The sequence below is a fragment of the Lolium perenne genome, chromosome 1, assembly GCF_019359855.2.
Source record: "Lolium perenne isolate Kyuss_39 chromosome 1, Kyuss_2.0, whole genome shotgun sequence".
Classification (NCBI taxonomy): domain Eukaryota; kingdom Viridiplantae; phylum Streptophyta; class Magnoliopsida; order Poales; family Poaceae; genus Lolium; species Lolium perenne.
In genome coordinates this window covers 66,537,925-66,610,013 of record NC_067244.2, presented here as the reverse complement: position 1 = coordinate 66,610,013, position 72,089 = coordinate 66,537,925, and the positions used below count along the sequence as shown (strand labels likewise).

General features: G+C 43.5%; 3 protein-coding genes across 4 annotated transcripts; 2 read left to right on the top strand and 1 right to left on the bottom strand.

Annotated features, from left to right (window-relative positions):
- Nucleotides 1-29,533: 29,533 nt before the first annotated feature.
- LOC139832377 (uncharacterized) lies at nt 29,534-39,668 on the top strand. Its single transcript, XM_071822118.1, has 2 exons — nt 29,534-30,174; nt 39,452-39,668. Exons 1-2 carry the CDS (start codon nt 29,534-29,536, stop codon nt 39,666-39,668), a joined length of 858 nt encoding a protein of 285 aa, XP_071678219.1.
- Nucleotides 39,669-49,987: 10,319 nt separating this feature from the next.
- On the top strand, nt 49,988-58,591 carry LOC127295874 (MADS-box transcription factor 58). 2 transcript variants are annotated; one of them, XM_051325880.2, is made up of 9 exons: nt 49,988-50,161; nt 50,663-50,907; nt 55,527-55,608; nt 57,027-57,088; nt 57,183-57,282; nt 57,374-57,415; nt 57,505-57,546; nt 57,656-57,818; nt 58,364-58,591. In XM_051325880.2, exons 1-9 carry the CDS (start codon nt 50,114-50,116, stop codon nt 58,372-58,374), a joined length of 795 nt encoding a protein of 264 aa, XP_051181840.1. In that variant the 5' UTR covers nt 49,988-50,113; the 3' UTR covers nt 58,375-58,591. The 2 variants fall into 2 exon arrangements, with proteins under 2 accessions (XP_051181840.1, XP_051181847.1); XM_051325887.2 differs by lacking the exon at nt 49,988-50,161 and adding an exon at nt 50,467-50,555.
- Nucleotides 58,592-58,627: 36 nt separating this feature from the next.
- LOC127295865 (trifunctional UDP-glucose 4,6-dehydratase/UDP-4-keto-6-deoxy-D-glucose 3,5-epimerase/UDP-4-keto-L-rhamnose-reductase RHM2) lies at nt 58,628-59,998 on the bottom strand. The gene has a single exon (XM_051325869.2). It carries the CDS (start codon nt 59,918-59,920, stop codon nt 58,805-58,807), a length of 1,116 nt encoding a protein of 371 aa, XP_051181829.1. The 5' UTR covers nt 59,921-59,998; the 3' UTR covers nt 58,628-58,804.
- Nucleotides 59,999-72,089: the final 12,091 nt, after the last annotated feature.

The following is a 72,089-nucleotide window of genomic DNA, read 5'->3' as shown; positions in this document are numbered from 1 at the left end:
ATAGTCCTCATACCTCATACTTGTGTTTTTGCCATGATGAGTGTAATTATGCTTATGTGATAAACCCTAAAACCTTAAAGTGATCAAGTGAAGATCACAAACCAAATAAAATTAAAAGAGAAAGAAATCAAATAAGAAAAAACCTAAACACTAACCTTCTCAAAAATCATGTAGATCTATTTTGAGAAACCCAAAACAAAAGAAAAGGACATATGTGGGCATGTAGCCCTAATGTGTAAATTTTGAACTTTACCTTTCTTACTTTGCTAAATGGAAGTGAACCATTGCAAAACCTACTAAACCCTAAACCTCATCCCTCTTGTCTTCAATATTTGAAAAACAAAATGAAAGGAAAAGATCTTATTTAAGAAAATAGCAGATGCAAGCCTATGGCTACTTTTTGAAAATGATGAGCTTTGCTTTGTCTACCTTGAATAGATGAATTGAAATACCTCAACACAAGTACTCCTCAACCAATTCAAGTGAGAAGAAAAAATGAAATCAAACATATGCATAGAGGCACATGTGGCACTTAGCCAAAATATCCAATCTTGACCTAGGCACTCCAATTGCCCCAAAATGGTTTGAACCTTTTACTCAACCCAATCTAACACCAAATAAACCTCACTCTTGTCAAAATGAAGCAAAGAGAAATAAAAGAATAAAAGTTAGAAAATCACAAAACCCTCCCATATGGTTTATGCCATTTTTATAAATCTTGGACCTAGATCATTTTGGCCTTCACCATTAGTTGTAATATGATACTAAACACTTATTACAACTATTGGAATCAAAGAAACACAATTCAAATCAATTTCAAATTCAAAATGGGATCACATAGAATAATGGTCAAATCTGCCCATTATAATCTGGTCACCACTTTGAGCCCTTGCATTTCGAAATTTTCAAACTAAACTTTGTCAACTCTTTGCACCTCATCCAAGACAACATCAAGGTGAACACTTTTTGTAAAGATCACCATGCCAAATTCTTTCTTGATCAATAGCTATGCTCATCCAAAGTTGCAACATTTTAACAAGTGTAACAATCTCCCACATATCAAATTTTGCAATTCTTTGATTCTAACCATTCCACCACCACCTCTCATCATCTCTGGTCTTTTCTAACTCAACTAAACACACACAATTCAAATTGGTCAACCATTTGAATTTAATCAAATTTGGACAAAGTTCACAAATTTCAACTATGGAACTATTTGACACTATTTGAAATAGTGCTCTACACAAACCTAATCTACACCACACTACTCTAAATGGTTCCCTGGTCCCCTCTACACCCAATCAAAGCACCACAACCCTAGAGGAGCTAGCCAAGCATGGCATAGCCATGCCATGCCGGCCATGGCACACATGGTGCACCCTCCTCCCTTCTCCTTCCTCTCAACCCTGGCCCCCTTGTCTCTGAGCTCCAACACGCTGCCCTACTGCTGCCTAGCCCCTCTACAGCAGGAGATCGACACTAGCCTCGCCGGAAAACACGCGCACTGTGCATGCCGAGGGCATCGAGCACGTTCCCGTGGGCGCGCCAGAGCACCACCTGCCGCCGTCGACCCAGGCCCCCTCTCGCTCTCTCTCTTCGCACACACGCTCCCCTGGACGACCGCAACCCACCAGACACGCCCCTTGTCTCGCGCGAGCGCCACCGCCGTCGACATCATCGCCGGATTCCTGCAACCCTGTCGCCCGAACGTCGCCGTGAAGCTCGCTCGCCAGGCCGTCCCCCACCTCGCCCTCTAGCTCTCTAGCACCGCCTAGACGCCACCTACCTCACGCCTACCTCGCCAACCCCTCTCCATCGCCGGAATCACCGCGACCTGGTCGAGTTTGTCGCAGACCTCCGGCCACCTCGAGCGCCTATAAAAGGGGCGCCCTCCCGAGCTATCCAAGCACGCCATTGTCTTCCCCACTCCCCTCTGAGCCTCCTCGCACTCTCTCCACGCGACATTACTCACCACCGCCGCCTAATTGCAACCTCGCCGCCCGTGCTCCGCCGCAGAAGCCGCCGGAGCTAGACACCACCCCAGGACACGCCGATGCTACCAGGGTGATCCTCGTCCTCGACAACGACGCGGCGCACCACTCCGACGCTCGCCGGAGCTCCGACGCGCCCTCCGACCCCCTACTGCCGCCGCGCTGGTGAGCTTCTCTCGCCGGAGACGACGACCTCCCTCGGCCGTTGATCTGGCTTCCCCGCACGGCCCTCATCGCTCGTACCGCTTCGCCGTTTATAAGCCGCTGACGCCTGGACCCCACCCTGTCAGCGCGCCGCACGTCTGTGGACCGTGGTGGGCTGGACTGGGCCGTTTTAATTCAAATCGACCCAGTTTCGTTTTCCCGCCGGCCCTTTAACTCAAACTCTGTTTAATTCAAATCCATCTCCTTTCAATACTGCACTCAACTTTGAAAATCCATAGAATCTGTTTAGCTTGGCCAAATTTAGCAAACTTTATATGGTTGGAAAGCTAGTAAAAATATCTACAATATGCCACTGGTCCCACCTCAAGATTTGTTGTAGAATTAAATGGATAAAAAGAAGAAGGCAGGGACTTTTGCATGTTCAAATAATTATTAAAAATTAACCAAAATAGATAATTAAGAAATTCCAACTCTCATAGCTCACATTTGACTTACACTAATTGTTTCTGCAAGAAAATGGTGTGGTCACTTTGCATGATCATGCCCTAGTTTAATTAATGGACAATATGGCTATTTTATTAACATGATATTATCCAAAACTATCATGTAAATCATATGAAGTATTACACTCCATTTAAATCTTGTCCCAAATGCATTCATATGAAGTTGGACCCCTGGTCCAATAATATCATATGAAAAGCTTGGAGATATTAAATCATAATAGGCATTATTAAATGGTATGAGGTGTTCTACCTCATTTAAATCTTCTTCTCAAATAATAGTGATGAATGGTTGACTTAGGTCAACATGATATCATGTACTATTGTTTGAGAAATTAAATCTTAATAAGATTTCAATGAGGGGAAATTATTTCTCCAAAACTATATGGAAACTATCATTTACATATGTAATGAGAGGGAATTACTTTCCTCAAGCCACACAACCAATGCACCCTAATTATATTAATTATGTGCTTGGAATAGTTTGTGTGAATATATGTGATGTTGGAATAGCCAATGAATTGTTTGGTGATTGTATCCTCGTATTCGTGTATAGACGCTAGTACCGGAGAATACCAGGAAGAGGAAGGATTCTACCCAGAAGAAGAGGAGAACTTTGACCACATCAACAACCAAGGCAAGCTAGACTATTGCAAGTTATAATGTTGCAAGCTAATATTCTTGCAAAGTGCAAAGTTCTACCAAGAACAAGGCACACTCATCTTTTCTTATGCTTCATGAACCCATCCCAAGTTTTATCTTTCAAGTTTTCCAATTTGAATATTGAAGCTTGCTTTTATAGTTAACTTTGGTCTAAGTCTAGAATACTACAAGAGTATCAAACTTAGCCTAGCTAGCATTACAAGTAGTTAGCACCCCTCATGACTAGTTGCTAGTGCTAATATTAAAACTTGACTACTCTAGATGGGAACATGTGACTTGAAATGAATTTGAAACTTTGGAATGATGATGCATTCCATTGAATGAATTTTGAAGGCGAATATGACCAAGAGAAGATAGTGATTTTTGATTAAAAACTGATATTGGTTTGGATGCGATACCTTTCCAATTTTTGAGTACCCCCACAATACCTGATTATGGGTAGGGCTTAACTGGAAGTTTATGTATCTTAGTATGGGTTCCCTCTAAACAAGCGTCATCGGGGTTATGCCGAAAGCTGCCTCTACCACGAAAGAAATGATGAGAAATGACGCGAAACGAGGTGAATGTCCGGCCCAAGCCCTGTGCAGTTTCCAGGTTGACAGTTGGTCTTCACTGGGAGGCCAAGCTCATGGGGAGAGGTGCTCATACTAGGGTTTGTAAATGAAAGGTTATGGTTGATGATCCGCGTACTGTGTTACGATGATTCGGGGTTATCCCGACGGATGAAATCAAATGTTGTGGCACAAGTGTGCAACCTCTGCAGAGTGTAAACCTATTCGAATAGCCGTGTCCATGGTTACGGACGGTGGGAAAGGCCATACTGTTACCAGTGTCAGATTTTTGAAAATATTGATGAAAAGAATGGTGAATTGGTGACTTGTTTTTGAATTACAACTTGAGTCGTGGGAATGACACTAATGTTCCCACTTGAGTTAGCTAGTACATGAAGAGTCTTTATTTCAAATACTTGTGAACCAAAATTGGCTTTATGCAAAAGAAACTAGAGCTTAGTACCCCTTTACTAGAATTGATAGTACTTACACTAGTATTAGTTTGCGAGTGCTTTAAAGTACTCACGGCTGTGTCCCTGGCTATTCAAATGGCCAGACTATGAAGAGGAGCAGCAGTATGAAGATGATGGACAGCAGGACGTCTACGACAACTAGGACTACTCCTGACGTCAAGCGTTGGCCTGTGGACTATAGAGTCCCCTTCTATCTACGCTTCCGCTATGTATTTGTGATGTGTGTTGAAACAATAGTTCAACTATTATTGTAATATTGGATCATTTGATCTATTTGTAAGACGACTATGGCATGTAATGAATGATGACTTATGATATTCAACTGTTATGTCTCGCAACAACAATATTCCTGGGATTGCGATGTATGGCATAACAGGCATCTGGACTTAAAAATCCGGGTGTTGACAAGTTGGTATCAGAGCCATTGTTTGACCTTAGGAGACCCTAGTTAGAATGGACGTCTGCAAAACTTAGTTTCAAAACCAACAAGTGCATATTTATGAAAATTTATTCTCACTCTTATCCTTGATAACTTTTTCAAAAAGAGAAATTTATGCTCTACTATTCTTTGAAATTCTACATAAAATTTTGCACACTTGATCACTTCACTAACTTACTTATCCTCATTACTCACAGATGGAGTACCAATGGGAGTTCTATCAGCTTGGTCACGAAGGCGACCTAAAGTTCAAAAAGGATTTGAAGCAACTAGTAGAATATCTAGGCCACCCGTATCCCGAGTTCTTCGGAATACCCCTCAAAAACCACTCCGGAGAACCACCTCGGTGGGAAGTTTCTACAGATCTACGAAGAAAGCATGGAGCCCCGGTATGGGAAACCATATGGTTTTCGGTAACGGGAAACACTTGGAAGGAAGGACTAGTCAGAGCTATGCAAGAAGCCATTGCCCGTCTGTGTGGACAAAATGAGAACAAGATCCGGAACACTCGCTTCATCTACTACCCAAGACATGACTCCATGGGAAGATCGATGACCATGCCACCACACACGGAGATGAACCCCTATGTAGCACACCAGGACTTCAGGCTGTACAAAACCCGCAGGGATTTGGACAACGCCCTCGCCTCTCGCCAAGCACATTACCCGTGACGAAGAATCCCCCCGAAGAGTAGTATCGCTAAAGCACTTGAGTAGGTGTGAGTTGTATCAGGATCCCCTTGTATCGTAGAGCGAATGAATGGTTCTTCAAACCAACGATGTGTTAGATTTGTAATGTGTGATGTTTGGTATGAATGAAAAAGTGTTGCTGGTTTTTACCCCCTCAACACTACTCAAGTTTTCAAATTTTGAACTTTTGAACTTTAACTCAAACAAACCCTAGAAATTTCCCTCTTATCTTATCATCTACCTCGATGTCAGATGGCCCCACCAACCCACAGCGCCAACCAAGACGCCATGATGCAGATGCTAGAGATGATGATGGCAGACCGTGAAGCCGAGAGAGCTGAACGCCAAGCCAACATTGCTGCACTGCAGCAGATCGCTCAGAACAACAATGGCCATGGAAACCACGACCACCCCAGATCCAAACTGAAGAACTTTCAGAACACCAACCCACCCATTTTCAGCAAGACCGAAGAGCCCCTCGACGCAGATGACTGGCTCCAGACAATGGAGAACAACCTGGAAGTTGCGGGAGTTGAAGCCGAAGAGAAAGTGCTGTTCACCACCCACTACCTGTCAGGACCTGCACGAGCCTGGTGGACGAGTGCCCGCACAATGAATGCGGGACAGATGATGACTTGGGAGGACTTCAAGACCAAGTTTAGCAAATACCATGTGCCCCAAGGACTGATCAAGAAGACGAGGGATGAGTTCCGTGAACTGAAGCAAGGTCGCATGACGGTGGTAGAATACCGCGACAAGTTCCTTACACTGTCAAGGTATGCCCCCGACGAGACCGACACCACCGAGAAGAGGAAGGAGAGATTCCTGAACGGACTGCATGATGAGATGCAGACTGTACTGGTCAACATTCCCTTTGCTGACTTAGAAGCCCTGGTGGACTCAGCCATCCAGATGGAAGGGAAGCTACACCAAGCCAACGAGAACCGCAAACGCCGGATGATGAACCAGCATGGGTCCAGCAATACCCAGAAGTACCGCAACAACTCATCTGGAGGATTTACTCCAAAATACAACAAGCCCACTGCCCAGACTTACCGCCCAAACTACACCAATAACCATGGAGGACCCCCGAAGCCCGGAGGCAACAACAACAACAATCACACCAGCAACAACAACCCCAACACCAACACCAACGGGAACAACAACAACAACACTGGCCCAAAGACTGGAAGCAACACTGTGCCCCTCAATCCCAAGGACAAGTCAACCATCACTTGTTATGAGTGTGGAGTGGTGGGGCATTACTCCAATGAGTGCCCCAAGAGACTCGCCAAGATTGCCGGCAACACCGCTGCACCTGCTCAGAACCAACGCCGCTTTGCCACCAGAAAGAACCAGAACAACAACGGCCGCTACTACCACATGACTGCCACAGAAGCCCAAGAAGCACCTCAGGCCATGCCAAGTATGTCTTCCTGTTAAATCATATCGCCCAATCTCTCTTAGGAACCTAACTTTTCTTAAAATCTCGGGACAAGATTTGTTTAAGGGGGAAGGGTTTGTAACACCCCAAATTTTTAAAAACAAAGAGAAAATGAATTTCCTTTTTTCCAAAAATGAGAACCAACAAAAACTTTTCTTACATGGAGTGCTATGCATAGTCCTCATACCTCATACTTGTGTTTTTGCCATGATGAGTGTAATTATGCTTATGTGATAAACCCTAAAACCTTAAAGTGATCAAGTGAAGATCACAAACCAAATAAAATTAAAAGAGAAAGAAATCAAATAAGAAAAAACCTAAACACTAACCTTCTCAAAAATCATGTAGATCTATTTTGAGAAACCCAAAACAAAAGAAAAGGACATATGTGGGCATGTAGCCCTAATGTGTAAATTTTGAACTTTACCTTTCTTACTTTGCTAAATGGAAGTGAACCATTGCAAAACCTACTAAACCCTAAACCTCATCCCTCTTGTCTTCAATATTTGAAAAACAAAATGAAAGGAAAAGATCTTATTTAAGAAAATAGCAGATGCAAGCCTATGGCTACTTTTTGAAAATGATGAGCTTTGCTTTGTCTACCTTGAATAGATGAATTGAAATACCTCAACACAAGTACTCCTCAACCAATTCAAGTGAGAAGAAAAAATGAAATCAAACATATGCATAGAGGCATATGTGGCACTTAGCCAAAATATCCAATCTTGACCTAGGCACTCCAATTGCCCCAAAATGGTTTGAACCTTTTACTCAACCCAATCTAACACCAAATAAACCTCACTCTTGTCAAAATGAAGCAAAGAGAAATAAAAGAATAAAAGTTAGAAAATCACAAAACCCTCCCATATGGTTTATGCCATTTTTATAAATCTTGGACCTAGATCATTTTGGCCTTCACCATTAGTTTTAATATGATACTAAACACTTATTACAACTATTGGAATCAAAGAAACACAATTCAAATCAATTTCAAATTCAAAATGGGATCACATAGAATAATGGTCAAATCTGCCCATTATAATCTGGTCACCACTTTGAGCCCTTGCATTTCGAAATTTTCAAACTAAACTTTGTCAACTCTTTGCACCTCATCCAAGACAACATCAAGGTGAACACTTTTTGTAAAGATCACCATGCCAAATTCTTTCTTGATCAATAGCTATGCTCATCCAAAGTTGCAACATTTTAACAAGTGTAACAATCTCCCACATATCAAATTTTGCAATTCTTTGATTCTAACCATTCCACCACCACCTCTCATCATCTCTGGTCTTTTCTAACTCAACTAAACACACACAATTCAAATTGGTCAACCATTTGAATTTAATCAAATTTGGACAAAGTTCACAAATTTCAACTATGGAACTATTTGACACTATTTGAAATAGTGCTCTACACAAACCTAATCTACACCACACTACTCTAAATGGTTCCCTGGTCCCCTCTACACCCAATCAAAGCACCACAACCCTAGAGGAGCTAGCCAAGCATGGCATAGCCATGCCATGCCGGCCATGGCACACATGGTGCACCCTCCTCCCTTCTCCTTCCTCTCAACCCTGGCCCCCCCTTGTCTCTGAGCTCCAACACGCTGCCCTACTGCTGCCTAGCCCCTCTACTGTAGGAGATCGACACTATCCTCGCCGGAAAACACGCGCACTGTGCATGCCGAGGGCGTCGAGCACGTTCCCGTGGGCGCGCCAGAGCACCACCTGCCGCCGTCGACCCAGGCCCCCTCTCGCTCTCTCTCTCTTCGCACACACACTCCCCTGGACGACCGCAACCCACCAGACACGCCCCTTGTCTCGCGCGAGCGCCACCGCCGTCAACATCATCGCCGGATTCCCGCAACCCTGTCGCCCGAACGTCGCCGTCAAGCTCGCTCGCCAGGCCGTCCCCCACCTCGCCCTCTAGCTCTCTAGCACCGCCTAGACGCCACCTACCTCACGCCTACCTCGCCAACCCCTCTCCATCGCCGGAATCACTGCGACCTGGTCGAGTTCGTCGCAGACCTCCGGCCACCTCGAGCGCCTATAAAAGGGGCGCCCTCCCGAGCTATCCAAGCACGCCATTGTCTTCCCCACTCCCCTCTGAGCCTCCTCGCACTCTCTCCACGCGACATTACTCACCACCGCCGCCTAATTGCAACCTCGCCGCCCGTGCTCCGCCGCAGAAGCCGCCGGAGCTAGACGCCACCCCAGGACACGCCGATGCTACCAGGGTGATCCTCGTCCTCGACAACGACGCGGCGCACCACTCCGACGCTCGCCGGAGCTCTGACGCGCCCTCCGACCCCCTACTGCCGCCGCGCCGGTGAGCTTCTCTCGCCGGAGACGACGACCTCCCTCGGCCGTTGATCTGGCTTCTAAACGCACGGCCCTCATCGCTCGTACCGCTTCGCCGTTTATAAGCCGCTGACGCCTGGACCCCACCCTGTCAGCGCGCCGCACGTCTGTGGACCGTGGTGGGCTGGACTGGGCCGTTTTAATTCAAATCGGCCCAGTTTCGTTTTCCCGCCGGCCCTTTAATTCAAACTCTGTTTAATTCAAATCCATCTCCTTTCAATACTGCACTCAACTTTGAAAATCCATAGAATCTGTTTGGCTTGGCCAAATTTAGCAAACTTTATATGGTTGGAAAGCTAGTAAAAATATCTACAATATGCCACTGGTCCCACCTCAAGATTTGTTGTAGAATTAAATGGATAAAAAGAAGAAGGCAGGGACTTTTGCATGTTCAAATAATTATTAAAAATTAACCAAAATAGATAATTAAGAAATTCCAACTCTCATAGCTCACATTTGACTTACACTAATTGTTTCTGCAAGAAAATGGTGTGGTCACTTTGCATGATCATGCCCTAGTTTAATTAATGGACAATATGGCTATTTTATTAACATGATATTATCCAAAACTATCATGTAAATCATATGAAGTATTACACTCCATTTAAATCTTGTCCCAAATGCATTCATATGAAGTTGGACCCCTGGTCCAATAATATCATATGAAAAGCTTGGAGATATTAAATCATAATAGGCATTATTAAATGGTATGAGGTGTTCTACCTCATTTAAATCTTCTTCTCAAATAATAGTGATGAATGGTTGACTTAGGTCAACATGATATCATGTACTATTGTTTGAGAAATTAAATCTTAATAAGATTTCAATGAGGGGAAATTATTTCTCCAAAACTATATGGAAACTATCATTTACATATGTAATGAGAGGGAATTACTTTCCTCAAGCCACACAACCAATGCACCCTAATTATATTAATTATGTGCTTGGAATAGTTTGTGTGAATATATGTGATGTTGGAATAGCCAATGAATTGTTTGGTGATTGTATCCTCGTATTCGTGTATAGACGCTAGTACCGGAGAATACCAGGAAGAGGAAGGATTCTACCCAGAAGAAGAGGAGAACTTTGACCACATCAACAACCAAGGCAAGCTAGACTATTGCAAGTTATAATGTTGCAAGCTAATATTCTTGCAAAGTGCAAAGTTCTACCAAGAACAAGGCACACTCATCTTTTCTTATGCTTCATGAACCCATCCCAAGTTTTATCTTTCAAGTTTTCCAATTTGAATATTGAAGCTTGCTTTTATAGTTAACTTTGGTCTAAGTCTAGAATACTACAAGAGTATCAAACTTAGCCTAGCTAGCATTACAAGTAGTTAGCACCCCTCATGACTAGTTGCTAGTGCTAATATTAAAACTTGACTACTCTAGATGGGAACATGTGACTTGAAATGAATTTGAAACTTTGGAATGATGATGCATTCCATTGAATGAATTTTGAAGGCGAATATGACCAAGAGAAGATAGTGATTTTTGATTAAAAACTGATATTGGTTTGGATGCGATACCTTTCCAATTTTTGAGTACCCCCACAATACCTGATTATGGGTAGGGCTTAACTGGAAGTTTATGTATCTTAGTATGGGTTCCCTCTAAACAAGCGTCATCGGGGTTATGCCGAAAGCTGCCTCTACCACGAAAGAAATGATGAGAAATGACGCGAAACGAGGTGAATGTCCGGCCCAAGCCCTGTGCAGTTCCCAGGTTGACAGTTGGTCTTCACTGGGAGGCCAAGCTCATGGGGAGAGGTGCTCATACTAGGGTTTGTAAATGAAAGGTTATGGTTGATGATCCGCGTACTGTGTTACGATGATTCGGGGTTATCCCGACGGATGAAATCAAATGTTGTGGAACAAGTGTGCAATCTCTGCAGAGTGTAAACCTATTCGAATAGCCGTGTCCACGGTTACGGACGGTGGGAAAGGCCATACTGTTACTAGTGTCAGATTTTTGAAAATATTGATGAAAAGAATGGTGAATTGGTGACTTGTTTTTGAATTACAACTTGAGTCGTGGGAATGACACTAATGTTCCCACTTGAGTTAGCTAGTACATGAAGAGCCTTTATTTCAAATACTTGTGAACCAAAATTGGCTTTATGCAAAAGAAACTAGAGCTTAGTACCCCTTTACTAGAATTGATAGTACTTACACTAGTATTAGTTTGCGAGTGCTTTAAAGTACTCACGGCTGTGTCCCTGGCTATTCAAATGGCCAGACTATGAAGAGGAGCAGCAGTATGAAGATGATGGACAACAGGACGTCTACGACAACTAGGACTACTCCTGACGTCAAGCGTTGGCCTGTGGACTATAGAGTCCCCTTCTATCTACGCTTCCGCTATGTAGTTGTGATGTGTGTTGAAACAATAGTTCAACTATTATTGTAATATTGGATCATGTGATCTATTTGTAAGACGACTATGGCATGTAATGAATGATGACTTATGATATTCAACTGTTATGTCTCGCAACATCAATATTCCTGGGATTGCGATGTATGGCATAACAGGCATCTGGACTTAAAAATCCGGGTGTTGACAGTTACACTTGGATCCATAACTTGAGTGGAGCCGCATTTTTTTCGATAAGGGGCGCTTTATTACTTAAGAGTTTTAAGCCATTACACCCGACCTCTGCATATCTAAGATGCACACAGCCGTTGTTTAGTCTTGACACCAAAATAAAAGGCGAGATTACATATCATATTGAGAAATTGTAAAGACGCCTAAACTGGAGGAGCTTCGATCCTTAGATTATGCTGCCATCCATGTAGGGAAAAAATATCCCTCGCCATAGCTTCCAACCGTGAATAGACCTCCGTAAATAGTTCTCGATGTTCCACACGCTGGAGCGACGACCATAAGCGGAGGGTGTTGGTACACCGGTATATAACCTGCAACAGAGAAGAATTAGTATCATTAAACAATTTATCATTTCTACATAGCCAAAGCGACCAAATAATAGCAATCGCTCCCACCCTGATATGCTTTTTGAACCTAGAATCAATGCCATTTAGCCAATTCCCGAAGATATTGGTAACACTACGTGGCTGATACAAGCTCGAAGCTAACTGGATGACTGAACATATAGACCTAGCGAACCTGCAATGGAAAAACAAGTGCTTTATTGTCTCCTCCTGGTGACAGAAAGCACATTGTTTACTCCCTTGCCAATTCCATTTAGCTAGATTATCTTTGGTGAGAATAACGTCTTTTCGGAGGTACCATCTAAATACCTTTATCCGCAAAGGGATTTTCAACTTCCAAAGTTTATTGTTATTAGGTGTATCGATTGGTAAATCCGGATGAATAAGTGCATTGGAAGCTACCGAAAATTTACCATTCTCATGAGATTCCAACGAAATTCGTCATGACCAGGTTGTAGATGAACATTCGCCAAACGTTGAAGTAAGGTGTTCCAGTCCAACAACCTCTGTCCTGACAAATACCTACGGAACGTTACATTTGGAGGAGAATTATCCATCACCTTAGCGATGGTCTCACTTTTGTAACGCACTATAGAATACAAAGCGGGATATTGTTCTCGGAGGGGTGTGCCATCAAGCCACCTATCCTCCGAGAAACGAATTTCCGATCCATCCTTAATGGAAAATGTACCATGACGGAAGAAATGATTCTTCATTGCCATTAGCCCAGCCCAAAAATGAGAATCACCTGGTTTCCAAGAAACCTGTGATAATGCTTTTGTGCCAATATATTTCCTTTTAAGCATTGTTTGCCAGGTCCCTTCCTCCGTAAGCAGCCTGAACAGCCACTTACCTAGGAGAGCAGTATTCTTGACCTCTAGGTCGTGAATACCTAGCCCTCCCTGGTCTTTAGGACAACAAACAACACTCCATTTTGTCAATCGATATTTCTTCTTCTCGTTATCTCCTTGCCAAAAGAATCTTGACCGATAGTAGTCCAGTTTTTGTAAGACTCCTTTCGGCAAGAGGAAGAATGAAACCATATGCAGTACCAAATTCGTTAGTACTGAATTAATTAGAATCAATTTATCTCCAATGGATAATAACTTGCCTTTCCAACTGCTAAGCCGTTTCTGAAGTCTTTCCGCGACTAATTTCTGAAGCTGTTTCTGAAGTCTTTCCTCGACCAGAGTGGAGCCGCATGGTCGCCAACACAGTTGAGAGTCTTATGCATGAGCCTAAATGGGTTCCGAATTTTCTTCTAGCCTTGTAGGGTTTGTTGGTGGTCGTTAAAGGTGAAGTTCAAGTCGTTGGCTTGAGGAGGAGTGATGTTGATTGCGCTTGATGATAACCTCCATGCTGGTCTTTCTTATTGATGGCCTGAGTTTACTTTGTGTTGGTGTCTAAGTCGGTCGAGGTTACCCTATGCAGTCATCTTAGGTAACAACAATTTGTGGGCATTTGTGACGGTTTACGGCCGGTTTTTCCTAATTAAACGAAGATTCAATTTTTAATCTTTAACGGGATGAGGCAAAGCTTTTGCATATCTCGAGATTAATTAGCAGATAGAGTTATAACATGTGAATTCAGACTAGATAGAGGCTATAACGCTAACAACGGTAATACCGACCATAGTTGACATCCAAGGTTCACAATGCAGTGGCAATGTCGAACCCCTTGTCAACAAAATATTGGTTCCCCATTTTTAGTTTCTTTGTGTTTGTTTATACTAGCTATATATTGAAGACACACAATGACACTGCGTCTAAGACTACGATTCTCGAACATTGCTTTGTTTCACTCATTTGCCTCCACCCTCAGTTATTATGTTTTTTCCCCTTTTGCCTCTGTCAAAATTTTGTTTTAGGAAACAAACAAGGATCGGTGGGGTTTGTATGGTAAAAGGTACAGCTGAGAGAATTTGAGGACCAAACAATGGCCCATGGGTAAAACCGTGATGACATACCATCTACATTCCTAACCTATGTCTAAGCACCGTAGCAACGCTGGTAAAGCTGATCCAGAATAAATCCCGCCCGTAAGCACCGTGATAGATATACTTCGTCAGTTCGTGAATGCGATTAATATACTGTATAGATCTCAAATCTGAAGATGCCGACACGAAAGCGCATTGACTAATTATATTTGTAATGAGATCGGTGTCTTTCTTGGATAAGTACTTACGTTCACATACAGCCTCGTAGGTTGGATGGGATGTTTAACGGAGTCCCAGTGAAAAGGAGACGCGTGCTTTGCAGGGGTCAGTGATACCTCTCACCTAGGTTTCTTGTCACTTGTCACCGCGGACATGTGAAAGAACAATCAACTGATTTATTAATCTCGGATGCGATGGCTAGCAGTCAGTACGTATATCTCTTGTGGGTTGATGCATGAGTAAGATACGTACAACTTGTCCTCTGTTGGATCTTTGGATGGAACGCTTGGTGGTACTATATATAGTTCATAAATAAAAACTTAAGTTTCATGAGTTATGACACCCTGTAATTGCAGCGAGCCTCGGCTACTTGTAGACTGCCTGCTCAGCCCTTGCATGGTGGTCTACCTAGGAGGGGAAAACAAAACCCTCATGTATCGCACCCTAGGGCGGGACCCGGGGCTAACCCAATAGCTTCAGAAGGGCTGTCTGCCCTTGCTGTGGCTAGGGCAACCGCGTCCTGCCGTCCAAGTGCGGAGGCCGGTGCGGTGCCCCCGTGCCGTGATGCGGGGATGTGGCAGTATCCGTTATCGGGCTTGGGTTGACCTGTGCCGGCGTAACACCTTGGACTCCACATCTTTGGACGCCCACGCTTTCACCCATCATGCTTGGTGGATGGCCGGTGGAGATGATCCCGCCCCGTGTCGTCCCTTTCCAGAATGAAGGGGATAGAGGCGGCTGCCCTTGCGGTACTCTCCCACCCAACTTGTCGTTTTGTTGTTGTCGGTCGTCTCCGATCAGCGACCAACGAGTTCCAGATTTCTTTACCGACGACCTTCATGGATTGGCCAAGTACTGTTGGACTCCTATATTGGAGGGGATCCGGTCGGGCACATGCACAAGCATCGGCCCGTGAGGCTTCAAGCTTCAAGAAGGCGTGTTGCGAAGCTCTGCTTTCAGTTGACGTCACGGAACATGTGGACGTTGCAAGTTCCATGGTGTTGGCAGAGGCGGGAAATGCGGCAATGTTTGGAAGACTAGAAGGTCACAACAGAGGTGGGATCCTAGATGAAATGAAGACATTGCTTCACGGGATGGTGTGCGAGCTTGACTGTTGGACTTTTCTTGTCCAAACCGTACACGTGGTGTCCATGAGCCTGGTGATTGGTGAGTTGCATCAACGGACTAGGCAAGTGCGGGTGGTGGCATTGGGGGACTTCAATTTTGGTGGTGATCCTTGAGCACCGAGTCCAGATTTCCAGGGTGAAAACCCAAGGCTTGGGCTCTATTGGTTTTATTCCCTCCGTCGTATGAAAGATATCTTGAGTTTATTTAGAAATGGGTATCTCTAGTTACTTTTGTGTCTAGATACATCTAAATTTTGATAAAATTAAAATAAGTTTCATGATACGGAGGAAATACCTGGTAATGACATTGTTGGATACACTGTTTGGAAACTCGAAACTTTTCCAGGGTGAAAATTTAAGATCTTTTATCAGGTGAAACCAATGCTTTCGCATTGTTTCTTCTTTATTGAAGGTGTTGCTTTAGGAGACCGTGCACAAGCGGGGCCGCCACACATCCGCAGTCTACGCCTCTGCATCCTGTCGTCAGCCCATCTCCTGCATCCGTCGCCGAGAGCACCACCACCACGCACCCACCGGAGCTTCACCTTCACGCGGAGAGGATCCACCCAATGCCCCACCTAGCCCTTTGCCTTTGCCGACTGGGCGCCTCCACCACCGCACATGAGGATTTGAACTTAGGTGTTAGGTTTGTACGCCCACTCCTCCAACCAGATAAGCTAGGCTCACTTCATAAAATATTACTAATAATTTCGATTTATATTGATGTTATATTGAGATACTGTTAATTGAAATCGTAAATATAGACAAGCACTAAGAGCATCTCCAGTCGTGTCCTCCAAAGCGTCCCCCAAAACGATTTGGGGCGCGCCGAACAAAAAAACGCTTCCAGCCGCGTCCTCCAAAGCCGTTTTTTGTCCGGCGCGCCCCGATACGGTTTCCGGTGCCCCGAGCCCGTCCACGCCCCACAGGGGACACACCGGGCACGCCGGACACAACGAAAAGCGAGGCGGGCTCCCACATGTCGGCGACTATTTGCATAACCGTTGATTCGTGCTTTTTTTTCTCGTCGCTCCTTCCTTCCCGCGCCTCCCACCCCTCCGCCGCCGCTGGATTTACCCGCCGTTTCAGCGTCTGATCTCTTATGAGAGTCGGCACCGTCGTCGCGGCTGGCGCTCCGGCCGGTCGTTCCGCCGCCGCCGCTTCGCCAGCGCGTCCCAGAACGCGGCGTCAAATCCGCCCCACCTTCGCGCACACAAGGTGCTCGACGACTTGCCAGGTAGGCGCGATTGGCCGCTGTTCGTTGCCTTGTCTGCCTCGGCGCAATTTTAACCATTGATTTTGCTTCAGACATGGATAGCGACGACGAGATGTTTGCCCTGCTGCTGGAGGACGAGCAAGCCTTCGACGACGACCTCCGGGAGCATTTGCTGATCATCGTGTCTTTCCAGGACATGCTTGACGCCGAGGCGGAGAAGAGGAAGAGGCCGCGCCGCGGAGGATCAAGGCCGGGGAGAAAGAAGTCCAAGCCCCGGTAGAGGATTTAGGGGCATACCATGCTGCACAACGACTACTTCGCAGATGGTGCAACACATGAAGACAATTTTTGGCGCCGGTACAGGATGAGCAAAGGTGTTCATGAATATCCTCCACGGCGTTCGAGAGTTCGACCCCTACTTCAAGCTCAAGCACGACGCTGTAGGCGTTGTCGGGTTCTCGTCGATTCAGAAGTGCACCGCCGTCATGAGGATGCTTGCATACGGAGCACCTGCCGATACACAGGACGACTACCTTCGCATGAGTGAGTCTACTGCCATTGAGTGCATGTACAAGTTTTGCCGAGCTGTGGTGAGAAAGTTTGGCAAATACTACTTGAGAGGGCCAACTAAGGAAGAGACTGCAAGGATCATGGCACAAAATGCTGCCAGAGGATTTCCTGGAATGCTTGGAAGCATCGATTGCATGCACTGGTCATGGAAGAACTGCCCGTTTGCTTGGGAAGGTATATACAAAGGGCGTCATGGATATTGCAGTGTGGTGCTTGAAGCTGTGGTAGATTATGACATGTGGATTTGGCATTCTTTTTTTGGCATGGCGGGATCACACAATGACATCAACATGTTGCAGCAGTCTCCGGTGTTCAGCAGACTAGTGGAAGGGCATGCTCCACCATACAACTATGTGATCAATGGCCACCAATATACCAAAGGCTATTATCTAGCCGATGGTATATATCCAAAATGGGCCACTTTCGTCAAAACAATCTCGAATCCATCAGGTCTGAAGAATTCCCACTTTGCTACGCGACAGGAGGCTTGCAGGAAGGATGTCGAGCGGGCATTTGGTATGCTTCAAGCATAATTTGTCATTGTCCGGTACACTGCTCTAAGCCGGTCTCACGACCAAATGTGGGAGGTGATAAAGGCTTGTGTGATCATGCACAACATGATCATCGAGGATGACCGCAAGAATCATGTCAGGACACATGTTGGTCCCTATGAGTGTGAGGGTCCTCTTGCGGAGGTTGTCATGAGTTGCCTGCAGATTTTGCTGATTTCCTCGCCATGCACGCAGAGATCCGTGACAGCAATGTTCATGATCAACTTCAAGCTGATCTCGTTGAGCATTTGTGGAGGATCAAAGAAAATGCCGCGGCACCTTGATCTAGCCCTATTTATTACATTTGTTTACTTGTTTTATTGTTTGTTGTATTTTAATTTATTTCTATGCTATATTTGATAAATGGTTGTGTGTTAAAAAAAGTTTTAAAAAATATTTGGGGGCGGCGTTTGGGGGACGCGGCTGGGGAGCGACGTCCCCAAACGCGGCAAGAACAAAACACGTCCCTCCAAACGCTCAACCCGGCGCGGTTGGGGACGGAATGGAGATGCTCTAAATCTGATTTACGGTGCCGTGAGGGACTGGCCGTATATAATACCTGCTCAGTCATGTGCATGGCCGCATGGTGATTCCAGGCTCTCTGCACAGATGGGTTCGTTCGCCCACCAGCCTGAGGCGCCGGCCTAGACCTGAGACAGCGAAATGGCATGGACGTCGCGTCCCGGGGACGGAGGCGCAGCTCGGTAAGGAACTCGACACCTCGCCGCCGGTTACGTGGCCAGAACGCACGCCGATCTGGATCATCAGCTTGATTTCCCATCGATCCGTCGAGATCGCGACCGGTTGGTGGTGTGTAAGCCAGCTAGCTAGCTGGCCATGGATCTGTCAAGTTACAATCTAATCAGATCGATGTGCGCGTGACGGTCGGGTCATTGATCTACGTCTTCCGTCACCGGTGGCGCGCGCGGCCCCATGGCGGCGAGGGACAAGCACGGAGACGGCGAGGCCGGCCGGGCCCAGGGCGAGGGCGACCGGAAGGAGAAGCGAGGAAACGGGGCGGAGAGCTCGATCGTCATGCAAAGCATCTTTTGGCATGTACGTCCAGGACGCTTTGCTTTGTGCGTCTCTCCGGCGTGGATGCGATGGGACGAGGGTTTGTGCTGCTTGCCTCACGTGGCCGTACTGTAGGTACGTTGGCCCTCGGTAAATCATGGCTGCGGGATGGGATCACACCTCCAAGAAGACCAATCTTCATCAACAGATAATGCAATCCCAAGTTTTTATACTATCAAGCCTCAAATTTTGTCTTCCGTGCTGCAAATATACAACACCAAGCACATGCCTCCCACGCGCTTCTTTCCCCATTTCCGCGTGACTGCCCGCCACCGCCGCTGGCCAAATCCACCGGGGGTTGCTCCCCTCTGGCTCGCTCGCCTCCTTCGGTAGCTTGAGATGGCCGGCCTCGCCCCACCATAGCCATGAAAATCCGCCCATTGCCGAGCTTATTCCGACCGATTCTGGTCCACCGTCGGACATGTGCGAGTGTGACGTCACCCCTGGGAGCCTCAATTAGTGGTCGTGAGGTGCCACACGACCCACCTCTGACCAGCTCGACGGGTGCCACCGACCGTCTCCAACGCACGACCTCGACGCCCCGCCCACCTACCATGCTGGTTGGCGTTATCGAGAGCCTCCCGCCGGCGTCGTTCCTTTACCATGTTGTCGACCCAGCCACCTACCTCCGCCGGTTGACGAGCACAAGGAGTTTGACAACTTTATGTGATGAACTTTGAGTGTTATTGAGTTGATTCGTGTAAAACTTGATCATGAACTTTTTTTAATAATTGATGAACTATTTGTGTGATGTAATATTATTTGTTACTTACCTGTCTTTAAAATCATTTAGATACGAGTTTCGTGATCTTTGTGTCACATATGTTTGCAATTTTGAATATAGGTTACAAAGTGTAATGCCCTATTTTACATCATTTGGAATTTTATATGTGCCTTATTTTACATCATATAGAATGGGTGACATATATTTCGTGTCCTCAAAGGCTAAAACCCAAATGGTGGTGTACTACATTGTAATTTTTTTACATCAACTATTGAAGATGCTCTAAGCTGAACCGGAACATAAAAAGCCTACGCTATACATATGTTTTGTGCCGTGTCTTCTTCTTCGTTGGTCGATCTAAGGCGCTTTTAATTCTAGAAAACGGGCCGACTATATATATATAGCCGGTGTGTGCGTGTGTGTTCATATTCCACAGTAAGTGACAACAGGCCTGTGCAAAGGAGTACGTCATTTGAAGGTGCCATATTTAAACGAGCATACATAAAGGAATATGTACTGCATGTACATCATTGTCAATTGATACCGGCCGTTGTACAGTTAGTAGTAATGTCAACTTTATATATGGGTACTGCAGATATGCCAAATTGGAACTCCATATCCAGCGGTTTTACGATGCCACCAGATACTTCAAGTTGCTTCATTTTAGACTAGTTACAATACATAGTATCGTATAGAAGTATCACGTGTATGATACTACTATATGTTACTATGTTCATAATGACTATATGTTACTATGTTCATAATGCATGGTATCATATACTAGTATCATAATCTTTTTATATTAACTAGGAAGAATGCCCGTGCGTTGCAACGGGAGAGCGAAAAATTAAACTTTTGATAAAATATTGACGTGATAATTTTTTTAACTTCAAATTTTGTAGAAAACAATTATACTGAAATTTTGTTGGGAATATTTACTAATATTGTGCCCATGAAAATAAAATAGTTGTTTCAGAAGCAAAAGTAAAAGTTATATACTCCCTTCATTTCTAAATTTTTTTTCTAAAAGTAATAGTTGTTTCTAAAAAAGTTATATACGAAGGTATATAGATATATTTTAGTTATAGGTACATCTATGTTTTTTAGAAAAATTGAGAGGCTTTTTTTTAGGATGGAGGAGGTACAAATCTTTAGGGCAGCATAGTGTGCTTCTTTGAGAATTTATTTTGTACAAAATAGTTGGCACTGCAATACCCACAAAGTATATAAACATAAATCGGAAATTCAATTCACCTTCCGGGTGTGTATGCTCCCCCCACCTAAAAAATATAATTCCCAAAAAAATCTAACAAAAAGTTTGGCTTGTACATCTCGCCAATCTATGTGTATTCGTACGGTTTCGTAAAAAAAGATATTTTTATGATCGATGTAAAAAAGACAAAATATGTCTCACAAAAAGTTTTATTTTTAGCACCAAATTTTGTCTTTTTTACACAGACCAATGGACAAGTCGATTTCAAGTAAAGGGTTTATGCGCAAGTAGCATGTGAAGATATACACGTGAATTTTTTTTTTTGGAATCTTCTAACATTTCAAAATATATCAAAGGGCATTTCAAAATAAAAGAAGCATATGCATCCAAAAGCTAAAAATCGCTCCCTAAATCGGAAATTCAATTTATCTCCCAACATGAATTAACTACCTAAAATCCCCACTGCCTGATATCATATTGCACCAAAGCAATAGATATAACGCTCTGACACATTAATTTTTTTGGAAGAAGCACTTGTACTGTCATACATCAGGGAATCCCGTTACCGCTCGTCCGCTACGATGGTTTCTTTTATGCTCGACGCGTGTTCAGTCAGGAGACGTGGCCTCCTTGGTGTGATGCTTTTGCTTTGTGCGCTGGGTACCTGCTGGTGGTTTGTCTACCGATCGAGAGGAGGCGTTGCGTGTTTTGTTGTGTGTTTTCTCGCTGGAGAGATTAATCCATATATTTGCCAACATGTTTTGACATTAGCGTCTTCCGAATTCTAAAACATAGGAGTCGAGTCGTAAGGAAGCCCAGGTTTTGACGGAGATACTCTTGCTTCACCAATCTCCGATGTACTTTTGATCATCTTGGATACGGCCGCCATCCATGGCCGCTCCCTCGGGTGAGGCGCAGAGAAGCTCCACCATCTTGTCCTCGGCTCCCCGAAGCAGCTACATATTGAACACATTGGAGGTCTAGTCCTTGACATCCGCCGGCGAACGGCCTAGCCCTGAGGATTTTGTCCCCGACACTACCAATGCCAAAACCACTTGGTCTCAAGCACGCAACACTTTATCGGTGCGCAGCCTAGCTTTTTAGGGACCATATGGAGAGCAGGAGAGAACCCTGGATGTGCTGATGAGGCGGACGACGGAGCAGGACAGCGGATTGCGGTGGTCCGCTGGCACATGCAGGAGTGGGCACGCCGGGATGTGGAGCAGCTCTGTTTCGACATCCGTGCCACGCGTTGCCCGCCCAGCAGGTCATCCGCGAGCTCGACGTGGTCGACGTCCTCGGCCTGCTCGAGTTCTACTGCTGCCTCATCTCCAAGATGGCCACGCTCGCTGACGCTCTGCGGGTAGGATTTGCCATCGTTGATCGCGTCTCCTCGATACGATACGATCTCACGTGTGTAATCTCTCAAGTTTATATAGGAACCAGGAGGTAGAGGAGATATGAAACGCGGCCGATAGGAAAAGAGTAGACCAAACTCAATCCACGTGGAGTTGTTTTGTTCCATCAAGTGTCCAGTTTTTTCCGTTAGCTGTCCTTTTCGCGCGGGAGAAGTTGGAAGGAAAATAATAGCTGAGCGGATCTGGCTGGGACGTTGTATACAAAAATCATCGAACACAACCAAGGATCGCAGAGAGAACGGACTTGGAATGCCGAACGGACCAGGGCTGGTGTGACCCGGATAGGAGGGCTGGTGTGACCCGATAGGACTCCTCCTATGAACCGATGGTGCGGAACTACGACGGACGAAACCAACCAGCAACGGACGACGGACCAAACCACGGAAACACTTCGTACTTTATTATTAGGTATAGATTAATTTGTAAAATCTTAGTGCAAATATATGTACAAGATTTATTTGACAATATTTTTTCTTATATTATGTGCTATGATACAGTATCTATCTATGATACTACTATCATCTCTCTCATATTTAATTGCACTGCCACATCACCTTTTTGCATGCATGGGCCGGATGCATGATACTACCTATGATACTTTCATTGTGGATAGTCCTACTCCTTCTTTTTCGAGAGAAGCTTCATTTTTACCTCTTAATTTGCTGAACTTCACGGGTGTCATCTTGGGGTGTCGTGCGCTACCATTAGGACACTCACGCTACCATTAGGACACTCACGATCCCATGAAGCACATATGAGGAGTACTCCCTCTAGTTGGGGAATGATGCTCGGCCATAGATCGTCGAAGAAAGGCCACCCTTGATCAAACACTTGATGGGAAATCATTAAGAACAAGGGCGGGCCCATAGAATATGCCTATACCAACAAAAGTATAGGAGATCGATTATACCACTTCATAAATAATGAGTATTGAAATCATGAGGAGCTAAAGGCATTTGCTAACGAGATCGAAAAAGAATTAACAATATACCAACACAAGTATAGGAGATCGATTATACCGGTGATGACACGTGAAACACACGTTCGTTGGGAACCACAGGGGAAGGTGTGATGCGTACAGCAGCAAGTTTCCCTCAGTAAGAAACCAAGGTTATCGAACCAGTAGGAGATGAAGGCCACGTGAAGGTTGTTGGCGGAGGAGTGTAGTGCGGCGCAACACCAGGGATTCCGGCGCCAACGTGGAACCTGCACAACACAATCAAAATACTTTGCCCCAACTTAACAGTGAGGTTGTCAATCTCACTGGCTTGCTGTAAACAAAGGATTAAACGTATGGTATGGAAAATGATGTTTGTTTGCAAAGAACAGCAGAGAACAATGATTGCAGTAGATTGTATTCAGATGTAAAAGAATGGACCGGGTCCACAGTTCACTAGTGGTGTCTCTCCAATAAGAAATAGCATGTTGGGTGAACAAATTACAGTTAGGCAATTGACAAATAGAGAGGGCATAACAATGCACATACATATCATGATGACTAATATGAGATTTACTTAGGGCATTACGACAAATTACATAGACCGCTATCCAGCATGCATCTATGCCTAAAAAGTCCACCTTCGGGTTAGCATCCGCACCCCTTCCAGTATTAAGTTGCAAACAACAGACAATTGCATTAAGTATGGTGCGTAATGTAATCAACACAAATATCCTTAGACAAAGCATTGATGTTTTATACCTAGTGGCAACAGCACATCCACAACCTTAGAACTTTCTGTCACTGTCCCAGATTCAATGGAGGCATGAACCCACTATCGAGCATAAATACTCCCTCTTGGAGTCACAAGTATTAACTTCGCCAGAGCCTCTACTAGCAACGGAGAGCATGCAAGATCATAAACAACACATATATGATAGATCAATAATCAACTTGACATAGTATTTCATATTCATCGAATCCCAACAAACACAACATGTAGCATTACAAATAGACGATCTTGATCATGATAGACAGCTCACAAGATCTAAACATGATAGCACATGAGGAGAAGATAACTATCTAGCTACCGCTATGGACCCATAGTCCAAGGATGAACTACTCACACATCAGTCCGGAGGCGATCATGGTGATTTAGAGTCCTTCGGGTGATGATTTCCCTCTCCGGCAGGGTGCCGGAGGCGATCTCCTGAATCCCCCGAGATGGGATTGGCGGCGGCGTCACAGTAACTTTTCTCGTATCGTGGCTCTCGGTAATAGGGTTTTCGCGACGGAGGGAATAAATAGGCGGAAGGGCAGAGTCGGGGGAGGCACGAGGGCCCCACCCCATAGGCCGGCGTGGCCCCTCCTTGGCCGCGTCGCCCTATGGTGTGGGCGCTTCGTGGCCCTACTTCGTATCTCCTTCGGTCTTCTAGAAAGCTCCGTGCAAAATAAGACCCTGGGCTTTTGTTTCGTCCAATTCCGAAAATATTTTCTGTGTAGGATTTCTGAAACCAAAAACAGCAGAAAACAGGAACTGGCGCTTCGGCATCTTGTTAATAGGTTAGTGCCAGAAAATGCGTATAAATGATATAAAGTGTGTATAAAACATGTTAGTATTGTCATAAAACTAGCATGGAACATAAGAAATTATAGATACGTTTGAGACGTATCAACCGGCCACATCATAAATAATGAGTATTGAAATCATGAGGAGCTAAAGGCATTGATACGTCTCAAACGTATCTATAATTTCTTATGTTCCATGCTAGTTTTATGACAATACTCACATGTTTTATACACACTTTATGTCATTATTATGCATTTTCCGGCACTAACCTATTGACAAGATGCTGAAGCGCCAGTTCCTGTTTTGTGTTGTTTTTTGTTTCAAAAATCCTACAAAGGAAATATTCTCGGAATTGGACGAAACGAATGCCCAGGGTCTTATTTTTCCACGGAGCTTCCAGAAGACCGAAGAGGATACGAAGTGGGGCCACGAGGCGGCCAAACCACAGGGCGGCGCGGCCAAGGAGGGGCCCGCGCCGGTCCTGTGGTGTGGGCCCTCGTCAGCCCTCCGACTCTGCCCTTCCGCCTACTTATACTCTCCGCCCTATTACCGAGAGCCACGATACGGAAAAAGTTCCAGAGACGCCGCCGCCAATCCCATCTCGGGGGATTCAGGAGATCACCTCCGGCACCCTGCCGGAGAGGGGAATCATCACCCAGAGGACTCTACATTAGCATGATCGCCTCTGGACTGATGTGTGAGTAGTTCATCCTTGGCTATGGGTCCATAGCAGTAGCTAGATGGTTGTCTTCTCCTAATTGTGCTATCATGTTAGATCTTGTGAGCTGCCTATCATGATCAAGATCATCTATTTCTAATGCTACATGTTGTGTTTGTTGGGTTCCGATGAATATGGAATACTATGTCAAGTTGATTATCAATCTATCATATATGTGTTGTTTATGATCTTGCATGCTCTCCGTTGCTAGTAGAGGCTCTGGCCAAGTTGATACTTGTGACTCCAAGAGGGAGTATTTATGCTCGATAGTGGGTTCATGCCTCCATTGAATCTGGGACAGTGACAGAAAGTTCTAAGGTTGTGGATGTGCTGTTGCCACTAGGGATAAAACATCAAATGCTTTGTGTAAGGATATTTGTGTTGATTACATTATGCACCATACTTAATGCAATTGTCTGTTGTTTGCAACTTAATACTGGAAGGGGTACGGATGCTAACCCGAAGGTGGACTTTTTAGGCATAGATGCATGCTGGATAGCGGTCTATGTACTTTGTCGTAATGCCCTAAGTAAATCTCATATTAGTCATCATGATATGTATGTGCATTGTTATGCCCTCTCTATTTGTCAATTGCCCAACTGTAATTTGTTCACTCAACATGTTATTTCTTATTGGAGAGACACCACTAGTGAACTGTGGATCCCGGTCCATTCTTTTACATCTGAATACAATCTACTGCAATCATTGTTCTCTGCTGCTCATTGCAAACAAACATCATTTTCCACACCATACATTTAATCCTTTGTTTACAGCAAGCCGGTGAGATTGACAACCTCACTGTTAAGTTGGGGCAAAGTATTTTGATTGTGTTGTGCAGGTTCCACGTTGGCGCCGGAATCCCTGGTGTTCCGCCGCACTACACTCCGTCACCAACGACCTTCACGTGGCCCTTGACTCCTACTGGTTCGATAACCTTGGTTTCTTACTGAGGGAAAACTTGCTGTTGTACGCATCACACCTTCCTCTTGGGTTCCCAACGGACGTGTGCTTCACGCGTTATCAAGCTCTTTTTCTGGCGCCGTTGCCGGGGAGATCAAGACACGCTGCAAGGGGAGTCTCCCACATCCAATCTCTTTACTTTGTTTTTGTCTTGCTTTACTTTATTTTATTTACTGCTTTGTTTGCTTTCCATATCAAAAACACAAAAAAGTAGTTACTTGCTTTATTTTATTTACTGTCTTGTTTGCTTTCTCTATATTAAAAACACACAAAAAATTAGTTACTTGCATTTACTTTATTTACCTTTTGTTTATTTCATCATGTTTCCTCCTAAGTTCACTCTGAAAGATATACCGGTAGGGCAAGGGTCTATCATTGGAAGAGATAATATAGAAGCATTTTTCACTCATGTTAGTATGGTTGAAGATTTTGAAGATAGACACTTGGTAGAACTTGCTCCTACTTATGAAATTGCTAATGCCTCTTTAGTACACATGTTGGAAGCTAGATTTGTTAATCTCAACCCTATAATGCAACATATGTTTCTTACACTCTGTGATATGGAAGAAGGAGAAAAGAAAGATTTTGTTTTAGAAACCCTTCTTAAAGAATTCGGTGATGTAGCTAGAGAAGCTAGAAAAGTCTTTATTAAACATAAGATGCTTGGTTTTTATACCAATTTTTCAAATACCCTTGAAAAGATGGAAAAAGATAGACTAAAGTACACTAATAAAGTCAATTGTGAGGGGGAGATTAAAGCACCATTACCTTGCAAGCTCTTAGGAATGCACGAGGCACTAGAAAAGAATTTTGATTGGATTATTCCTGAAAATTTATTTGAGGAGGATAGTAAGCCTAAAAGTAATGAAAGAGGAGCCTCTGAAACTTACATAGATAAGATACAATGCATTGTTGAGAAAACTCCAAACCCCTCTGTTGATGCTTCATCTTTTGATAATACTTGATTCACACTTTCTGCGCCTAGCTGAAAGGCGTTAAAGAAAAGCGCTTATGGGAGACAACCCATCATTTTACTTCTGCACTTTTATTTTATATTTGAGTCTTGGAAGTTGTTACTACTGTAGCAACCTCTCCTTATCTTTATTTTATTACATTGTTGTGCCAAGTAAAGCCTTTGATAGTAAGGTTGATACTAGATTTGGATTACTGCGCAGAAACAGATTTCTTGCTGTCACGAATTTGAGTAGCCCCCTCTGTAGGTAACTCATAAAAATCTGCCAATTTACATGAATGATCCTCAGATATGTATGCAACTTTCATTCAATTTGAGCTTTTTCATCTGAGCATGTTAAGTGCCCCTAAAAAATTCGTCTTTACGGACTGTTCTGTTTTGACAGATTCTGCCTTTTATTTCACATTGCCTGTTTTGCTATGTTCGATGGATTTCTTTGTTCCATTAACTTTCAGTAGCTTTGTGCAATGTCCAGAAGTGTTAAGAATGATTATGTCACCTCTGAATATGTAAATTTTTGATTATGCACTAACCCTCTAATGAGTTTGTTTTGAGTTTGGTGTGGAGGAAGTTTTCAAGGATCAAGAGAGGAGGATGATACAATATGATCAAGAAGAGCGAAAACTCTAAGCTTGGGGATGCCCCCGTGGTTCATCCCTGCATATTTCAAGAAGACTCAAGCATCTAAGCTTGGGGATGCCCAAGGCATCCCCTTCTTCATCGACAACTTATCAGGTCACCCCTAGTGAAACTATATTTTTATTCTGTCACATCTTATGTGCTTTACTTGGAGCGTCTGTATGTTTTTTATTTTTGTTTATGTTTGAATAAAATAACTCCGCCTATGTTGTCTCAACATAGCCGGTCCCAAGCCCGGGTAAAGGAGGAGGGTTGTGATAGGCGAGGCGAGCCAACGTAAAAAACCCAGCCACTCTTATGGAGATGAAACCCAAAGGAACCTCGTTGGGGCGTAACCCTCTTAGCGACGCGCCACATCGGAACCCGGGTGTGGTGTCAAATGGGCAAGGGCCGGGCCGTCACCTCCTTGGTGGCGCGCCGTATCTTGATCTGGATACGGTGATAAGTGAGCAAGGATCGGGTCGCCGCATCCTTAGTGCCGCGCTGCACCGACGCCCCGGTGTAGTGAAAAATGAGCAAGGGTCTCCGCATTTGACTCGACGAGTGCGGAGGGTAAGGAAGTTAGCCGAGCCTAGGAGGATACGCTTAGGTAGCTGGAACGTAGGGTCCCTGACGGGTAAGTTACGGGAGTTAGTTGATACAGCGGTGAGGAGGCGTGTTGATGTCCTATGTGTCCAAGAGACCAAATGGAAGGGACAGAAGGCGAAGGAGGTGGAGGATACCGGTTTCAAGTTGTGGTACACGGGGACAACTTCAAAGAAAAATGGAGTAGGCATCTTGGTCAATAAGAGCCTCAGGGATGGAGTTGTGGACGTCAAGAGGCAAGGGGACCGGATGATCCTTGTCAAGCTGGTTGTTGGGGACTTAGTCCTCAATGTTATCAGCGCGTATGCCCCACAAGTAGGCCACAATGAGAGCACCAAGAGGGAGTTCTGGGAAGGCCTGGAGGACTTGGTTAGGAGGGTACCTATTGGTGAGAAGCTCTTCATAGGAGGAGACCTCAATGGCCATGTGGGTACATCTAACACAGGTTTTGAAAGGGTGCATGGGGGCTTTGGCTATGGCATCAGGAACCAAGAAGGAGAAGATGTCCTGAGCTTCGCTCTAGCCTATGACATGGTCGTAGCTACACCCTCTTTAGGAAGAGAGAAACCCATCTAGTGACGTTCAGTAGTGGTCTACACTCTAGCCAGATTGATTTTGTCCTCTCTAGAAGAGAAGACAGACGCGCCTGCATTGATTGTAAGGTGATACCTGGAGAGAGTGTTGTCCCTCAACATAAGTTGGTGGTTGCTGACTTTCGCTTTAGGATCCGTGTCCAGCGGGGTAAGCGCGCCAAAGTCGCTAGAACAAAGTGGTGGAAGCTCAAGGGTGAGGCATCCCAGGCTTTCAGGGAGAGGGTTATTAAGGAGGGCCCTTGGGAGGAAGGAGGCGATGCAAACATGATGTGGACGAGTATGGCGACCTGTTTGTGGAAGGTCGCTGTAGAGGAGTTTGGGGTGACTAAGGGAAGTAGAAGGGAAGCGAAGGATACCTGGTGGTGGAACGATGAGGTCCAGAAGGTTATTAGGGAGAAAAAGGACTGTTTCAGATACCTATATCTGGACAGGAGTGCAGCTAACATGGATAAGTACAAGGTGGCGAAGAAGGCTGCAAAGCGGGCGGTGAGTGAAGCAAGGGGTCGGGCGTATGAGGACCTCTACCAACGTTTAAACACGAAGGAAGGCGAAAGGGACATCTATAAGATGGCCAAGTTTAGGGAGAGGAAGACGAGGGATGTCAACGAAGTCAAATGGATCAAGGACGGAGATGATCAGCTTCTTGTGAAGGATGAGGCGATCAAGCGTAGATGGCGGGAGTACTTTGACAACCTTTACAATGGAGAGGCTGAGAGCTCTACCATTGAGCTAGACGACTCCTTTGATGATACCAGCATGTGCTTTGTGCGACGTATCCAGGAGTCTGAGGTTAAGGAGGCGTTAAGGAGGATGAAAGGCGGCAAGGCGATGGGTCCTGATGGTATCCCCATCGAGGCGTGGAGAGGCCTTGGAGACATAGCGATAGTATGGATAACTAAGCTTTTCAACCTCATTTTTCGGTCAAACAAGATGCCCGAAGAATGGAGGCGGAGTATTTTAGTACCAATCTTCAAGAACAAGGGGGATGTTCAAAGTTGTACTAATTATCGTGGAATCAAGCTGATGATCCATACTATGAAGCTATGGGAGAGAGTCATTGAGCACCGCTTAAGAAGGTTGACAAGCGTGACCAAAAACCAATTTGGTTTCATGCCTGGGAGGTCTACCATGGAAGCCATCTTCTTGGTACGACAGCTGATGGAGAGATATAGGGAGCAAAAGAAGGACCTTCATATGGTGTTCATTGATTTGGAGAAGGCCTATGATAAGATACCTCGGAATGTCATGTGGTGGGCCTTGGAGAAACACAAAGTCCCAATAAAGTACATTACCCTCATCAAGGATATGTATGATAATGTTGTGACAAGTGTTCGAACAAGCGATGGCGACACTGATGACTTTCCAATTAGAATAGGGCTACACCAAGGGTCAGCTTTGAGCCCTTATCTTTTTGATTTGGTGATGGATGAGGTCACAAGGGATATACAAGGAGACATCCCATGGTGTATGCTCTTTGCGGATGATGTGGTGCTAGCCGATGATAGCCGAACGGGGGTTAATAGAAAGTTAGAGTTGTGGAGGCGAACTCTCGAATCGAAAGGTTTTAGGCTTAGTAGAACTAAAACTGAATACATGAGGTGCAGTTTCAGTTCTACTAGGCACGGGGAGGGAGAGGTTAGCCTTGATGGGCAGGTGGTACCGGAGAGAGACACTTTTCGATATTTGGGGTCCATGTTGCAGAAGGATGGCGATATCGATGAAGATGTGGGCCACCGAATCAAGGCTGGTTGTATGAAGTGGCGCCAAGCTTCTGGCGTACTCTGTGACAAGAGAGTGCCACAAAAGCTAAAAGGCAGGTTTTATAGGACAGCTATCCGACCTGCGATGTTGTATGGCGCTGAGTGTTGGCCAACGAAGAGATGACATATCCAACAGTTAAGTGTAGCAGAGATGCACATGTTGAGGTGGATATGTGGCCACACAAGAAAGGATCGGGTACGAAGCGACGATATACGGGAGAGAGTTGGGGTAGCACCGATTGAAGAGAAGCTGGTCCAACATCGTCTCAGATGGTTTGGACATATCCAACGGAGGCCTCCGGAAGCGCCAGTGCATAGCGGACGGATAAAGCGTGATGAGAATGTTAAGAGGGGTCATGGTAGACCAAACTTGACATGGGAGGAGTCCATTAAGAGAGACCTGAAGGTTTGGAATATCGACGAAGATCCATGGATAGGGGTGCGTGGAAGTTAGCTATCCACGTTCCGGAACCATGACTTGGCTTCGAGATCTTATGGGTTTCAACTCTAGCCTACCCCAACTTGTTTGGGACTAAAAGGCTTGGTTGTTGTTGTTGTTGTTATGTTTGAATAAAATTGGATCCTAGCATTCTTTGTTTGGGAGAAAGACACGCTCCGTTGTTTCATATGAACACTGGTGTTCTTAGCTTTACTTTTAATGTTCATGGCGAAGGTTGGAAACTGCTTCGTTCATTGTTATATGGTTGGAAACAGAAAATGCTTCATGTGGTAATTGGTATAATGTCTTGAATAATTTGATACTTGGCAATTGTTTTGAGCTCTCAATAGATCATGTTTAAGCTCTTGCATCATGTACTCTGCACCCATTAATGAAGAACTACCATAGAGCTTGTTGAAATTTGGTTTGCATGATTGGTCTCTCTAAAGTCTAGATATTTTCTGGTGAGGTGTTTGAACAACAAGAAAGACAGTGTAGACTCTTATAATGCTTGCAATATGTTCTTATGTAAGTTTTGCTGTACCGGTTCATACTTGTGTTTGCTTCAAACAACCTTGCTAGCCAAAGCCTTGTACTAAGAGGGAATTCTTCTCGTGCATCCAAAACCTTGAGCCAAAAACTATGCCATTTGTGTCCACCATACCTACCTACTATGTGGTATTTCTCTGCCATTCCAAAGTAAATTACTTGAGTGCTACCTTTAAAACTTCATTCCTTGTCTTTGCAATACATAGCTCATGGGAAAATAGCCTTAAAAACTATTGTGGTAAAGAATATGTAGCTTATGTATCTTATTTCTTATAAGTTGCTTGTTGAGCGGTAACCATGTTTCTGGGGACACCATCAACTATTACACCTTTGTTGAATATCATGTGAGTTGCTATGCATGTTCGTCTTGTCTGAAGTATGGGTGATTTATCATGATCAAATGGTTTGATTATGCATATTGTTAGAGAAGAACATTGGGCCGCTAACTAAAGCCATGAATCATTGTGAAAGTTTCAGTTTGGACATTAGTCCTCAATATCTTATGAGAATATTATCTGTTGTTGAATGCTTATGCATTAAAGAGGAGTCCATTATCTGTTTTCTATGTTGTCCAGGTATGGATGTCCTAAGTTGAGCTGTATCAAAAACGAGAAATCAAATGCGATCTATCTCCCTGGACCTTTGTACAGGCGACATAGAGGTACCCCTTTGTGACACTTGGTTGAAACATATGTTATGCAATGATAATCCATGTAAATCCAAGCTAATTAGGACAAGGTGCGAGCACTATTGGTATTCTATGCATGAGGCTTGCAACTTATAGGATGTCTTATGCATAACACATATGAATTATTACTACCGTTGACAAAATTGTTTCTATGTTTTCAAAATGAAAAGCTCTAGCACAAAAATAGTAATCCATGCTTCCCTCTGCGAAGGGCCTTTCTTTTACTTTATGTTGAGTCAGTTTACCTACTCCTTTCTATCTTAGAAGCAAACACTTGTGTCAACTGTGTGCATTGATTCCTAATACTTGCTTATTTGCATTCATCATATTACTTTGTGTTGACAATTATCCATGAGATATACATGTTGAAGTTGAAAGTAACTGCTGAAACTTATATCTTCCTTTGTGTTGCTTCAAAACTTTCTACTAAGAATTTATTAGTTTATGAGTTAACTCCTATGCAAGTCTTATTCATGCTTGTCTTGAAAGTACTATTCATGAAAAGTCTTTGCTATATGATTCAGTTGTTTAATCATTGTCTTTACCATTGCTTCGAATCACTTCATTCATCTCATATGCTTTACAATAGTATTGATCAAGATTATGATAGCATGTCACTTCAGAAATTATCCTTGTTATCGTTTACCTACTCGAGGGCGAGTAGGAACTAAGCTTGGGGATGCTTGATACGTCTCAAACGTATCTATAATTTCTTATGTTCCATGCTAGTTTTATGACAATACTCACATGTTTTATACACACTTTATGTCATTATTATGCATTTTCCGGCACTAACCTATTGACAAGATGCTGAAGCGCCAGTTCCTGTTTTGTGCTGTTTTTGGTTTCAGAAATCCTAGAAAGGAAATATTCTCGGAATTGGACAAAACGAACGCCCAGGGTCTTATTTTTCAACGGAGCTTCCAGAAGACCGAAGAGGATACAAAGTGGGGCCACGAGGCGGCCAAACCACAGGGCGGCGCGGCCAAGGAGGGGCCCGCACCGGCCTGTGGTGTGGGCCCCTCGTTAGCCCTCCGACTCTACCCTTCCGCCTACTTATACTCTCCGTCGCGAAAACCCTATTACCGAGAGCCACGATACGGAAAAAGTTCCAGAGACGCCGCCGCCACCAATCCCATCTCGGGAGATTCAGGAGATCACCTCCGGCACCCTGCCGGAGAGGGGAATCATCACCCGGAGGACTCTACATCACCATGATCGCCTCCAGACTGATGTGTGAGTAGTTCATCCTTGGACTATGGGTCCATAGCAGTAGCTAGATGGTTGTCTTCTCCTAATTGTGCTATCATGTTAGATCTTGTGAGCTGCCTATCATGATCAAGATCATCTATTTGTAATGCTACATGTTGTGTTTGTTGGGATCCGATGAATATGGAATACCATGTCAAGTTGATTATCAATCTATCATATATGTGTTGTTTATGATCTTGCATGCTCTCCGTTGCTAGTAGAGGCTCTGGCCAAGTTGATACTTGTGACTCCAAGAGGGAGTATTTATGCTCGATAGTGGGTTCATGCCTCCATTGAATCTGGGACAGTGACAGAAAGTTCTATGGTTGTGGATTTGCTGTTGCCACTAGGGATAAAACATCAATGCTTTGTCTAAGGATATTTGTGTTGATTACATTACGCACCATACTTAATGCAATTGTTTGTTGTTTGCAACTTAATACTGGAAGGGGTGCAGATGATAACCCGAAGGTGGACTTTTTAGGCATAGATGCATGCTGGATAGCGGTCTATGTACTTTGTCGTAATGCCCTAAGTAAATCTCATATTATTCATCATGATATGTATGTCCATTGTTATGCCCTCTCTATTTGTCAATTGCCCAACTGTAATTTGTTCACCCAACATGCTATTTCTTATTGGAGAGACACCACTAGTGAACTGTGGACCCCGGTCCATTCTTTTACATCTGAATAAAGAATTAACATTAAAAGTCATAGGAATTTATAGTTTGTAATTGTTTAGTGCTTGAAAGTAAAGTGCAGGTCAAAGGTAGATCTTAGAGATGGCCCAATCCTCTAAATGGAAGAGGATAAACCAAAGGTTTATTCTTATAAAAATCAAGTATTTTCGAGCACAGCATCGGTTTACTTAGAACCTAGATTTCCGCATAAAGAATGTTAAATATGTTGTTAGTTTTATTTTTACTGGACAGAGCTTAAGCTAGGTGTGTCGTGTAAATGAGAAATTACAACTCTGATGATTGATGCCAAGGAAAAATACATGAGCAAGCAAGTAAGTTATTAATATATATAAAAATGTACAATCATCGCCTAAATTTATAGGTTCCATAATCAAGAACCCCTATTGCAAGCCCAACAATTGAGACATGGTTGATGCCAACTCTGGCCATCCCTCCTCTCTTTCTTACTTTGGGGGTGCATGCCTATGAGCCCATAAAGGTGAAATAACATACAGTTCATGATACATTACCATCATAAAATCACAATAAAGTATAAAACTTGACTAAATGTTCACTACATGAAAATCATGACTAAATCTTTTTGAAGAGAAACAGTGGGAAAACCCAGTGCAATTTTTAAATTATTAAATAGCAAAGTATTTACAAAGAAGAGAGAGGATCTCTTCCTAAAGAAAGAAAGAGAAAGCGGGCACAATTACACTAATACTAAGCTAAACTTGTGATTGCAACCATTCCTTGAAAGAATTTGCATGCTTCTTTTTCATAATGTAAGAGAGTAATTTGATCTCCTAGAGAAAAAGATCCTCTAGAACCTTAGTATGCAACACTTCTTCTACAGTCATGAGATGATTTCTTGTGTAGGTAATCAGGTGAGGGAACTCATGTTGCAGGCAGTTGTCATCCCAAATATCAGTCCAGAACATGCCAGATTTTCTATCTCCCAAATTGGCCATTGCTTTGTAGATATCAATTAGTTTAAAGTGTGCTCTCCACCAAAAAGATCCCTCAACAGTAGAACCAGGAAAAATTCCATTACTATAATAAGATGCGTTGACAAGTCTAACCCAAGGAATGTCATGATTATTAAAGAATTTGTGCAGATTTTTAGCAACAAAGCTCTATTTTGGGTTTCATGATTCAAAACCTCTAGACCACCTTGATTCTTTGGTCTGGAAATTTTCTTCCATGCAATGAGATCAGATCCCTTTACTTATACCTAATTATTTTTCTTTCTCTAGAGGCAATGTCTCATGTATTTGATCACTTGATCTTTAATTGTGATGGGGACATCAAAGCAACACATAAAGAATATTGGGAATGAGGAGAGAACAGATTTTACAAGATGTAGTTTTCTACCATAATTAAGGGAATCAGCAATGCCCCCCAGTCGTGTCTGAACTCTCTGAACCATGTGCAGGAAGTACTCCAAGGAAGGTTTAATGATACTAAGGGGAAGGCCCAAATAAGTAAAAGGAAAGCCTCCTTTTTTGCAATTCAAAGTGGCAGTGAAATGCACCAGTCTCTTATTTTCCATGTTTATTGGGATCAGAATGGATTGATGATAGTTAACTCTCAACCTAGTTGATTCAGCAAAGGTATGTAGCAAAGCCTTTAGTCACATTAGGTGAGCTGCCTCTGCTTTCATTACTACCAGAGTGTCATCACTATATTGAATCACTGGAAAGTCATGACAGGGGCAAGGATTGGTTTCAAAGTGAGCTCTTGAGACATTGCTTTATCTAGAATACACCGAAGCATATCAGTCGCCAAGACAAAAAGCAAAGGAGAGAGGATCTCCTTGCTTAACTCTTATTTTGCAATGGAATTTTTCCTAGAAACACCATTTAGCAAAGCAGCAGAAGTACCACTACTGAGGATTATGAATCGATTTGATCAACTTTTCACAAAAGCCTTTTGCTTTTAAAATTTCCAGGATGGAACTGTGCTCAATCTTGTCAAATGCCTTTTCAAAGTCCAGTTTTAATACCAAAATTTTCTCATTTGATTTGTGACATTGGTAAAGATATTCAAAATCCCACCCAAGATAATCTTGTATTGATATTTTTTGAGGAAACCATACTAGTTTTTGTGGACCAGTTTGAGAATGATTTTTTGCAGTCTATTGGCCAAAAGTTTTGTCACAATTTTGAGAACACTATTGAGGAGTGAGATTGGTCTAAAATCCACAGACAGTTAATGGGTGTCAATTTTTGGAGTCAAATTTATATATGAAGAGTTGATACTTTCAAGGCAGATGTTTCCATCATAAAAATCCTTTATTACCTTTTCTATATCTGCACCAATAATATTCCAACTACTTTTGATAAACTCATTATTAAAGCCATCTGGCCTAGAAGATTTCTCATTGGACAGTCCCTTAATCGCATCATCAATCTCAGTGTTAGAAAAAGGAATTTTCAATTCATCTCTCATGTTGTTGTACAAGTTGTTCTCATATATTTACTTTAGATTGAAGTGCATTTTTGGACTATCAGATTTTCCTATTCTTTCCTTAAAGGCATTCCAAATAATTTCACAGCTTTTCCATCATGATCTGCAATATCATTATGTGCTCCATCCTTCAGTAGAGAAATGTAGTTATTCTTGTAGCTGATAGTTGCTTTGGTATGCAAGAATTTTATGTTTGCATCACCAAGTTTTACCTAGTTGATTTTTCCTCTTTGTTTCCAATAAGCTTTTTGGTTCTGCAGGAGAGTAATGACATGGGATTTTAAAATATCTCTAAGGTTCCTTTCCTCAAGAGATAAAGTTCTGAATTCTTCCATAGTATCAAGAAGAGATATCACTGGGTTCATTTTGGTTATCAAATCCTTCATGCAGGGGAGATTCTTTGACCATAACTTTAAGGCTCTTCTCAAATTTTTGAATCTGGCATTAATCAATTTTGCACTGTCTGTAAATCCAACACGGATGTTCAAGGCTTTCTGAACAATTGAAAGAGCAAGATCTCTCCATAGTGTTTTCTGTGTTTGATAACAACACTCGAATGTATTTCACCGTGTGCATAGTTGCTTTGAAAGATTTGCATGTGCACGGTGCCCTCGCTGAAGACCTCAGGATCGGAAGACTTAAGAGTAGTTGATATGTTTTCTGGTTTTGTGTGTGTCGCGAGGCGACATGGTTGGAGAGGAAAAGAGAAGAAAGCAGTTCCAGCATTCCCGGTAGTACCGTTACCAAGAGCGATAGTACCGCTATCGCTGTTGGTACCGGTCACAGTATCGTTTTTGTCATCGAACGAAGGGAAAAGCTTGCAGTAGGCATGCCACTACCTTGACGGTACCTTGACCGGTAGTACCGCTCCAAGAGGTACTTCCGACAAGGTACCGGTTTGGTATTGGTCATGCCAAACGCGCAGAACTTCCGCACTGGTACTGCTATGGTACCGGGCAGGAGTCCGGGGCTCCCAGAGACCCTGTTGGTACCTTGACGGTACCTGCAGAGGTAGTACCGGTGAGCCCCACGTGTCAGCACTGAAAGATGATTCTGGACCCAGAGCGGTAGTACCAATCTTGTGGGAACTGGACATAACAGTTGGATTTGGAGGCCCCTATAAAAGGGGGCCTTCTTCCCCAGCTTGACCCAAGTCTTCTCTCTCTCCTCCATTGTTGCTGAGCTCAAAACCTTGACGATCTCCCACCCCATCCAACCAATCATGCCCAATCTTTGAGGATTGGTGGAGGAGACCCCAATCTATAGTTCCACTGAGAAAGATTTCACCAATAACACCTAGTCCTTAGTGGATCTTGATGTTAGGGTTCCTATTGTGGGATCTGTTGGAGATGAGCTACTATGGAGGCTAGCTTGGATTTGTGGTAGCCCCATAGGGTGTTGGGAGTTTCCGGTGTTGTGGAGCTCTCCCCAACCTTGTGAAGGAACCGCCGCCTCGACCGGCCTCGTTAGTGGAGAAGGGAAAGCTCCTTCGTGGGGTTTTCTCGAGGAAGAAGGTGAGGAATGTGTGGCCGTTGGACCTTTGTGGTCCACACCTCCTCAACGCAGACATACTCCATCTTGTGGGAGAAACTGCAGGAAACACATCATGTCTCCTCTCCGCTACCCCGGTTGCCCCGCTCCCTCCCTCTTTATCCATTTGTAGGTTCCTTTACTTGTTGCATTGCATAGGATCATACTAGGTTCACCGTAGTTGCTAAAGTTGCCACCTTTACTTCCGCATCACGCCTAAAACCTAAAAATACATAAAAATTGAGTATCGACCATTCACCCCCCTTCTAGTCGCGCCACCGATCCATTCAAGTGGCATCGGAGCAAGGTTTTCTTGCTCTGGCTTTACCGCCTAAGAAATTGCCGAAAAAGAGGTGCTTGTGGAGGTAACCCTTCCCGGTGAGCTACCACCACCTCCAACAAACACCGCTAGCACAACTGCTACGTTGGATGACCTCAAGAAATTGGATTCATCCATCTTAAGACAAACGAAAGCAATGTTGGTGGAGTTGGTTGCTCCAAAACCAAACCCCGCGATAGATCCTAAGGCAAGTGCCGAGGTCCCTGCACCAATAGCTAATTCAATTCCTCTTGTTGACTTTGTCCCCGAAAAGGCCAAAGTCCCTCAAGAGGAGAAGCTTGGGGAAATTGTCACTTCATCAAAAGGGAAGGATGATCCACCGGTTGAGCGACATTTAGGGGGTAATCATGCGGTGCCACCACCAAGTGATTATACCGTAAATGTTCCATTTCCTATGCCTCATATAGTGTCTCATGGTGCACCACCACTACTTGAATCCAATAGTTTTGAAAATTGGCAATTCTTAATGCGTTCTCATGTGCGCAGCGCTTCCACCGAGCTATGGCACATCATTGAGGAAGGTTACTCACCACGAGATCCAAGGAAGTTGTCAAGAAGGGATGTGGTGGATGACCAACTCCACTCCACTGCTATCCAGATAATCCACATGGCCGTCACACCCAAGGACCGCGCTCACATCCGATCTCTCAAGACCGCCGAAGAAGCATGGGACAAACTTGGCAAGCTCTTCCTTCGGAAATGAGAGCGTACAAAGCTCTCGTTTCGATGAAGTCAACAACATGGCCAACTACTTCATCATGACTGAAGGAGAATCTCCCGAAGAGATGTACCGTCGCCTCATCGCTCTTGTCGTGCAAATGCAAGATCTTGGAGCAACTTTTGTGGATGACAATTGCATCAAGAGAAAATTCTACAACGCTCTCCTCCCTTATGTGGAAGTCAAGTTGACGGACATCCGCCAAAATGCCTCCTTCCGTGCCATGACATCCGATGAGGTCCTTAGCGAAGTCATCTCTTTGGATATCTCAAAGAAGAATGCGGAGGATCTCATTGCACGTGCTCACAATGTCCGCAAGCCCAACCTCGCATTGAAGATCAAGGATCATGAAGCAAGTGAAAGTGATGAGGATCCCATTGAGTAGGGACCGGATGATCTCAATACCAACTACCACGAGTACATGGCGCTCGCCGCCAAGAAATTTTGGGATGGGAACAAGACAAGGAGCTCAAGACCAAGAGGAAGCTCAATATACTCTCCTCGTGACTCTCCAAGAAGCTTTTCCAAGAGACAAAGGGGAGGATTTTTTACAATTGCGGCGATAGGAATCACTTTGTCGCGGAATGTCCCTTTGAGAAGAGGGAAGACAATGGTGGGAGGCTCGTCCGAAGGACAAGTCCAAAACCTTCTCCAAGGGATTCTCCAAGTTCTCCTCCGAGCCCAGTGACAACAAGGTCTCCTTCATCAAGAAGCCTAAAGCATTCATCATCCGTGACGAGTATTCCTCCGATGAAGGTGGAGAACATGATGATAAGTGCTCGGAGAGGGAGGACGAGGGAGTGGCCGCCATCGCCATTTCCACTCCCTCCAACTCCCTCTTTGACTCACCACATGAGAACCTCGTCACCAACCACTCCCGTTGCCTTATGGCAAAGGTATCATCGGTGGTAGCATCCCCTTCAAAACCTACATCTTCATCTAATGCTTTAACTATTGGTGATGCCACTAGCCTTGCTATTAAGCATGAGGTTGTGGGTTTGGATGATTTTCTCACTAACATGCAAGGGGATACCAAGACACGTGTTGAGGCTTTTATTTCTCAACTTGGTGCGACTCAAGATCTTCTAGAGGATAAGGAGAGGCTTGAAAGGGAGGCGGCAAATGAGATTGCCTCTCTCGCTCAAGCTCATGAGGAGGAGCAAAACTTACGCATGTCTCTTGAAGCAAGTGTTATCAATCTTGAAGTCTCTAACAATGCCATTATCTCCCAACTCACCAAGGATTGAGATAATGCTCTCGCCTTGGTGGGTGTGCTCAAAAAGGAGAAGCTTTCTCTTGATGTTGACCACACCAAATTACTTGAGAAATTGGAAACCCTCACCAAGGACTACAAATCCTTGGAGAGTAATATTGCAATTCTCTCTAAGTCAAGTGGTTAACCTCAAGGGGAAAGCCACAAGGAGAAAGAAGTTTAAGTGCCTAACTCTTGTTGTGACGAGCTTGTAGATGAGGTTGTTGTCTTGAGGAGGCAAAATTCAACACTCTTGGAGGTTAAATCCCTCCAAGAAGAAGCCTTGGATGAGTACTATCGTTTGACCAAGGAGAAGGTGTCGTGTTGCAATCATGATGAAGAGATCGCATCTCTAGAGAAGCCCAAGGCCAAGCTTTTGGAGTTGAATGGGATGCAAAATGAGTCCTTGATGGAGTGCATCCGGTTGAGCAAGGAGAAGGTCACTTGTTGCGATCATGAAGAAGAGATTACCGTTTTGAAGAGGAACAAGGCCAAGCTCATGGAGGTCAATGTCATGCAATAAGAAGCCTTAAAGGAGTGTTTCCCCTTGAGCAAGGACCGAGTTTGTTGCAATCATGAAGATGATATCGTAACATTGGAGAGGCACAAGCGCTTTCTCTTGAAGATGAACTCTCTCCAAGAAGATGCATTGAAAGAGCATTTTCGTGTGAACAAGGAGAAGGAGGTCCAAGTGTTTGATATCACTCATCCTTTCCCGGAGCATGAAGATGAAGTCAACCGTTTGACGGCCAAGATTGAGAGTCTCCAAGTCCAAGCCATTTACTTGGAAGGAGTCCTAGAAGCAAAAGATGGAGCCAAGGAGGGCTATAGAAATGAAAGAGGTGTGGCTATCAAACCAAATAGGAAGAGAAGAAGAAGGACCAAGAAGAAGAAGAACACGAAGAACATGGGTATCGCCCGTGAGTAAGGTGACTCTAGCCCAAGGAGGGGTGGAGTTCCCGACCCCACCACAAAGGGCTATGTCGGTGCTAAAAACCCATATCATGTTATTTTGTTGATTATTATGGTCGTATTCGTGCTCGTTTCATTGGTCCTTATGAGGAGAACATTGATTGGAATATTTGGGTTCACAAACCCTTGTTACTAACATGATATGACCCATTGAGAAATGGGTACCATACCTAAATCCAAGACTTGATGCCTTGTAGGACTATGCTTCCGGTGGTGCTAAATGGGTGGTTGATAGTGGAGCCACTAGCGATATGACCAGAAGCAAGAACATTGTTGTCGACCTCGAGCCATCACATTCTACCGTATCATATGGCGACAACACAAGATCTAAGGTATTGGGTCTTAGCAAGGTGGTGGTAACACCCGACATCTCACTTGTGAATGTCCTCCTTGTCGAGAACCTTGGTTACAATTTACTTTCTGTTCATCAAATTGCACGCATGGGTCTTTGTACCTTTTTCGATGAACATATGGTGGTTCTCTTGTGGAGCAAGACACTTCATGTAGCCTTTGTCGGATATGTTGAGAGCGGGTTGTATGTTGTTGACTTCTTCGGAAAGACAACATCATCCGCTCTTTGCCTATTTTCTAAAGGTGACAAGGGTTGGTTATGGCATCGCTGACTAGCCCATCACTCAATGTGGCCGCATCACTAATCTCCTTGTGCGTAGCCCCATTGTCAAGACTCACTTGAAGCCAAGGTTTGGCCCCGATGCTCCCAAGGATAAGGAAGATGAGGAGGCAGATATCGATGACTCCGACTATGTGCCTCAATCCATCAAGACCAAGGGGTGGTTTGCCAAGCTCATTTCGTGTCTCAAGAAGTCCTTTTGCTTCAAGGAAGACCTCCAAGACCGGATGTATGATGCCCATGTGCAAAACAAGAAGATCCACAAACTCCAAAAGGCCATGATGGTTCACATGAACATCCCCGTCTCCGATGGCTCCGAGGACATCATCACCCCTCCCGAGGAGTGGAAATCCAAGCACAAGTGGACAAGCTCCAAAGACTCCATCCCCGAAACCACCCTTCTCCACCTCATGGCAAAGGACAAGCTGAAGATGATGAGGAAGATGAGGATGAAGACGAAGGAGAAGGTGATGAGGAGGATGAGGGCGAGGACGACGAGGAGGAGGATGACAAGGATGATGACGACGAGTGATCTTCTTGGGCCGTTAACATGCTTCTTCTTCCTTTTTGGTCTTCCGATGCCAAATGGGAAGAAGTTGTTCTATTAGGAACGGGATTTTGCATGGGGATGCCAAGGGCTTGGTGCTTCATTTTGGTCTTTTCGGTCTTGGCATCACATTTTGTCCCTAGTTATCGTGAACTTTATTCGTGCTTGATACTTTGATACTCTATTCTATTCGTGGATCTCCCGGTTTCTAATAAGACCTATTATGGTATGAGTATGTTGGACTTCGTTATTCCTCTCTATTGGCTACACCATCTCTTTGGAGGCATAATTTTTTGAGTCTGGGTTTTCTCAAGGCAAAGGTATGACTCATGCACTCAAACTCCTTATATTGTATTGTGTTGCCTCAAGTTGTGCCTATGCTATATATACAATTTCATATATCCTTGTTGCATATGTGATTGGTTTGTAAAATCTAGGGGGAGTTATGTTCCTAGGATGTTGTCCAACAATGTCCTTAAATTGACTGTGCTGCATCTAGTAATTTTCAAATATGAAAATATTTTCTTTAGGGATCTTGGAACCAATGGAAATTACACAGGGCACATGATCAGATGTTTGTTTTGAGATGGAATATACAAAAGTGGAAGGGTAAGAATGAGTCCAAGTAGCAGAAGTAAAAAAACAGTCCAGATTTTCCAAAAGAGGGTCATGTTGCATGTTACTCGAGGTAATTTTTGTTCCTTTCATAGGTAACTCAATAAGACCAAGATTTCTTATAGCTTCATTAAAGATGAGCATGTCATTCACATCACCACCAGGTTTATTTCTGTCAGAGGGTTGCCTTATAAAATTGAAATTCCCCACAATAATCCAGTCAAAGTCATCTGGCATATCAATATTTGAAAACCAGATAATGAATCTAGCTTTCCTCTTAGGCCGACATGGCCCATAAATATTCGTTAAATTCCATGATTCATTCGAAAGATTACTAGTGAGCTTGACAGAAAGAAAATTCATTTGAGAAAGCAAGTTCACCAGAGAACAATGATCCATTCCAAATAATAACAGTTCCTCTAGAAGCACCAACGGATGGGAGGAATTAAAATTTATCCAATTTCTTTCGGCAAAACTTCCTCAGATATTCCATATCAAAATTATCTCTCTTTGTTTCTTGCAAACAAATGATATCACAACCAGACTCATCAATTTTATTTGAAAGGCCATCAAATCATGACTAATTCATACTATGCACCTTGGAACATAGGTAATTACTCACAATAATGAGTCATGGAAGTGATTAGTGGCATATGAAATACAACACAATATAAAAGTATAACTTCACTTAGACTGATTAACGGGAACATTTGAACAGCAACCGAAAGCTATGCTAAGCTCTGATCTACACCAACTGTGAGTCGGGTGAAGCTTTCAATGGTGATAGAGATGGTGATCTTGGTGAAGATGGTGATGAAGATAATCATATCTACGTTGACGAGGTATTGGTATTGACGATGGTGGATAGTTCCCCTTGACAGCGGCGTGACAACATGATCTTCCCTCTCCTGGAGAAGTAGATGACTTTTGGGTCTACCGCCAGGACACTCATGACGGACACCATCCCGCTCAACGATGGATAAAGGGCATATGAGGATTACTACAAAACCATTGATGCAGTCTCATGTTTCCTCAAACCATAAGGATCATTTGTGTGTGGGTGGGGCAGCAGGGGGTGTGGTAGAGCCACCCTGATAAATATCAACCCCGACATGCATAAAATGGAATGCACTCTTCTGGATCTGTAATAAGCTGCCCAGTTTGAGCTGCAGTTGGGCATCGTTTCAAGCCATCTCCGTTGAGAGCTTCTCAATGACACGATGTGGAAAGGTTGCAACAAAACCTTGATCTGGAGAATATCTCCATGCGAGATAATGAGCACTTCATGATTTTTTGAGACACTTCAAAGTCAATCTGAATACGGTAAATAACATGCACCATTAGAAGTTATTATGCTATTCAAGAATTCTGTATAAAAGGCGATGCTCGGCCAAGATCATCAAAGAATAGTTCCCCCCGATCCAACAATTGATGGGAGATCATCGAGATCCCGGGAGACCCATATGGTATGCTGGGTGTGCCGTGGAATACCATGATGCCAAACTGTACATACTAGTAGTAAAAACCACTAATCAAGCAACACACACACATATTGGATGATTTATTGCTGATATTATCTTTGCAATTAATTACTACACTATCATGCTGATCAAATTTTGTATCTATTGAAAATAAACTCCAAATTTCATGTTTATTTTATCATCTTTATGCTTGAGGAGAAGCATAGATTAAGCTTAGGGATGATGTTGATACGTCAGAAATGTATCGATAAAATTTATCATTTATTATGTTATATTTCAACATATTTACATCATAATTAGAGTCTCCACCATGTATTCTAATGATAAATATTAGAGTTTCCACAAAGTCCTCCCTCTTTGTGTTAGAATTTTGCCTAACAGCAAAACTCCGTTTTGTGTATTTTTGTGACTTTCAGATACCTGCATGAACTCAAAAGTCTTGAGATTTTTTTCCACGCAAATATTTGTCAAGAAAAAGGAGTGTGCCAAAATGAGATGGCCAAAATCTCCCGGAAGGACAGAGAAGCCCCCCATGGTGCACCTAGTAGCCCCAGACGCGCAGTGGGGTGGTTCTCCCCCTCGGATGTCCTTTCAATCTCAAACTTTTGCCCACATATGTGTTTTGACATTAAATCGACTATATATATGCCCTTTTATGTGAATTCACGAGGAGGCAACCAGCAACACAAAAACATTAAAAGGTAGAGAGAAACGTTGCCCTATTCGAATCTTGGAGGAGGAGACTCTGCTGGAACTGCCCCAATTGCTCCTTCGACTCCACCAACATCATGACCAACGTCTCCATGATGAAGAGGGAGTAGTCCTCCCCAAACTTCGAGTTTACGGCAATAGCTTGATCTCTTTCTCTCTAACGCTATTCAGCATCTAGGGTGCAGAAAAGTTATTTTACACCAAGCATATTTTTGTGTTGTTACATTTTAATAAAAATACATTTTTGTATACAAACAATTACGTTTGTATTGAATATAAACAAAAAAACAACATAAAACACACTATATGAGTTATTACAATGTAAAAACACAAAAAATATTTATTTACATCATTTTTTATTTCACGTAAATAAATAAAACTATGACATGCCTATTTTTCTTATGTTCTACTCGGCTTCTGAAGTAAGTCAAAATTTATGTGACATAAAAATTACTTACAGTTGTAAAGATATAGGGTGTGTGTGTAGAATAACTACTATGCATCCTCGGGGTCAAATAGCGCTACTCTATATATGCATTATGATCACATGGGCCATATGAGTTTCCCTACATAATTATGTTCACATATGTTCCTGTTGTGGATCCTGTTATTATTTGATGATATATGAGATGCAATTTTTGGTATTTGGTTTGATGTATTTGTAGACCCAGGAGTACTAGCCTAATTAGTCTATGCAAAATAAACAACACAAGAGGAAAGACATCACACACCTTAAGTACTAGCTTAATTATTTGGAACACTAGATTTTTTTAAAAGAACTTTAGTGACATATCGCATACATAACGACTAGCTCTTTGCTTCCGTTATGTTGGTAAATCCGGAAGGACGTGTGAGAACTTTAGTAAGCTGTTCATGTACATGATATTTCCCAAATGTTTATCACTTAATTATGCAAGTGAAGCGTTGTCTATTTTTTTCTTTGAAGAACATTACCGTAGAGGAAGCCCCTACAATGTGGACCTTTTGTATATAAAAAGACAACAAAAAGTGTTACAAAATAATTACATTAGGAGGGGATCAACTAGTCTAAAATACAAAAGATAAACTAAGCAAAAGTACTCAGCAGGCAATGAAGGATATTTTGAGAAACAATTGATTTATCACTACACTGACGCACCAAGAGATCACTCGGACACCTTACTTTCCATATATCAAAATAAGAATAGTCCCCTTGAAGATTAAAAAAACTTTTCTTTCTTTCCAAATATTCCAATCAGCACATGATCTCAATAAAGAAAGGCCCCATAAAATAAGAAGTGGCAACCAAAATATGCTGAGCAATACGAATGGCTAAAACAAAAGTGATGGTCAAGAAAACCCAACACGGCTTGGCAAAGAGGCAACCAAAAACTGATGATTCCTGGTATCTAGTTAGCACTAGAGAAGAACAGAACATCCGAGCCCCCGTCCACATATCAATGTTGTCTAATCATAAGGTTAGTTGTTCGTCATGGCTTCACTATGAAACAAATATGTATTCGAGGTTATGATGGGGCCAACAATATGAAAGGAAAAAACTTTGGTCATGCAAGAGTCGCCTTTTGCAAGGTTATGATCAAAATGCTAGGCTTGAGAGTATCGAGAAATCGCTTGGTTTAGTGAACTTGGAACTCAAAGAGGATAAAGCAAGTGACTGGTTGTTCTAGTCCCGCTGGCACTTGGTGGTGCTTTCGTTACACCATGCTTGTTATGTTTTCCGCAATTCATGACATATTTACCGATCTTGGAATGATACTTCATATAAGGATTACTGGACAAGAATGCATTATGTGATTGGATCATTTGTGACCTTAGAGTTTGCTTTCTTTGCACACTTAATGTTTGTTATTCTTGGATATACAAATAAATTATCTACGTGTTTGCAAAGAAGCGAATGTGGAAAAGAACCAAAATGCAACAACTCAGGTCTCATAGTTGGGTTCAATTCCTTTAGAGGTCACTTTGTTTTTTGTAAGCATGACATTGAAGTCTTTACTATGAATGATAATTATTTGCCTTGTGAAAATGAACAAGGTATGAGTGCCCAAAACCAAAAAAAATCTTGACCACTGTCGCAGAGAAGTATATATTGGTGTCATTGATTGAATTATTTAAGAGCTTGATAATAAGTTTGATGATATTAATATGGAGTAACTCTCTTGTATGTCGGCCTCCAGTCTTTCAAACTCCTTTTGCTTCATTAATTATATGCAAAAAAATTACACAGACTAGCTGAGTTCTACCCTAACGATATATCGTGCAATTATTTTCTGAAACTTGAATTGCAACTTGATAATTAGAGTCATGACATGAGACGATATGATAGCTTCAAAGGGCAGGGGAATCTTGGTGACATATCTATTGAACTTGTTGAAACACAAAGGCATAAAAAGTGTATGGTAATTAAGTTTATTTTATGCATATTTCAATCTATTAGTACAGTCTTTGAAGTATGAGTATGATAGTTTATGCAACTTTTCAACTTAATCTTTCAATTACATGTTATTTTAGCTTCTATGCCAAATGACATTTCAAACTTTCCTTATTTTCTGAATTGGTAATTCAGTAATATCGAAACACACGTCAAATTTGGTGTGCCATACACTTTGGTAAAATCCTAGGTCCAGTAGAGATCAAGATCTTCACTAAAGTAGATGGCCATTTCTACCGTCGTGATGGCTGAAAAAGGCAAAAGTGTGACCCTCCCCCCATCGGGCCACTGTCTTCGCAGGGTACAATAAAATCACAACCAAAAGTCCAAGGGGAACTCAACCCCGAACATGTCTAGGTGAAAGTGGGTGGGGTAAGAACGTCCACAACAAAGAGAACTTCGGGTTTGTGCTCGAGAAGTGAACGCCAATGACTTGTGCGCCTTCCACAAGAACAAATCCGATGGCTCTAACTGATGTCGTGTTCTTGAGAACCTCTACCGGTAGGAACAAGAGGGAAACAAGGACAAGTCATAAGACCTATGAAATAGTGAAAATATCGTCATCCTACTGCCGACATTACAAGTTGCTCACGTTTGGGGTGGCTTTTCAAGTTATGAATCGAGCGGAGAAGATAAGGGTATCATGCGCGACATCATGGAGACCCGTCCGTTCAACTAGGATGACTGGTTGTAATTTCTAATGAAATATACAAGATTGGATGTTACAATATGAACTTGTTCCTTTTTTTTTACTTTAGTTGACTAAAAGTTAAAATTGAGCACATGATCTTATGAAACTTTGTGTGTGTTCCTGGGCAGGACAGAGATTTTGAAGTTCACTTCCATGCGATTTTTTAAAACAATAATACGAATTTTTTTAAACATTTTTGCAAATAATACGTGATTCTAAAAAAATTCGAATCTAGGACTCGGTCGGCCGACCAGACGCCAATCGGCAGTCTGGTGGCCCTTATCTGCATTGGCTTTCACCTGCTTGAGTGGCCGATCAGCACCAAAAAGCAAACCTGGTTGATCGGCACCTAGTCTGTTGATCGGCGTCTGGCTGACCGAGTTCTAGATTCAAAACAAATTGAATTCATGTAATAGTTGTAATTAAAAAAACATATTATAAGTCGCCACTTCCATCGCCGTAAGAAAAACAATCAATTTGGAAGCTCGTTTATTGTCAGATTACCAGTTAAGTGTGGATTTATGGTTTCTCTAAAACAGCACACGATGGCTATGTTCATAACAGTTTGTCTCAAAGATAGAATATTTACTTAGCTTAGTCCTGCAAAGTCACAAGTGAATTGTTTGGAAATAAGAAGTAGTATCTAGCTTGGATGTTTCTAGCTAATTTTCTTTTAGCAAGTAGCATCTCTCTGCCAACTTCGGTTGAACTAAAACTGCTAGGAACAAATCAAGAAAGTCTCAAGTTTCCCCAACAGTTTTCATCTATATATCTTACAACATACTTATGGGAAAGCCTCCCAGGTTCCAAACTAGTTTAGGCGCACGTCATGGTAAACAATTTAACACAGTTCTGACATTTCACAGAACCAACACCACAAAAAAAAAAAAATGAAAGGAGATACCCAGAGGGGAAAGGAATTCGAGAAGAGAGTCCAGAAGGAAGAAACACCAAGGGCCACAGCTGCCACTATACCATCGCCTCCCCACCCTGCTCCTACCTTTCTCCTTTAAACACACTCCTCTCCCTCATTTCTCCTCCTCCTCATCTCTCCCCGGCCGTATCCATCTCTTTCTCTCTAGCTCCCACAGAAACAAGCATGCAAATTCTCGAGGAGCAGCTGGCTACGCCATCCGCAGGCCTAATGGTAATTGCATCTTCCTCTGAAACTATCTTCTTCTTTAAGTCTCCGTTTTCCAAAAGGTGAAGATTTGGATGCGTATCTAGCTGGCCGTAGAATAGAATCATGGCTACTGCTGGGTGGGGGAAATAGCTAGATGTGCAAGAAGAGGGTGAGATTCGGGGCTAGGGATGTTTACCCTCTAACGAAGCAATCTCATAAGAGAGATTGTAGCCTCAACTTTTCTACGCGGTTCCAACGAATGGTCCAAGAAGTGGCAGCTCGCGCGAGGGAACCGTGTATATTAAAAGACCAGCTCGAGTATCATACATGCTCTCTCTTCCACTCTCGTTCGATTGTTTGTTAGTTTTAGATCCATCGATCTTCCAATAATATTACTGGTCGACATCGTTATTTGTTGGTATTGATCGACATCTTTCTTTGCTCGCAATTCTTGATCGATCTGCGTTGATATATATTGTTGTCGATTGGGTGCTCACTGAAATTTTGCTTTGCTCCAACTCCAAGGTGAAGGAGTCGGTGTCGCCGGGGTCAGGCTCAGGCTCAGGCTCGGCGGAGGCTGCAGAGAAGATGGGGAGAGGGAGGATCGAGATCAAGCGCATCGAGAACACGACGAACCGGCAGGTGACCTTCTGCAAGCGCCGCAACGGGCTCCTGAAGAAGGCGTACGAGCTGTCCGTGCTCTGCGACGCCGAGGTGGCGCTCATCGTCTTCTCCAGCCGCGGCCGCCTCTACGAGTACTCCAACAACAGGTGACATGTTTTTCTCTCCCACAAACAAACACATGCCGGCCGTATGTTCATGTGATCTTGCCCGAATTGGAGCTGGCTACCTCCAACCTTTTTGGTTCTCGTTTGGGGGTGGAAAGAAGGGGAAAGGGGGAGCTGCATCTTTCTTGCTATACTCGTTCTGTTAATTAACTGTCTTGTTTATTTCCGTGCTTCCTTCCGGAGGAGAGCCGAATCAGAAATCGCAACAGCTTCTTCTTCCTTGTGTGCGCGCGTGTGTGTGCTGATGTTTCCGTTGCTGGTTTCGTTAGCGTTTGGGTGAGGTGAGCTAGATGTGTGGGTAGATTCAGCACAGTGTATGCCTTGTGAAGCATGTGTACATGCCTCTGAGCTCTTCTTGTGTGTAATGGGTGTCTGTGTTTGCTTGGGGCTTGGTGGTCCTCTTCTTTTCTTGCTCCATTTATGTTCTTTCCTTTCTTGCTCTCTGTGGTGTGTGTGGGAGGGAGGGATGGGAAGGTGAAGCTTAGATCCCTCATATTTACCTCATGGTATATTTATTCCAGCAAGGCAGCAACATATATATGTATGTTTTCACACAAAATACAAGAAGTCATCTCATCTATTTTGTGATCTCTCCTTCAATTCTTCCAACTTTTATTGGCTAGTTCAATTGTGTGTAGAGGCAGATCTGCTAGCAGCTTTTCTCTCTTTCTTAGGGCTTGGTATATCTGCAGTAACTTGGTAACTTTATGCAAGATTCTGTGTGTGCTAGAGAGAGAGAGAGAGAGAGAGAGGTAAAAGTAACACCATGTCATGTTGCTTCTTTTGCATCATCTCCTTGTGTTCCCGGCCAATGGTGGGTTAGGGTTAGGGTTCCATCCCATGTGCCCCCATCCCTCTGTCTCTGTCTCCTCGCGCTGTAGATGATACTGTTGGTCTGAGCGTGTGGTGGCAGCTGCACTTCTCTCCTCATTAGAGAGCCATGTGGGCGTCCTTTGCTTAACCAACGCTCATCACGAGACCTCTGGGTCCCTGCCTTCTGGCAGCAGCACTGTACTTTTCATGAGGCGCCAAACCAGCCAAGGCAGCACCGCAGCAGTAAAGAAGAAAAGAGCGCACTGGATCGATCGTATGGCTAGCTTTCTTTTTCCTCTACTTTCTTTCTTTGCTGCTTCGTTAGGCGCTTATTTCTAATATACCTGAAGGGTTTGTTTATATACAAATTACAACTCTTATTCGCATTTTTTACATTTGCAATTTTTCATGCTGTGAAATAGGAAGAGACAGCATCAAATTACATGGCAATATGGCACCTCTTTAAACTGATTTGTGGTTTTGCGCATACATTTCTGCCTTTCATGTATTACATATTTAACAATATATTGACACTGAGAAGTGATGGCCGCATGGTACCATCCTATATATATGCAGTATCCCTCCAGAAGTAGTACAAATGAATATTTATTTGTGCTCGTATATAGAAGGATCAGGAATATTGCTAGAAAAATGCTCACACTAATAATCATGGAGTTTAATTTCTTATTACTACAAAAATTAATAGGCTCAAATAAAAATGCTAGACAAGGTAATTGTTATCTCATGTGTGTTTTCGAAGGAAAAGAAGTTAGTAACTGTTATTAAATATAAGGTGTAATTTAAAAAATTGTCACTGCAGAATGGATATATACATTCATAAATTCGTGCTTCTGTCTTGGACCATCAAACCGTAAAAATGTCATGGATTTTCCCTTGAGTCTATCATGCGTTTCTCTAAATTTTAGTTTAGACCTAATTGGGAACAGAGAAAGGATTTATGTGCGTGCATAAATTCACACGGCAATGTGTGATCAAGTAAAAATGTTCAGGGTTTCCTTTGAGACATTTCCTCTGTCCGAATAAAATACTTAATTCAAACTACGAAATTCGATGTGTATTCGTCGCATGCATGAGTTACTCCAGACTTTAGTTTAGACCTAATTCGGAACAAAAGGTTCTACTACTTGAAGCATATCTACCGTGAGTGACACGTAGTAATCCTGAATCCTCGTGGCAAGTGACAACCCCTCCCTAGTGGTCTGTGTGTGTACAGTGATGTGAAGGCTGCCTATGTACGGAGCCAAGCCAGTGTACGTTCGTTGCATCGGGTACAGCAGCTGCAGCGGAGAGAGAGGGAAGGCTGGTAAAATGGTCTGAAGAACCCAGTGGGTAAAAGAAGAGACTCTGGACTGGCCCTGGTTCTCCCCAATAAACACCGGGTAATAGCTTGCGCTCTCTGTTGATCTGCTCGCAGCCAATCATGGCGCTCGCAGCCAATGGCCTGCTCGACGATGCTAAGGTTCCGTCCAGCGGTGAGAGAAAATCTCCATGAACAGTGCGCGTCCTTGTCAACAGTGGTTCTGCATTATTATACATACGCGATACAATGGCGATGTGACATTCGCTCCGTCTCGTCGGTGGCAGATGGTGGTGGTAGCGGCACCAGCAGTGATGATGGTCTTTGAAGCGTTCTGTTAAGTGTTGGGCCTTGGAGAGGAAATTGGGTGACACGACGGTTTCTTGCTGTTTTATTTTGTGTGGTATACTTGTGATTTCATATGGTGCTATAGAGTGATGGATGGACAGAGGGATGGAGTAAGATTTGGCCAATGGATCTTGTCTGCCTGTGTTCCACAGAAATGGTTGTGCACCATTTGACAATTGGCATGCTTTTTTTTCCGCCTAAGATGAGAGCATTGTTGCTCTCAGCAGATCTTGAAGAAAAGGACTCCAAAATCTTCATGCCGAGTTATTGGTGCAGAGAGTCTTCTCCACTTATTGCATACATTCGGATTTACTACGGCAAAACAAATTTGTTTGAAAATTTGTTCTTGACCTACAAGATTTTTATTTTGAAGAAATTTTCTTTTTTCGGTGAATAGTTTTGTCATTTTGAACGGTATCAAACTTTTCCTGCATTTTGTAGCTCGAGAGTCCTGACTGATTCCATAATGACCTGAACTGTCCCCTTTTTTGCAGTAAACAACTGAACATGCTTTTCAAATTCTCATTCTTAGAACACACTAGCTGATGCATTAATACATGGACTAACAAAATACCATGTCATGGTCTTTCCGGATGAGACTGGTAATTAGCTTGTGTGAAATAATTATTAATTAATCTGAAAACTGTTCATGACCTAAATGGGGACTATATGAAATTTCAAGCAATGGAGGTCCAAGATAGAATGCTTCACACCACTCTTACATACGTATGTAGAGTTGTTGACATCTGTAAGATATCCACCAGTACAAAATTTAGCCAAGTACTGAAGATGTTGGTGCAGACCACCACCTGGCTAGCTATTGTCAATGTTTCAATATTGTAAATCTAGTGATTCCTTCAATCAAAATAAATAATAAAGTAATAAAACCATCGATTAAGGATGAACTGGTCCAGATAACTGCATAAACTCTTCCAATTTTTAGAACTTATGCGGTTATATTTTTATTCCTTTAGCACCACTAATCATTTTCTTACACTAATGTTGGCACTTTTGTTTTGAATTCAAAGTTCTAAACATTCCCACATTAACGCTAGCTTGCATATAACCATTGATGGCATGAAATTTAATCAGTTAAAAAAAGACCAGTCTAATAAATGAATGTATTTTATGTCTTGATATCAATCTAGGTATTTTTGACAGGTTTGATATCAAACTAGGTAATTCAGCGTCTTCTGACTAGTACTGCCATCGTTTATTCTATCTGGATTTCATAATTTCCTCCAAATATCTGTATCCAGACTTGGGAGTTTTAAATAAGAGTCACATCAGGCCACTGGCGTTCAAAGAAAAATATTGCATGTCAAATCAGGGCATGTCTAAAACCAGATGTTGAAATCTTTCCTTAAATGTTATGTGAGTAACACTTATTGGAAAAAATACCATGTCAGCGTGCATAGCTATATTGGAGAATTAACATGAAAGTGACTGATGGATTCAGTAACATAGAATACAAGCACAATTGGTGTAATTCTAGAGTCAAATGCAATCTATGGATGGTTAGCTGAATACTGTAGCCCCAAGTCCTGTTCATATAGAAAAGGACCTCGGTAAAGAGCGACCATATACTGTTGTAGCTACTAGCCCACGGAGTGTTGTGATAGCACACCCCTTTGTCCAGCGTGGCATGTGATGCTTGTGCTTCCTATACCTTGTGGATTTCACACTGTTCTTGTTCAACAGAACAGCGTAACTTTCTATACATTGTCAGTAAAGTAAGACACAAATGTAATTGACTAGCTTGGTCTATTTTTGGTATTTTGACCTTGTTTAGGTCAGTGAATATGTGAGAACTATATTTATATGTGGCTGTGGATGTAGCAATAATTAACTAAATTCATGGTCTTGAATCTTAACAACCAACAGTCTAAACTATCCTCATGTGAGAATTATATGTAAGTGTAGCAGAATTTAATTTTATCACTATCCTCCCTGATCCACCTTTATATTCTTAAATATTTGGTTTCTAAATTTTGCCTATAATATAATCCTGTTTCGTAAGAACTGGATTAATTAGTCTATCACCTACAGTTAATCAATGTGGTATTTGCTAATAGGAGGTTCATATGCATACGTGTTCTAACCTCATGGTACCCAAATGCAGTGTGAAGGCAACCATTGAGAGGTACAAGAAGACGACGAGTGACACCTCCAATGCTGGTACAGTTGCAGAGATCAATGCCCAGGTAACATCATATGTTTTTTTTTTTTTGAAACAAGAGGTAACATCATATGTCACTCAGCAAGTCAACAGAAAGTATTTCTAGACCCTGCCTCCTAGATTTCATGCTGTCCTAGTCTACGGAAGCCGTAGGCAACATTCTATCTAACTGTGTTCCGGTGTCAAATATGAATCCTCTGACCAAAATCTTCAGATTGGACATCCTGGTCACAAGGAAACTTATGGTTATTACACAATGGGAAGTCCAGTGAGACTAAATCCAAAGAGAACCTGTTTGGACCAGCAGATCATATATTTTTAGTTGTCCGCTGGACAATCTTATGCATGATTCTAAGAGGCAATCGCATGCATATCTTGGACATGAAATAAATAAAAAAATTGCATTACAAAATACTACCACCGCGCCTTGCCTACCAAAACTTCTTATATGTATTATGAAACAGAGGAAGTAAGAAACAAATATAACCAATTCTTTTCCTAGTTAATGATATTGATATGTTCCTCCGTACACTGCTTAACCAATTCTCTGGTTTAGATTTGGTCAGACCGTCAGAGGTAGATCCTGTAGGCGTATGCACAGATGTTGCTACATATGTATTATGAACTATTTTCTTAGATTACAGAGTATGTTCCTGTGTGTCAAGAATATTTGTAGTCTCATAAAACTAACATGGGACATGCTTGCAAGATGCACTTGAATACCAATATTGTTGAGGTGGACTTGTGTGTGCATATTGGAATGAGACATTGCACAATCATTTAATATTTATGGTTTGCGTAGAAGTGCATATGATAATGTAATATCGTATGAATTTTTCAACCATCATTAATTGTCGACGTAAGTCTAGGGACAACAGTCCTACTCCTACATGGTTATAAATGTGTTCGTATTACTGGTTACTTGGGTTTCTAAGTAGTACCGCCACGCGCTAAAATTAGCTGTCGTGTTATGGGACTGCTCATAATCTATGTTTCGTTCCAGGTTGTTTTGTCCAAATTTAGTTGTTTGGGTATGCAAATTGTTGTTAATTTCTAGTATCGGTAGGATCAAGAGGTGATTTATGTTGCATAGAGTCATGGAGACGTCCCAGCATGTGTGATTGTAACCACTTTGGGGTTACTTTATTATTCTGAAACAATGTGCTGAAAAAGTATTCCGCAGTTTCCTATTCTGTTTTTGCATAAAATAACTAACATAGATTGTAAAATTGTGCCTCTTTTGCGAAAGAAAGCAATGTTCAATTCGAAAAGTATGTTCTTATACCAGAAATTCTTTCTAAAAAACATATGCAATAAATTAATATGGATGAGTGGAAATTCATATTAAGTAAGTTTCGAACTGAAAACTGGTGCATTCATTAGTCATCCACCAATACCAATATCTGAAATATTTCTAAATGAACTCAAATTACAAACTCGCAGCACTACCAGCAGGAGTCTGCCAAGCTGAGACAGCAGATAACCAACTTGCAGAATTCCAACAGGTTTATTATTTCATCAACTTAGATCTTTGTCGATTCGGCTCATGAAGGAAGATCTTTTTAATTAAATTGACTCGTATGTACATTGATTCTTTAGGACCCTGATAGGGGATTCTATGGCCACCATGAGCCACAGAGACCTGAAGCAGCTAGAGGGAAGACTGGACAAAGGCCTAGGAAAGATCAGGGCAAGAAAGGTTCAGTTTCCTACAACCACACATCCATGGTTGATTAGGTTTAAAATAACTATTTTGTTTCTCTAACTACTGAGCTTTACATTACCTGCAGAATGAATTGCTATGTGCTGAAATTGAGTACATGCAGAGAAGGGTAATACAGCAAAGCAATAGCATCATTTTCTTGCTAATTTTCCTCTATTTTGCATCAAATATTGAAGTTACAAGATGAGTCCTTTTCAGGAAATGGAGCTGCAGAATGACAACTTGTACTTGAGGAACAAAGTAAGTAGTATCTCTTCCTCACTGAAGAAAACTGCATGTGACCTCTACATAAAAGATCTACACTGTATATAACTTACTGAAACTCTAGGTCATTAACTAATCAATGCAGGTAGCTGAGAATGAAAGGGGGCAACAGCAGACATTGAACATGATGGGGGCGGCTTCCACGTCGACTGAGTACGAGCAAAATATCAGAACCTTCCTGCAGTTCAACATCATGCAGCAGCCTCAGTACTACCAGCAGCAGGAGGACCGAAAAGCTTTCAACACAGGTAAATTATTCTTCTATGCTGTATATTTATATGTACACTAGTTCAAAAACGAATATTAGAGTCGGTTCTACATATAAATACTCATTTATATTCATGCATCCTTGGTGTTTTGAAATGCATGTAAATAATTTAAAACATAAAAATTCTAAAAAAAAGAGATAAAGTGGCTAAACTGATAAATGGCATTCTATACAATTTCTGACTTTTAGGACTAGAAACAGGCAAAAAGAAACAAAACTCCAGCTACTAGTAGTGCATTACCAATCTGTGTTGCTCTTTACTCTTGATTATTTCCAGTGATTTTGCGTATGTTTCTTCAATAACAAATAGAGTTCAGAATTCAATTTGTAGGGAGCAGTATTATCTACTATTAATTATGGCACATTTAGTGCAAATTTGATGAGAATTTTCTTAACTCTTTGAAACAATCGCATATTAATTAATTCATACAAAGAAGAATATTTAAGTGCTCCCTTAACAAGATAGTACGTTTTAACTAAACATGGCTGTATTGTAACGCTTTACTGCTCTCATCTGAATTGCAGTTGAAAGGTGATTGATGGATCTGCACGCAACTATCTCTATCATGTGCCTTCAAGTAAAATTGAAGCTATATAGCTGTGAAATTATATATATTACTAGAACTTCCCATGAATGAGTGTATTTCTATACACCCAAAATCTACTTTATCCCATAAGTAAGGCTTTGCGCCACCAATGAAATGTATCTGTATCTACTGTTAATGTGTGATGATACTACTTCATTCCTTGCAACCCAGCTGATACTTCTTCGCATAAATTTATCTATATCTACCTGTAAATGGATGCAAAGTCGGTGGAGTATTTTCTATAAATTTCATCCATGAATCATTAGATACATAAGTGCCATTTCGCTGCAACTGAACCTGGATATAGTAGTTGATAACAATACAAGGATGCAACAAGTGTTAAGCACATACGTACCTAGTTAAATGGAGTATTGATCGACTAATTGAAATCAAAGTTTGTCATGGAGGCCGAGTCGAAGCTTTGCTGCGGCGTGAGCATCCTCGGGTGCGGCAAGAGCGCGCCGGACACATCACCCCACCAGTCGTTGCCGTGCTTGATGTACCAGTCCGCCGTCTTCTTGATCCCCACCTCCCACGGCGTGCGCTCCGACCACCCCAGCGCCTTGAGCTTCTGGTCGTCGATGAAGTATCTGTGGTCGTTGAACGGGCGGTCGCTCACCGTCCGGATAGCCTCGGCAGGGTCGAGGCCGAACATCCCGCAGATGTGGCGCGCGACGTCGATGACACGGCGCTCCCTGGTGGTGCCGATGTTGTAGACGCTCCCAATCTGGCCCCGGTGAAGCACAACGTCGAACGCCTCGGCTACGTCGTCGCAGTAGAGGTAGCTCCGGGCGTGGGAGCCGTCGCCGTGGACCGGGAGGGGCCCGCCGCGCATGGCGAGGAGGATGAACTTGGGGACGAGCTTCTCTGGGAACTGCTGCGGGCCGTAGACGTTGTTGCCGCGCGTGGTGATGGCCGGGAGGCCGTAGGAGCGCGCGTAGGCCATGACGAGCATCTCGGCGGCGGCCTTGGTGGCGGAGTAGGGGTTGGTGGGGAGCAGCTGCGACGCCTCGTGGTTCCCCACGGCGGCGTCGCTGTCCGTCTCGCCGTAGACCTCGTCGGTGCTGACGTGCACGAAGCGGCGCACGGCGCCCGGGCCGGCGCGGCGGCAGGCCTCGAGGAGGACGTGGGTGGCGATGACGTTGTTCTTGGTGAACTCGAGGGAGTTGCCGAAGGAGTTGTCGACGTGGGTCTGCGCGGCGAAGTGCATGACGGTGTCGACGCGCTCGCCGAGGAGGAGGTGGAGGACGAGGTCGGCGGAGGCGACGTCGCCGCGGACGAAGCGGAAGTTGGGGGAGGCGAGGGCGGGGGCGAGGTTGTTGAGGCTGGCGCAGTAGTCGAGCTTGTCGAGGGCGAGGACGCGGTACGACGGGTGGTCGCGGACGAGGCGGTTGGCGACGTGAGACGCGATGAACCCCGCCGCGCCGGTGATGAGGATGCTCTTGGGCACGTACTTCTCCAGCGCCGGCGCCGGCGCCGCCGAGGTGGAGGCCATGTGCGGTGCGGCGCGGCGCGGCGGAAGAATTAGTTCAGTAGATTAATCCTGGGGTTTCTCATTATAGATCCGCATTCGTAGGCCTCACCTGTGGGGAATTAATTAACAGCATATAGACCATATCCCGAAGGGCAGAGTTCGTTACTGCACGCACATACACATACACTATACACTTTTTTTTTTCCGAGAGTACCCAAGCGTACTATATTTTCAGGTCTATGCACAAGGCGACTACAATTTGCTGCAAAGAACAACATACTATGAACTCAACACCTGAGCTAATTTGAGAGTAGGCCAGACTTTGTCGATCCATAAAAAGGTATCGTGTTGGACTCATCGACAATATACACTGCGTCCCTCAAAATCAACCCCCAACAACGAGCACTCAACGAATGCAACATAGGACCTCCAAGCAGTGTCTCCGAACACGATGCTTCTAACGGAGGAACAACATCGGGCGTTGATCTGGCTCCGAACCTACCTTTCGCCCGAAGACAACTACCAACCCCAAGTTAGAGCGAGGGTCATGCCGAAACACATCGGTGTCACCTCCAAGTAAGGGAATGACACCCACAAGCGTCGTCGCCATCGGCACTGAACAAAGATGGGCATTAATACTTTTGTGTATCGCCGCACACCTCCACCCTTGTCCACCTTTTGGACATGCAACATCGTCCATGATGGCTCGCACCATTGCCGCAACAACACCTCGTTGTCATAGCCACAATGTTGCGGTCCACCGACACCTTGGACGTAAGCGTGCATGCAGTTCAACCTTCTCTAGCACGGCTTGAGATCTCACAGTCTCGAACCAACTCCCGGATTGCCATGGTTCTGCCTGCATTGTAGCCTCCATGTCCATTCGTCTGACACAATGATCATCGCAAGCACTCCAGCTCTGGTCGGCCAGAAACCCACAACCACCATACCCTAGAGCAGCGGCATCCATGGCCTAGATTAGGTTTGTGTCACCGCCACCAAATCCGCGCGTGGCCACACCTCCACCGCCTCATACCGCCTATAGGACAACCACCTCGCACCACTAGCTCCTCCGCTACACATCACCTACACCACCGCTTGGAACAAACACCTAGGGACTCCCACCATGCGTCCTCCTCCAAGCGCAAGACCCATCGATGACACGCCCTCCATTCCCGTCGCCTTCAACTACCAGGTGCAGCCACGCCCACCGGAGCCAGCGGTGGCAGTGTGATAGCCTGTAAGAGCACATATTCATTAGAGCATGTTTTCGTGGAAGTATTATTGAAAGTACAGAGATGGTAAACCTAGATGGGGGTGAATAGGTTTCTACAATTTTTAATTCTTTCTTTGCAATATTAGGCTTTGCGGAATATAAAGGTGAGCCTAATGCAAAACTAGGTGAGGCACCCTATATGATGATACAAGTAACTCAAGCACGAAGGCTCACACAGGCATATATATCACAAGTAAAGAGTTCGGTTAGGGATAACCGAGAGCACACGGAGACGAAGGTTTATTCTCGTGTTCCCTTCCTTTGCAAGAAGGTACGTCACGTTTGGAGAGGTGGGGATCCCACGAAGGATTTCCCAACGCCACGAAGGCTCACCTTCTTCTTCGAGCCTATCCCACGAAGGAATAGCTCTTTCACTTGTGGTAGACTTTGAGGAAGCCTCTAAACCTTCACAATCTTGTCAGGAGCAAATCCATAGTCCGAATGCTTCCGGACGCTTTTGCCCACCTAGGGTTTCCAAGAAACCCTAGAGAGCAACACTACTAGGAAAAGGCCTATAGCTACAAATATTATTGCCGGCGAACCAGAAAGGATGCCCGCCGGTGCTAAATACTACCGGCGCGCCATGTTTCGGCCGCGCTGGCGATGACCCCATACTGCCGGCGCATGAAAAAATAGTGCGCCAGGGATAAGGCTGAATCAGGTCCGGGCCAAATTGAAATTGCAGCTCCCCTTACTGCCGGCGCACCACCTTGTTGGTGCGCCGGTGGTAATTTGCTTACCACCGGCGCACCTACATGGTGGTGCCCCGGCAGTAGGAGGAGCTGCATTTTTCAGTTCCCACCCCCCACCCCACCCCCACCCCCCATGGTCCGCCTTTTCAGTTTTTGAAAAAATAAAAGAAAATGATAGAAAATTCAAAAAAATTAAATCCTTTGAAATGCCCATGTAATATGTCATCTAGGTTTAGTGAAAATTGAAAAAAAAAATGAATTCGGATATATTATGCAAAATGGCATCGTCTTTCGGTAAAACGGGTTTTTTGGTTGCATACGACCTCCGATGAAAAACTTTTTTATATCAAAATCTATCTACGCGAAATTTCCTTGGAGAATTCAACCGCCTTCGGCCGTTTGGACAAAAAATGGATTCGTCAATTGGAAAACAGAAACAGGACTTTTTCAGGTTTTAGATTTTGATGAAAAAAATAAAAATAAAACCCCGGCCATATAGGTGCGCCGGCAGTAACAAAGGCTATATATGCCAAACCAGCCCGACGCACCTTCTCTCTCTTCCATTCCCCCCATCTTCTCTTTCACTTCTCCTCCTCCTCTCTTACTCCCTCCGGCCACCTTCTCTTCTCCTCAACTTTTCCCCCTCTTCTACCTTCTTACCCCTCTAATCCCTCCCTCCGGCGAGCACCTCCTCAAGCTACTCACCGGAGCACCTCCTCAAGATACTCACCGCAACACCTCCTCAAGCTATCTCACCGGCGAGCACCTCCTCAAGCATCTCGCCGGCGAGCACCTCCTCAAGCATCACCTCATCTCACCCCACGATCACCAACGACCACACCGACAACCACCTCCTCTTTGTAAGCAGATGACCATGGTGGCGGCGGTACATCTCCAAGGCACGACCTAGAACTTGACCGACGACCTAGAACACGACCGACCTAGATCTAGATCTGCTTTTTTTTTGAATCCTGGAAAACATACCGCCGGCGCACTAGGCTTGTGCGCCGGTGATAAATCGAGTTACCGTCGGCGAACTAGATGGTGCGCCGGCAATAAGCCTTTACCACCGGCCAGTTACCACCGGCGGGCGCTGGTGCGCCGGCAGTAGTGCTTTTTGGTGCGCCGGCAGTAAGCCTTTTCCTAGTAGTGCAAGTATCTTGATGAATACAAGGGGAACAAGATTTCGCTCGGTGGAACTATAGATCAAGACCTCCTCTAGCTTTTCTCCGAAGGGATTTGATTTTGGATGGAGGAGGAGGGAGATCTAGGGCTTTTGGTATTTCTGTCAATGGAATATGAGAGAGAGAGAGCTCAAGAACAGTTTGTAGTGTAGTGCCTAACCGTTCTAAGCTAGGAGAAGGGTATATATAGGTCCACTAGAAATCCAACCGTTGGGGACCGTTGACAACTTGTCCAGCTCAGCGATCTGTCCAGGAGGCCGGTCTGCCGGGCCTGGCGTCAGACTGGCCGGTGGCACGCCCGGTGCCGCCGGGCCACAGACCAGGCTGGTCGGCAGCCGTCGGGCCTGGCATCGGGCCAGTGTCAAGCGAGCGCTTTGAGTCCCTGGATCCGCTCTGGTGTGCACCGGTATAGCAGCCGGCATTCGCCGGGAGGTCCGGTACTGGAACCGGTGTCACCGGGCCAGCCAGCAGAAACCGGATGTTGGCGTTGGGCTTGAAGCGCTGACTCCCTTGAACGAGCCCAGTGTGCACCGGTGCCAGGGCCGGTCTGCACCGGACTAGCCGGTGTGGCACCCGGTGCCACCGGACCAGACGCCGGCCTGAGGGAAACTGATTTTTCCCTTTTTCATCGAAGTGGGGGTCTCTCTTCACCTTCTTGTTCCATTGATACACCATTATGCATGTTAGACTAATACCTCAGAATAATCTTGTAGGCATGTATTAGTCCGATTATTCTAGCTACGGTGTCATTGTAACCAAAATAATGGATAAGGGTAAAATACCCTTACAATCTCCCCCTTTTTGGAATACGATGAAAAACCGAGCTAGAGTCACATATAGATATTATGATAAGCTTAGAACCTTGATTCCATATAAAATATTACGATAGCTCCCCCATAATGTATGCACTTGGAGAATTTGCGTTTGAATGCAAAGTGCACCATTTGTAAAATATGAGAAGCTCCCCAAATGTCTTTAGGAAACAAGCATGGTATGGAAGGGCATATAACAAGATATAAGTAATAAGCATAGTCATCCTACATAGATATTAAGCATACAATAACTTGTCCACACACGAATTATTAACAGTAGAAAATGGTTCCGGAAAGCAAATAGCACAAGCCAAATAAGAAGCAAATAAAGTAGCAATTGGCTTGTGCAAACTGGCAACACACATCCAGGAAACCCCTTGTCCTAGACTCTACTCTCTTCTCCCCCTTTGGCATTGGAACAACAGAAAGGTAGGAGAGAGCAGAAAAACTAGCGTTCCCATCAGTAGAAGCCCAGGCACTCCTCGCCTTCATCCTCATCACCGTCTGCATTTTCTTCATCATCTCTAGTCCTATTGGAGCTAGAACCAGCATCATCAGAAGCAGGAGTAGTCCTAAACCTAGTCCTGGGAGGAGGAGCACCATGTGAAGATCCACCACGAGCAAACAGGGAGAGGTCGAAGTTCTGGAACATGGCATCATCAATGGGAGGCATCGCCCAAGTTGGAGCAGGTACAGGCTCAAGTTCAGGACTAGGAGGAGGCACTAGATGGTTTCTTGCAGCCATGAATTCATTTTGGCGCCTCCTAGTATCTTGGTTCAGGGCAAGGCTTTGATGAGCCACATCATTTGTATTCCTGCACATCTGCCACAGATTTGCTAAGAAGCGGGAAGCACCCCGCTTGGGGTGCATAGAGGAGCTAGAGTTAGCAGCCGGGTCATGCCTTTCCTTAGACATTCGCTCCGAAGGCATCATCTCAGGTATGTCCAGTTTATGTCCCCGTTGAGGAATCTTGAAAGGCTCCATCTTCACTACCTCATCTTTCCTATTGTAAGGAGATAGCACAACAGTATTGATGAGCTACTGAACATGCTGAGCAAAATTTGGAGTCATGCGGTTGCGAACAGAGCGTCTCAGTTCATTGTAGAGATAGTCACAGCCATTAATTGTCCTAACATTTTCAGGACGGCGGTAGTACATGAGGTTGAGATGGTAGGCTCGGAAGTCACTTGAGTCTCCAGACTTGCTGACTAGATTCTCACAGAATATCTTAGCAAGCACTTGGTAAGAGTAGTACATCCCTGAGATGAGAGGAGGATCATGTGTAGGCTCTGGAGGGTAGCAGAAAGCAATGTTACCATGAGTGAATGGGTCCTGACTGTGGATCTGAAATCCATGTGCACGGCCACTACCAAATCCCATTGCTTGATAGAAGTCAAGGTAGTTGCAAGAATACTTCTCCTTCCCAGTCATCCAAGTCATAGTGCGAGCAGGGTCATCATGGAAGAAGACGATGCAATGGAACTGACGGACAAGACTTGGGCAATACTCTCCAAGAATCTTGAACTTGCTAGGCTTCAAGCATACTAGATCAAAAATTCCCATCTTCTGCAAAGTGTCAACCACAAAGCGGTACTTAGTGGCATGGAACATGTTGAGCTCTTCCTTGTTGATGGCCTTGGGTGCACAAAGATGTCATTCTTCATGAGCTCCGAACAGTTGTAGAACTCATCTCAGATGATAGCCTGAGTCTCGGTCCAGAATTCCTTGTCACCATGGGTGTAGGTTCGTTCCTCGAAATGATAGGGCCGGATTCTCGTCTCGGAGTCTCCTCCAACCAGAAATCTGACAGTACCAGTATTGAATTTTGGTGATCTCTCCACAAGATCATCAATTGGAACTTCATCTTTGCCTTTTCTCTTCTTTGATGTTGTCTTAGTTCGACCTCCAACTGAACTGCCTGGACCACTGCTCTGAGCTGCTTTGTTGTGCACACGGTTGCTTGTACGGAACCCCGGGGGCCTCTCATGCTTGCCCCTCTTGACAGCGGCGCGGTTGTCATCACTAGAACCACCTGTGAATGAGCAAATAGAGGGGATAGCAGTGGGATAAGTGTACATGTCATCAGGAATAAAGAGGCCAAAAGTACAACACATATACAAGTGTTTTGATGAGATTGCGCAAAAATCTGGGAGGGTCGGCACATCGGCCAACAGCACCGGGCTGTAGACCGGACCAGTCGGTCAGGCAGTCGGTCTGTCGGGCGACACGCTGGCCCGGCCAGTGTATGAGCCGGCGCACTGGTCCATAGGCCGGGTGGTGATGAACACTATGACTTCTCCAGATTTTTGACACAAATTCATGCAAAAACTCAATACTTGTACACATATTATAGCAATGTAGAGTGAATCCCATGGATTGAGGTGTATGGCATTCCAATGGCATGAGGCACTAGACCAAACCCTAGTCCTAACCCTAGATTCTCAAATCCCTCAACAAATGTGCAATGTGTGAGGGGATCCAAGACATAGGAAGGTGAGGAGGGAAATTACCCGAAGACATTGCTCTCTTTGCCCAATGGAGCAAGAAAAACTTCAAGGGGAGGCTTGAGGAGCAAAATCCCAAGATCTCCAAAAGTGGCTTGAGAGGGACCAAATCCCTTGGTGAAGATCCTCCAAGGGGTCCGATCTATGGTGGAGTGGAGTATGGGATGAATCTAGTGGTGGGAATGCTCTAGGGAGTGGTGGATAGGTAGGGCGGCGCCAATGGTGGCTGTGGTTGAAGGGGGGAGTGAGGAAGAAGCCCCAAGGGGTAACCCTCATCCCTACTTAACCAGCCGTCGACCGGCGCACGGGCCGGCACATCGGGCTGGGCACCGGGCTGGCCGGCGGTAGAGCCGACGACACCAGGCCAGGCACCGGTTGTTGGCTTTTAACCCCCTTTTGCATTTTCTTTATGGAAAGATTTGTGTACATACAAAAGATGGCATGTACAATATAGATAGATAGATATTTGTGATGGGTTCGTTGCATGGAAAACAAAAAAATTCTACCATGAACATGAACAAAATCCAAGATCCAATCTAGGAAGAAGCAAGATCTAATCTACCAAGATTGAAGCAACTAGATGTATGTGAGACTAACCCTCGAAGATTCCAAAGCCTACGAGATTAGATCTCATTGTTGATGTAGTCGATCATCCAATGCTGCAATCCGGTAGCACTTCCGTACTCGGTCGTGCATACGGTGTCGATGAAGCCCGTCCTCTCCCCGTTCCAGCGGGCAGCGGAGGTGTGGTAGATCCCCTCGGAATCCCAGCAGCATGATGGAGTGGTGGTGGTGGTGAAGGAGAAAAACTGCAGGGCTTCGCCAAGCCGGTACAACATTATGGAGGAGAGAGGGGGCAGCCAGAGCTAGGTCTGATGGGGTGAGCGCCCCCTTGCACCCTCCCCTCTTTATATAAGGGGGAGGTCGGTTTGGGTGGCCCCCCACGCCCCAAACCCATCTAGGGCCGGCGGCCAAGAGGGGGAGGGGGATTTCTTCCCCCCAAGTTGACCCCCCTAGGGTTTTGGGGAAACCCTAGTGGGCTAGTCGACTTGGGCCTTGAGGGGCATGTGCTCCTGGCCCATTAGGATAGGGTGCATCCCGTCGGCCCATGCTAGGCCTCCTAGGGTCTTGGGCCCACTGGTGGGACCCTAGGAACCTTCTAGAACCTTCCTGGTCTTTCACCGGAAAAATCCCGAACTTTTCCGAAACCTAGAAATCAACTTCCCTTATATGAATCTTATTCTTCGGACCATTCCGGACCTCCTCGTGATGTCCTAGATCCCATCCGAGACTCCGAACAAACTTCGGTCTCCATCTCATATTCCGAATCTACTTATGCGACATCGGACCTTAAGCGCGTCACCCTACGGTTCGTGAACTATGCGGATATGATCGAGACTCCTCTCTGACCAATAACCAATAGCGGGACCTGGAGATCCATAATGGCTCCCACACATTCAACGATAACTTAGTGATCGATTGAACCATTTACATACGATACCGATTCCCTTTGTCACGCAATACTTTACTTGTCCGAGGTTCGATCATCGGTATCTCCATACCTAGTTCAACCTCGTTTCCGACAAGTACTCTTTACTCGTACCGTGGTATGTCATCTCTTGTGACCTAGTCACATGATTGCAAGCTAATTAGACAACATTCCACCGAGAGGGCCCAGAGTATATCTATCCGTCATCGGGATGGAAAAATCCCACTCTTTATCCATATGCCTCAACTCACACGTTCTGAACACTCAATCCCATCTTTATAACCACCCATTTATGCAATGGCGTTTGATGTAATCAAAGCATCCTTCCGGTGTAAGTGATTTACATGATCTCATGGTCGAAGGACTAGGTAACTATGTATCAAAAGCTTATAGCAAGTTGAACTTAATGACTTGATCTCATGCTATGCTTACTATGGGTGTATGTCCATTATATCATTCACCCAATGACATAACCTTGTTATTAACAACATCAAATGTTCATGATCACGAAACCATGATCATCTATTAATCAACAAGCTAGTTATACAAGAGGCTTAGTAGGGACTCCTTGTTGTTTACATAACACACATGTATCAATGTTTCGGTTAATACAATTATAGCATGGGATGTAAACATTTATCATGAACACTAAGATATAACAATAACTAATTTATTATTGCCTCTTGGGCATATCTCCAACATTCTCCCACTTGCACTAGAGTTAATAATCTAGTTTACATTTGTAAAGATATAACACCTTGGCCTTCTGGTGCTTATCATGTTTTGCTCACGGGGAAGGTTTCAGTCAACGGATCTGACACGCTCAGAAACGTATATATTTTGCAATTCATTTGCGTCTCAGTGCATCACTCATTTTCCAAATGAGTCGACATTAATCATATAAGTTCAGTCTTCTGGTTGAACCTTAATTCCGCGGTCTGAAATATGTCACTAATATTGTCACACACAATATAGCTTCAAAGTTCTGACACTATCGGAACTACACCAATGACATACTCTGCCTTCGTTTGTAGAATTTGTCACAATATTTAGAACTCATCTAAATCTAGCATAAACTTCTTCTAGCTCATTGTGCTACCTTTTAAACAACACTTAGCCTAGTTTTAGATTGAAATTTTATTTTTATATGTGACCAAACTAATATCGGTGCAACACCTTACAGCGATTTGTTTATCATTACCCCATACAAAACTATATATATCCTTGGTTCTTCTAAAGCACTCAGCGATATTCTTACTATTGTCCAATGATCATTATATGAATCATTCTGGTATATGCTCGTAACACTTTAGAGCACAGGACATCTGATTTTGTACATATTATTCATGATCTAAAATCACTCATGTGGTTTTACTCATCGAGTGTCAAATACACTCAAGCCTTGTTAAACCTTCACATGGAAAAGAACACCTTCTTAATATATTTATATTGAACCAATTCAATATTCACTCTTTGTACTTTGACTTAAACTTATTATGTGTTTCAATCTATCTTCATAGATCTTAACACTAAATATGTTTCAGTCCATATCCTTTCATTGAAGTTAATTCTCAATGAAACCTTTTAATCACATCAACTATATAGTTACATCATTTATAATCAATGATATGTCATCCACATATAATATTATAACTATGTCTTAGAGCTCCCACATAATTTCTTGAAAATGCAACCATCTTCATCGTTTCTGATGAAATCAAAACTGTTTGATTATTTCATCTGGTGAAGATTCCAACTCTGTGATACTTACTTCATCCAGTGAAGTTTGTATACATATCTAGTATTCCACGGACTAGCAAAACTCTTTGGTTTGTATCTAGTATACATCCTTCATACACACTTCTGGTAAGGAATGTATTTCTGCCATCCTACTATCATATCTCATAAAAAAATGTAGGGATTACTAGAATAATCCACATAGACTATAAGCATTGCTACGGAAGATCTAATCTTATCGTAGTCAACTCTTTGAACTTTGTCGTAAACAACTTTTCGACAAGTCGAGCTTCTTCAAGGATATTCCATCCAAGTCCATCAATTTTATAGATCCATTTACTTTCAAAAAGTATTCACCTATCTTGGATTTCATGGCGCATAGCCATTTTAACGGAGTCAGGGCCCATCATAACTTCTTTGTATGTAATTGGTTTATCATTGTTCAAAATCAATCCTTTGTCCACAAATCATTTATTTGATCACAAAGTAAACCACATCTATAAGGTTCAATATGTACTTTGATCTCCATGACTATAACACTTTGTAGACATGGGAGCCATGATCATCGTGGCCGCTTACGGAACCATTTCCGATGTTGCGCTACTCTGATCATCATGCTCAGGTTCATAAACCTTATCAAGTTCCATTGTCCTCCCACTCAAATACTTCGCTAGAAACCAATTTCTTGGAAATAAGAAATATCGACAAACATTTTTATCTTTGACTTCATAGTGGAATGAATTCTCAATTTGTTCTATAGGATAACCAACAAAGACATTTATCCGATTTTGGTTGTAAACTTATTTACTTATTATACGCATACAAATATTTAAGAGACAACTATTAGGGTTTATACGCATCTCATAACTCATATGGTGTCATTTCAACAGATTATGATGACGCTGTATTTAGTGTAAAAGTGGGGGTCTCTAAAGCATAATCCACGAAAAATATAATGGCATCAATTTATTTTATCTCATCATTAACCCAACAAGGTTTGGATACGTCTCTCGGATACTCCATCATCACTATGATACTCCAAGAAACGTGAGTTGTAGAACAATTTCATAACTCTCTTAGATATTCGCTAAAACTCGTAATTCAAATATTTCCACCATGATCCAATCATAGATATTTGACTTTTCTATTACGATGATTACCACTTCATGCTGCAATTTATTGAATCCATTCAAATGTTTCAAACTTCTTTCTTATTGAATAAATATATCCACATATATATACTCAATTCATTGTTGGAAGTTTTCATGAAGTAGAAGAATCCCCCACACACAACTATGCCCATTGAACCACATACATCATCATGTATGTTTCCACTAAGTTAGTTGACCGTTCTACTCTTGGCATATGAACCGTATTTCAGTCATTTTCTTTAGAAAAGATTTGCAAGTGTCAAATGATTCAAAAAATCAAATGACTCCAAAAATCCATTTGCATGGAGTTTCTTAATGCGTTCCTTTCTAACATGACCTAAATAGCGGTTCCACAAATAAGTGGAATTCAAATCATTTGCCTTACGGCATTTTAGCGTCAGTGTTATGTATGTGTGTTTCACCATTAAGATTTATAATAACTTATCCATCGTACATGGAGTAAGGTCATAATTTGAACAACTCATTGTTTTTCATTTGACTAGAGGAAAATGACAATTATTAAGTTCTTTATTATAAATCTAAAGGGCTAGATAGAATGCCAACGCCGAACATAATAACACTTTACTTTTGTTCCAGACGTGCATTCCTATCATATTCCTTGTCAGTCACTTAGGCCATTGTATTCTTGTATTGCGTTGTTTTGTATGACACTTCATACCAACCAATATGGTACAAATACCCAAAAATTTCATTGTGTGACCAAACAAGGAATACATTCATAACATGTATATCATCTATATACACCTAAGCTAGACTTTCTAGTCTTTTCTTTCTTTCTGCCAAAAATATTTTTTAGTTTCTCTTTTAGCTTTCCTCATTCTCAGAAATACTTCACCTTCAATAACTTCTAGGTCCATTGGTCAAATACTAATAAACTTCAGGTTCTTACCTTGAAATTGATCATCACATGACAAGTGTTCCAGATTTCACTATTAGTAGCCTTTTAATGTGATGACAAATTTCACTCATAATTTTATCCATCAAATCATGACAACTTTCCGAGACCATGTCTGTACATGCTAGGCTCGTAAAGTTTAACGTTAGTATTCACATGTGCAAATCTGGCTTGCACCCGTTGTATGCACACGTAGAATCTATAACACCCGATCATCACGTGATGCTTCGAAACGATGAGTCTTAGCAACTGTGCATACTAAGGATGATCACTTCATAGATATGCGAATATCGTTAGTGCCCAACTAGTTGGAGGATTGGGACGCCAGGCGTCTTCAACCTTCGTATATTCCCATAAAACTTATGAGTTTATGTAGTCTCACTAGATTATATTCTATCATCTTGCAATAAGGTCTTAGATATCACCTA

Excerpts from the sequence above, each read along its gene's own strand:
- LOC139832377 (XM_071822118.1), top strand. The coding sequence starts at position 29,534 with ATGGCGACCTGTTTGTGGAAGGTCGCTGTAGAGGAGTTTGGGGTGACT. Across the intron at positions 30,175-39,451 it reads CTTTTCAACCTCATTTTTCG|CGCTTCCACCGAGCTATGGC; the intron begins GTCAAACAAGAT and ends TCATGTGCGCAG.
- LOC127295874 (XM_051325880.2), top strand. The coding sequence starts at position 50,114 with ATGCAAATTCTCGAGGAGCAGCTGGCTACGCCATCCGCAGGCCTAATG. Across the intron at positions 50,162-50,662 it reads CGCCATCCGCAGGCCTAATG|GTGAAGGAGTCGGTGTCGCC; the intron begins GTAATTGCATCT and ends TCCAACTCCAAG. Across the intron at positions 50,908-55,526 it reads TACGAGTACTCCAACAACAG|TGTGAAGGCAACCATTGAGA; the intron begins GTGACATGTTTT and ends ACCCAAATGCAG.
- LOC127295865 (XM_051325869.2), bottom strand. The coding sequence starts at position 59,920 with ATGGCCTCCACCTCGGCGGCGCCGGCGCCGGCGCTGGAGAAGTACGTG.